This window comes from Polypterus senegalus, chromosome 14, assembly GCF_016835505.1.
Source record: "Polypterus senegalus isolate Bchr_013 chromosome 14, ASM1683550v1, whole genome shotgun sequence".
Taxonomy (NCBI): Eukaryota; Metazoa; Chordata; class Cladistia; order Polypteriformes; family Polypteridae; genus Polypterus; species Polypterus senegalus.
Window position 1 is genome coordinate 27581546 of NC_053167.1, and position 71264 is coordinate 27652809.

A 71264-nucleotide genomic window follows, 5' to 3' on the forward strand; every position below is an offset into this window, starting at 1 on the left:
TTTGTAGGATAGCTTGTCTTCTTTACTGCCTATTAGAGGTACTGTGAAAAACGTCAAGATACACAGATGAGATTCTGTCACTCATAGGACAACCTGCCATTTCCAGACAGGACAAAACCCAGATATGCATGGCTTACTTTTCCTGGTGATGACGATGTAAAATTGGCTCCCTTCTCTTTCCAGAAATGTGTGAAATATTCTGGAATGCCAACATTTATCTGTTATTCATTCTACATCGAGCAACAATTGGACCCAGCTTTTTTGGACGGGCCACAGGATATAACTCAGCATTTAAATGATTTCTTACAATGAAGCGCAGTATCTCATACTGCTAATCTTGGCTGATTTTTTTTACACTAGTGATCTCCATGTATAGTCCTATCGTGAATCAATAGACCATTCCTTTACCCTGATTTTGGCATCATTTGCTACTTACATATAACAGCTTTCATATCCTGCTGTTCACATAGATCAGACCATTACTTTGAGGAAAACTCTTCTTTAATTCTTACAGTTGGAGCACAGGCGGGCTAGGTGACTTGCAGAGGGCAAAGGAATATGTTGGTCAGCAGAAGAGACTAAACATGAATGCTTGTGCAAGGTGGCACATGAAAAAGCAACTCCATGCATGATAAGAAAGAAAAGCTTACAGGAGACCCTTTTGTGTTATTAGTTCTTTTACAGTATTTGTGTGCTTACTGGACAAAAGGCATGCTGTGTCGTTTGCAACAGCATATTTTGATTAAGGAGCTACACGCTTATACAGGCTCCTTTAGGTGGACATGTCAGGGGATTCCTAAAACAATATCTTATTACAAGTCATACTCTAACATGCACAAGAAGCTGTGTGTTCCACAGCGCAGATAGAATGAGAAAGGGGCCAGCACAATAAGCATGCATCAAAACCTAACTCAATTTGTTTCTGAGAATTCTATCCAGAGGTGGGTAGAGTAGCCAAGAATTGTACTCAAGTAAGAGTAGCTTTACTTCAAAATAATATTACTCAAGTAGAAGTAAAAAGTAGATCACCAAAAACTTACTCAAGTAAGAGTAAAAAAGTACTTGGTGAAAAGACTACTCAAATACTGAGTAACTGTTTGAACATAATAAATTAGAAATGTTGTAATAAGAGAGACAAAAATATAAAACAAGGTGCAAATTCTGCTATTTTCCAAATAATAAAATAAAAAAATGAGTAAAAATAAATCACATCTTTACAAAATAAAGATGCACAATTAACATAAAGTTCCAAATCTCAACAAAGCTTTTGAAGCCGACACCTACGGTAGGTAACATGTATGTTTGAAGAGTGCAAACTACTTACAGTGACGAGATATCCTGTACACTGACAGCATAATACTGCATAAGCACTTTGCAGTGTAAAAAAAAAAAAAATGCCAGTTTCAAATCCATAAAACCGTGTCACTCTCCGTGGGCGCGATTGCATGACCACGATGAGTTAATGAGGTAGTTGGAGCGAGTTGCACCTGCACGTACGGGTCCGATCGTTCTCAATTGTTTTACTGGCTTCCTGCGGCGTGTGATTAAGGCCCACGGAGTGTATATATACGGGGCAGCACAAAAAAGAAGGGGACTTCAAAGAAAAGGAGAAAAGCCATGAGGTTAAAAGACATGAAAGGCAGGCTTGGGAACGACGATCTGGTTCTTGCAGTGAAGCTGTGACCGTTTAGCAGTGAACAGGAGCCCCGCATGACTAAAAAGTCTCTCACAGGCTGCAAGACGCAGGAAGTTTGTGTGGGGTCATGTGCAAAATTATAGTTTAATGTATAAATGAAAAAAAGCAACGAGTCGAGTGTTGCCCAATGTAGCGGAGTAAGAGTAGTGTTTCTTCTTCACAAATGTACTCAAGTAAAAAGTATGGTGCAGTAAAACTACTGTTAGAAGTACAATTTTTTTAAAAAGTTACTCAAGTAAATGTAACGGAGTAAATGTAACTCATTACTACCCACCTCTGATTCTATCCAATCTTTCCCCAAATCACAAATGAAAACCATAAAACTTAATCGAAACACACAAACAAGTTGTCTTTAAATAGAAGAAGCAAGAAAAGCAAAGGTACACAAAAAATTCACCGTAGTCGTCCCAATGACCCAAATGTCCCAGAACATCCAGGGTTGCCTTTTATGCCGTCACAAAAGATTAAGTCACACAAAAAGACACAAATAATTTGAAGCTACTTGAAAATGACTGAAGATCAATCACCTCTCATTGAAAGGTACATGTATTAGTGCAACTACAAAAACCATAATTATGTCACTTTTACATGCAAAATTCATCCTACAAAATGAAAAAAAAAAATTAAAATGACGCCTGATCATAACAGTTTGGATTCTAATGCTGGTTCTGTGAGCAATACACCAAAAGAAAGAAACCCCTCCATCTGCACCTCAAAGGTTTGCCATGACATTGCACAGTATATGGAAAGAAGTCCTCCCATAGGTCGACAAAGCAGTGTCACAACAGATGGGCTGATGACTGTTTTCTTGAACATGTTGTGGCACACAAACATTTTCATTACTGCTGATGAATACCATTTTTAGCGCAGCCTTTAAAATGGTCAGTAACTTTGGTTTGTCTTTTATTGTTAATCAAACAGACACTACCACAGGGACACTTTTTTTTCATGTGCTGTAGCCTGCTATAAAATGACATCTCCTGTCTGCCAGTCTGACAGTCACAAAATTGAAGGTACAGCACAGCCAATGATCATGTTTAATAAAGAATAAATGAACAAACAAAAAAAAATTAATGAGCAACATAGTACACTACAAACCTGGCTTACTATTACAGTCATAAAAAAGAGGCCATCTAATCTAGTAAAGACAGACAACCATTCTACTAAGACGCCAACTGCTCCATTGAAGTTGGCTCCAATCGGTCCTCAAGTTGTTTACTTCCATCACAACCATGGACATCTCCTCTCCTTCTTTTGAATCATCTTCTAAGGGTTGTGTACTTTTCAAATTATCTGCACTTTCAGGTCCTGCAAGCTAACTTTACAGAAGATACATTGACCATCAGACCATGCACAATACAAATTAGCAACTAAGCCACCTGCAGAATGAATATGAATTAAAGGCCTAGTGGTGAATGAGCTCTTTAAAGCAGCATCCAAACAAAATCCTAAAGCATGCGTCACTGATTATCCCAGCCATGCCATGAATGAGTTCAATAACAGCTCCAGTGCTGAATTCCAACCTACGCATTGGCCAGCTTCTGTGTGAGTTCTGTTTCACAAGAAACTGTGTACGCCTCTGGCATGACGCCCATACATTCGGCCAGCTCTCTCCCGTCTGTCAGCATGAGCGACAGAGAGCCTGCCAGGAACAGAAGAGATGGAGCCCATAAGAAAGCAAAAGCGGAAAAGGGAAAGAGAAGGAGTCTGCAGGCCTAATCCCATCATGGGCCCTGAGTCACAGGGTCGCACCACTGAACCCCTGGGTCATTAATCTGTCTGGGAGCCCTTTGAAGTCTGGGCTTGAGCGCCGAGTGTTTTATCAGCTGCTAATATGATCTCAGGGGGGGAAAGGATTCAAGTGGCCGCAGGGAGAAGGCAGTCATTTGAGCAAAGGTGTGCTGGAGAGCTCTTTAAAACTAAATTAGGACAAAAAAAAGGTATTTCAAGGGACCAGTTACAGGATGAAGAAGAAAAAATCCTGGAAGAATTAACAATGTCTGGTGTGTATTTGGTTTATTTTATGGTAGTATTTTGATATTCATTAAAAGTTAGAATCAAAATGCATGGATGAGAGTGGAATATGGATGATTCCTTAAGCTGTAGAGGGATATATTGCTGAGCTTAGTGGCATAGTGTCACAGTGGGCCGCATTACTGCCTCATTGATTTGAATGCCATGCTTGATCATGTCCTGCATGGAGACTGCATGATCTCCCTGTGTCTGCCTAGGTTTTCCACCATGTGTTTCGGTTTTCTATCCCATATTCTCAAAAATATGCATTGTAGAGTAATCATGTCATGTGTGTGAGTGCGCATGAGTGGGCCCTGTGAAGGACTAGCGTCTTGTTCAGGGCTGTTTCTCTCGTTCTGCCCAGTGTTGCCAGCAGCCCTGGTAAGAGGTATCTGAAATACTAGGGGGTTTCATTGCGTGATTAAGTTCCCAAAACCCAACAAGTAACAACATATCCAACAATTGAGGGCTCGAGATATTGAAGGAAGAAGACTTAGCCCAGGTAAATGACCTCCTGACGTCAGGTTTGTTTGCCAAGGTAGGCTCTGCTGCCTAGGGTTTTGGACTGGACTATGCAGGTTAGAGAATGCTAAGTAAGTATTTGATTACTTTTAAAAACATGATTATAGGTAAGATAGCAGTGTAAAGGAGAACAACAAGCAAGATGAGCTGCTGGGGGATTTGAGCTAAAGAAGAATGGAGACAATGGACAAAAATGACAATGGCAGCATACTGGGGCTTGAAGATTTGCTCAGCAGTTTAGATTTTACCACCATTTTGTTTTGAGCATTCCGTCAACAACATCTATTTCCATCACTAGACCTTATCAGGTAAAGATGTGTTCATTGATATTTAATAAATATACTGGCTTTTAGAGTCCAATTAGACAAGCAAGCTCTTATTTCAAATTGAGAGTCCAAAGTTGGTCAAAGATGCCAAAAATGAGATTGATAATAGGAAGCAACCATAAATAATAATATTGCTGAGCTGCTATGAGTAAATGGATGCTATTGGCACAAATAATAATAATAATAATGATTCTTTGCATTTATGTAGCGCTTTTCTCACTACTCAAAGCGCTCAGCAATTGCAGGTTAAGGGCCTTGCTCAAGGGCCCAACAGAGCAGAGTCCCTATTGGCATTTACGGGATTCAAACCGGCAACCTTCCAATTGCTAGTGCAGATCCCTAGCCTCAGAGCCACCACTCCGCCTAACAAACACTTAACCGTAGCCGGCAGGATTTAATATGTTCATGTTGTTACACCTGCGTTGGGCTGGTGCCCTGCCTGGGGTTTGTTTCCTGCCTTGTGCCCTGTGTTGGCTGGGATTGGCTCCAGCAGACCCCTGTGACCTTGTAGTTAGGATATAGCAGGTTGGATAATGGATGGATGGATGGATGGATGTTGTTACACTGTGGACCCTGAGCTTCGTAATTTTGTCTATCTGTATACTTGTAAATGGTTGAGATGACAATAAAGTTCACTTTGACTTTGATTATGTACTTATTATAAATCTGTGTATAACTAAAAACCAAAAATCTGAACTAATATATTGTATGTTTTTTATAATAGACTGCAGCCATACATCTCAAAGAGGCAGATATAAACTAAATGACCCAAAACCATATCATCAGTCCCAAAGAAGTAGATATTTCACTATTGTTCAGTCCCAGTACAGTACATCACAAAAAGAAAATTCCCATAGAAGCCTGGCTGATGGGTTTCTGACACCGCAGGTCCTTCTTCTAGAAGGCTTCAGAGTGGATGCAGCTGTATGTAGTCACCATAAATACAATAGACAACTAATATTACAAAAAAGGCATTGTATATATTAATATGAAAAATCAGAACTCCTGAAGTAAACAATTGTTAATTACTAGCTATATTATCTATTGAAGACTGGTAATAGAATCAATTTTAAAATATTTGATATCTCTTGTTTTATATGTTCTCTGAGCATTCCTCCAATGCCTTTCTTCTCGGCGTCTTTGTGTGTCCCAGCCTCTCTTGCCAGGCACTTCCTCTCTTGATGTTGATCCCATAAAGTCTACTTCTCAGACTCTCTCAATTCAAAGCTTCTTGCTCACCCCCATGCCTGCTGTTTGACTACCAATAATGGTAGATGGGCCCACTGTGAAAACATCACGCATATTCTTTCAAATACTTCCCGTCTTTGAGGACTACACTCAGTGTTCCTCCAACAACTTTCCTAGAAATCCTCATGTGTTTCAGCTTTTCCTCTCTCCAACACATTTCAGAGTCAAACTGATGATCAGATTGCTCAGAGGGAATGGACAAACACAAACACACACACACACACATAGCAGTGTTTTATTATATGGCAGATAGAAGCAATTAGATTACTTAATGTAGACCTCAGCCAGAATAATGTACCTAAAAGATCAAAATATAGGACAAGAAGAATACTACTAACGAACTCATCTACACATACAGTATACAAGTTGACAAAGGAAGATAAAATAAAAGTTTATAGAAAACCAAGGACCATGCCCACTCCAATAATGAAAAGTCACAAGAGCTCAGTTTTGTAGTTATGTTCAAAGGTAACAACTCAGTTCAAAGAGTTTATTAAGCCCACCTGGTGTAACTGTTCCCAATTTATATATCCAGTACGCCTCTCTCCTTAATAGAAGGTTATAATCTCTGCCCCTGGGGTGTAATAATCGGTTCCTTTGATTCATTTAATTTATATCTACTGCTCTGAGATTGCATGCTTGCAGTTTATTGTAAGGAAATATATAATGTATTAGTCAGGGTTTAAAAATGAGAATGTCATAGGACCTGAGATGATGTTTTCACATTAAAACTCTGATAAACACAAGAGTGCAAAGCCCCTCCGAATGAAAAATGATGGGCATGCTTTGACAACACATTTATTGTGTGTGAACAATGGTGCCCACGGTATTCTAGTAAATCATCTCTCCAGTCATTTATTTTTTAAACTGTCTTTAATCAAATTACATATCACCCAAATAGGCTGACAGAATCAACATTGAACAAGGTATCTTTCGAACACAGGGCACAGTGATCCATATTAGGCCAACTTAGAGTCACCTTTTCACCTTTTGAGATCCTATACTCATTCTCACCCACTTAGATCTGCTGATGAATGGTGTGGCATCAACCATCAATCTAAACTCTTCATGTGTAGCTCCTAGCTGGTTAAACCTGCTACCTATCTCCATCTGAACTCTGAATCCCTCACTGTGTTTGCAGTTTTTCTTGCTCTGTGAATTTCTAATGGAACTGATAGGTTCTTGTAAGTAAGGCAGTGTAACTAACTTGCTTTTTTTATTTATCTCTTCACTTGTGATGATCAACACTATTACCTTGTCTTGTAACACTTGTTCTAAAACTCTACCCCAGATTTATTTTGACCTTTGGATAAAATCATCTGCTAAGTGAATAAATGTAAGTGTAAACTTAATATGCTGAGTTTTGGGATGTAAGAGGAAACCCAAAACATGAAGAAAAAAAACTAAACAGACACAAGGTGGCAAAGGTGATTTGCAAATTAAAAAAGACAGTGAGCTGGATATGAACTTTGTCTCCAAGAGGAAGCATGCAGCAGCACTAACCACCATGCCATCATGATGCCCTGTTGCAAATGAGTTTATTATTATTATAAATGGCATTTACTGAGCTAGGTTTATATAACAATATTTTCAGACATGGACAATTATCATATAATATGTAATAAATATACTGGAAGATATTATCAATGTAAACCATAGTGCTGTTTACTGTATTAAGATCAGCCACAACTTTACCACTCTCCCCGGTATAGCTAGTCAGTGCCATTTTTAGGAATGGCATGGGTACTAGGTAAAATTAGGCAAATTAATCTGACAATAAATGCATCAGGAATATATCATCTATAAGACCATTTGATCAGAAGTGCATTTACACACAGAAGAAAAAAATCACTGTGACTGTTATGGCAATTCAAAACTCAGTCTTATGACCTGAGTCCTAGGGAGACGCTCTAGCCCACACTGCCCACTGGCCACTACAAGTGACACGTTTAGGTTCAATGTGCCAAAGGACACCAAGAAACACATAATAGGTGGTGAGGATGGCCAAAGTTGAAAAGTAAGTGGCACCATTATAGGCTCATCTCTGTGCTGTGGTAGAAAAAAATCTGTGCTGATGTGCCAGAAAAATACCATTAAACTGTATAAACAAGTGCACAATACAAAATACTGCACTGATGAAAATTAGATAGCTCTTTTATGTACAAGACAAGTCCAACCTGACATTGATGGTGGCCCCAAATACTTTAGGAGTGCACCACTTCTACATCCACTCCCTGAATAGGGACTGGGCATAGGTTTTTTGGTGCAGTGAAAATCAATAAATATGTCAAATTAAATGCATGTCTATGCTTATTTGTTAATTTATATATGTTTTAGGTTGTATCCAAATTCTGTATGATTTCAATATAAACATATAAACAGCTTGGTGTTACATGCTGTAGTCATATTTCACGACAAAGTATATCAGAAACTGTCAAACACTGACACCTAGCGGTTATTGTGAGATTTTAAATTAAGAGTTACAACCATTGCATTTCATTCCAGATACTTATTCAACTAATTACGTACCTGTCAATGCTGCTAACGGACACATTTAGTATGCCTAAATTTTAATTGACCTTTTCTTTTTTATGATTCAGAACTCTTAATTGTTTCTTTTCCCCTTAACCAGCAGCCAAATGATGAGATGGGAAGTAAGTCAAAGGATTATAATTTTAATTTCATTATTGTTTGGCTGCTGAAATAATTAAAGGATCTGATTTTTTAAAGCATTCTGGAATTCTGTTCCATTAACTGCAGTATTTGATTAGTGATTAAGAAAGTTTGACTTGAACATTACTTATGAAGATCTTCTGGACCAGTTTGCCTTACAGGATCTTTTTTAATTTTGATTATATGTTTCATGACTGTAACTGATAAATAAAATAAGCATTATTTTACAACAATTCTTTGTATTTTAATATTTGTAAAAATGCAGATATTTTTGCCAATGCCTGCAGCCCGATTACTTTTTGACCACTGCCTTTTAGTTAGGTGGTGACTATTTTGAGTTTGTAGGCTTTGCCCGATTTCTCCCTGGTTTTCTGTGGATTTCTTGGTTTCTCTTTCCAAATATGCTTATGTTAGGTTGAACAGCACCTTCAAATTGACCCCATGTGAATTTGGTTGTGTCCAGGAGACACCATGAGATGGACTTGGGCCCATATCTTCATATTGATGCACATTTCACTAACTCAAATTCATCTCCTCATATCTTAAAATTGGATTCTTTTCCACCTGAGATATTGCAAAATGTGTTTCAAGATATATTATACTTGATTTTATAATATCTAAAATACATTTTCAGACATCTGCATGACACAAAAGAATTATATCAAAATATCTGAATGCTATTTTGACACAACTAAGAAATAAAGATACTCAAATGTATTTCCATACGCTCAATAATATTATCTTGTCCATTTGGGAACAACCAACAGACTCGAAAGATGGTAAATCCATGCCAGACCAGGGGGTGGCAGTGTGCACTAACCCTTTCTCTCTTTCTCCTGCAGAGCACCCAAGGGGATGCCCGCCTGGGCCTGTCAACATGACTTCCTGTTCACTTCCTGCCCAAGTGACACCCCCTCTACAAACCCATCTATTGTTGCCGTTAAGGCAGTTCTGTCTGGGACTTTTTTGACTGTTGCTTTTTGCATTTGTTCAAGTATATGGAGTGGCTACTCCAAACTTTCTTCTATCTCTTTGTTATCTTTTACAGAATTTACTGCCCTTTCATTATGACTTTTCTATGTATTTTCCCATGTGTTATTTCCACATACTTTACTACTTATCTAAAATAGCCCACATGGCACTGTCTCCTAGGGTTGTGCTATATTCTTAAGTGCTTTGTAAAGCATTCTGTGAGAAAATTATGTATATATTAAATTTTAATTGATTGAATTGATTGAGTTCATTGTTAAATACTTATTTTCATTAATAAAGTTTACACTTACTGTCAGTTATGTTAAAGAAGGAACTCTCAACATAGCTGGATTAATTCGTGTTCATACAGATTATTTTAAACTAGGGGGCTTTGCCCCCTGCTCGCTTCGCTGGCCAATCCCCCACCTGCGCTACACGCCTGCCACTTCACGTCTCTACTGCTCGCGTATGTGGATTCACTTTCACCAAACAACAAATCTTTTAATTCTCTCGGATACAGGAAGAAACACTGCTTTTCCCTGATTGCAAGACAAATTAGACTAACCTACAAGTCTCTGACTTAAAGTTTAAAGCCAAACAATATCTACATACTTCTGTCATACCACCTACTGTATGTCCATATATTCAACCTCTTTTCACTGTTCCATTATTTCACCGATTAATAATTTCCGTTTGTTAGCACTCATGCAATCTTTACTATCAGTTTTTTGAGACTTTTGAACTTTCATGCTTCCATTATCTCTAACTTGCTCTGCATGTGTATCACGCCGACGGTTTTGAATTCTTTACAACGTTCTATTTTGTCATCTACTCTTTGTCTTTTGTTTCCAGCCTCGGGTGTGGTTAAATCTCTTGGCATAAAGTCTTGTCTCACGGGACTTGAAAGTATCTCTCTGAAAAAGTCACGTCTCGTCCCAGGCTAAAAAGTCTTGTCCCGTCCCAGGATGTTTTTATTATAATAGAGAAATGTAGTTTTTAATTTTAAATATATGTGATTCATTAGAAGGAAGCACAGTGGTAGTAGCGCTGCTGCCTCGCAGTATGGAGACCGAGGTTCATGTCTTGGGTCCTCCCTGCTTTTAGTTTGCATGTTCTCCGTGTGTGTGTGTGGAATTCTTCTGGGTGCTCTCATTTCCTCCCCTAGTCCATAGACATGCAGGTTGGGTGGACTGGCCACACTACATCGGTGTGTGTTTGTGTGTGTTCACCCTGCAATGGACTGATGCCCAGCCCAGGGGTTTCTTCCTGCCTAGTCTCACTTGGCCAAACATTATTCTCACATGAGACTTCAAGTCAGGGGATAGCCCATAACAAATTTATAGTAAACAGCAGAGAAATCTGGCACAGCAAAGAATCCACCCACATGGCTTATTCAACACCAATAATTTCATCAGTCTGTACACTCTCTGGGTTCAGGGTGAGAGCAAAAGAAAGTATATAAAACATATGATGCTGAAAGAAAATAAAAAGGCAAAACTTCTGTTATCCATTCAGGAGCTCAGCAGCACAAGGTAACTGAAGCTTAGTGATTAATTTGTATGTTTCAATGACAGAAGAGACAAAGGAGGCAAACAGACGTATACACACACACTCACACACACACGTAGTAGACCACCACAGCTACATGCATTTGAGAAGTGCTTCTGTTTGCTATGGTTTACTGTCATTTTGATTATTGCATCACTATGTGACATAAAAACAGTAAACAGAGTTTAGATAAGCATTGTTGACTACAGATACACTACATGTTAAAATACTGTGCTATATTCTGGCATAGGGTGTTTGCTTTTGCAGTTAGACAGTAATGTTAACTTACTTTAGTTATTCGTTTTGATATGCAGTCAGAAGGTGGGTGCTGCCCAGCCTCATCCGTGCCTTTACTGGTGTTGTTAGGCAGATTTGCTGATTTGGGTGTTTGAGTATTGAAGAACACCCTGGAGAGGTGGAGATATGCTCTAGAGCGAAGAGGAATGAGGGTCAGTAGGAACATGACAGAATCCATGTGTGTAAATGAGAGGGAGGTCAGTGGAATGGTGAGGATGCAGGGAGTAGAATTGGCAAAGGTGGATAAGTATAATACTTGAGATCAACAAGTACAGAGTAATGGGGATTGTGGAAGAGAGGTGAAAAAGAGAGTGCACGCAGGGTGGACTGGGTGGAGAAGAGTGTCAGCAGTAATTTGTGACAGATGGGTATGAGCAAGAGTGAAAGGGAAGGTCTACAGGATGGTAGTGAGACCAGCTATGTTATAAGGGTTGGAGACGGTGGCACTGACCAGAAAGCAGGAGACAGAGCTGGAGGTAGCAGAGTTAAAGATGTTAAGATTTGCATTGGGTGTGATGAGGATGGACAGGATTAGAAATGAGGAGAAAGTTCAGGTTGGGCAGTTTGGAGACAAAGTCAGAGAGGCGAGATTATGTTGGTTTGGACATGTGGAGAGGAAAGATGCTGGATATATTAGGAAGAGGATGTTAAAGATAGAGCTGCCACGAAAGAGGAAAAGAGGAAGGTTTATGGATGAAGTGAGAGAGGACATGCAGGTGATGGGTGTGACAGAACAAGATGCAGAATACAGGAAGATATGGAAGAAGGTGATCCACTGTGCTGACCCCTAAGAGGAGTAGCTGAAAAAGAAGAAAAGGGGTACTGAAATCTGCATCCCCTGTGGCTCATCATCATCAGCTCTCTTAATGGCAGTTCTTTAGAAGGGCTGTAACACACCGCTCACTTTAAATGCATATTTTGTAATTCATATTTTCATGAATATAGTGTGGAACGAGCTTCGGACACAAACAGATGGACAACATTTGTTCACCCAACACACACATTTATTTTACTCTAATATTTACAACTTCATGTGCACAACCCAGTGCCTCCAGCACCAATCACCCCATAGTTCAGGCCTCTTTACTCAGTGCCTCTCTTCGCTGCCTCCACTCCTCTGCTCCAAGACTCTTGTCCACTTCCACCCGACTCCAGTCATCATGTGGAGGGAGGCGGCCTCTTTTATACATGGTCAGGTGGGCTCCAGGTGTTTCCCGACACTCTTCCGCCGACACTTCCCTGTGTGACGGAAGTGCCGGCTGCGCACCCTGAAGCACTCCGGATGTCTCCGGTCTTCTTTGTGGCGGAAGTGCTGAGGTCCAGGGCTCTTCAGGCACCGGGGCGCCCCCTGGTGGTGACCACGTGCCCCTACAGGGTTGAGCTTCCAAGCCCTGCACCCGTGGTCCCCAATGCAACCAAAGTGGTCGCCCCCTCGTGGTCTGGAGGCGGCGCAAGCCCTCCTCCGGTCGTCTTGGACGTCCCGGCTGGGTACCACCCCCAGCCCCATGCCACAGTACCCCATCACAAGCTGAGACCCTTAGGGGCCAGCGGCCCATCCCGCAAAGGCAGGTCTTCCTCGGCGGGAAGCCGACATGCTCCAGTCCAGGGCCCGGTCCTGTAAAACAGAAAACAGAACAAGAGGCAGAGAAGTTGCCCTGATGCTGCCACTTTGCATCTCTCTGCCTTAAATAGGGGCAACGCTCCCCCCTCTGACCAAGCACCCCTGTGCTTGCGACCTCTGCCCCCCTTTCGAGACCTCTGTGTCCCCCATGCTGGGACATTGGACAGGACCACACACGCCCCTGTCACCTCAGCCGGCTGTGGGGTTTCTCTCTGCCCCCACAGAGGGAGGCCCTTCTCTGGACGTGGGCGTCCTGCCTCATGTCTTCTCTTATCAGAGGAACTGGCATTCTTCCCTCAGTTCCTCCTTTTCCTCTGGGACGCCGTGACGGTCTGGGTCTGCCTATGGCAAAAGCACAGCCCTGATCCATCTGCGTCCCTGTAGAACAACGCGAGGCTGCGGCTGGCTCGGGACAGAGGGCGCTAGGACCTGGGGCACACATCAGCCCGCGTCCTGCCAGGCACCCGCTGCCGCGTCCAATCTTGGAGATCCCCCTACTTTGTTCCGTTCACGAGTTTCATGGGCCTTTTCAGTGGGACCTCCTGCATGCTTCATGGGGTAGGCTTTACTTACCATTTCCGCTGTACTGCTCCGGTCGAAGGATCGAGTGTCGCGCCGTTCGTCTGCGCATGCAGTGTCTGCCCTGACGCGACTGCCTTCCCCTCCGGCTTCTGCACTTCTGCATGGAGGTCATACAGCTCCTGTGGAAGCAACTCTACGGACAGCAGGCAAACCTCCAGCACCCACAGAGCCTCTGACAAGGACAGAAAGCCAGCTGACGGTGAGCTTACCTGTCCGTCAGCGTCACCCGCTGGCTGCTTCCTGTGGGCCTTTTCCTCTGGCCCAATCGGGTCTTTTTCCGGCACGTGACGGACATTCCTTGGTCCCGCCTCTGTACAGTCATTGGCAGGCACACAAGACACACCAACTAATCGTGTGCCTGTCACAGGGAGGGACTTCCGGTCCACGACCACTTTGGTCTTCCTCCTGGTGCTGCAACGAGCCTCCGGGCAGCTCTGCAGCTGCCGCGGCTTTCTGAGCATCAGCGACTCCTCTCCGGCAGCTCTCCCTGCTGCCGTCGAATCGAAGAAGAGCCAAGGTTCAACCTGCGCCTGCCACCGACACAGATCCAAGCAGCCCCTGCCTGCAACACAGAAAACACACACGGCCCCCCAGGGCTGGTTGCCGGCAACCAGGGAACTTACCTCCCAGGTCCCGTCTCTCCAAGGAGACGTCCTCGGCGTGGCCTCCCTAGGTGACAGGCCCTCCCTTGCTCCGCCCATTGTCTTCTCTCACCAGGGGGAAACAGCTCTGCTGCAGACCGGTGGCAGTCTGTGGGGAGAACTGGTCCCATGGGGTTGAGCATGCGCCGCTCCCGCGGCATGTGTGTGGGTTCTGCTGTTGTGCCAGGCCATCCACAGACTTATTTAACGATGCAGGTCTCTGCCTTGAGAGATATATTATCTAATATTTACAAGTTCAAGTGCACAACCCAGTGCCTCCAGCACCAATCACCCCAAAGTCCGGGCCTCTTTACTCAGTGCCTCTCTTCGCCGCCTCCACTCCTCTGCTCCAAGACTCTTGTCCACTTCCACCCAACTCCAATCATCATTTGGAGGGAGGTGGCCCCTTTTATACATGCCCGGAAGGGCTCCTGGTGATTCCCGACATTCCTCCGCTGACACTCCCCTGTGTGATGGAAGTGCCGGCTGCGCACTCTGAAGCACTCAGGTTGTCCCTGGTCTTCTTCCCCTCAGCTCTTCCAGGTGTGGTGGAAGTGCTGAGGTCCAGGGCTCTTCAGGCACTGGGGCACCCCCTGGTGGTGACCACAGACTCCTACAGGGTTGAGCTTCCAAACCTTGCACCCGTGGTCCCCAACGCAACCAGGGCGGTCACCCCCTCGTGGTCTGGAGGAGGCGCAAGCCCTCCTCCGGTCCTCTCAGGCGTCCTGGCTGGGTACCACCCCCAGCAGCATGCCACAATAGCTTACAATTCTTGCTAACTCACATCAACTCCTAAGCTATTGTCGTAACGGTGAACAACAGAGAGCACACACAGCACTTGTGACAACGTATAACTCTTCAAATGCCAATGCATAATCAGATGTTACAGAAAGGTTTTTCACTTGCAGGAGTTTATGTTTATTTTTAACATGTGTAATATGCTCTCTGCACACACAACACACATTTATATGTCTAAAAGAGTTTTTAGGAGGTTTTTCGACTGTTCCTCGTAATCAAAAGCTTGCTGTCTGTGTAATCAGGTTTGCAAGAGCACCTCTGCTCTTTGCAGTTTGAAATCACTGACTATACTTGGAACTCCACCTTCATGAGGCATTGGATTGGTTTAGAAATGTGACAGTCAGTGAGCTGTCTAATTGTTCCCACCCAATTTTAAGCAAATTTCACTCATGGTTGTCTCCAGGCGTACGTATTATCTGTTTGACATCAGCTTCATCCCTATGCTCTGCTGGGATAGGCTCCTGCTACCCTGATCAGGATTAAGCAAGTTTATAGTGTGTGATTTTATGTCATTTGCTATAAAGGAGTGAGATTAGAATCCATCCATTCATCTTCCTAACCCACTTATATCGAGCAGGATAGCTCAACCCTATCCAATAATGTTATTATTATGTTAAAATATATAGCTTTTGACAAATGTAAACTTTAACTTCTTGTAATTATGCTTTTTTATATTAGATTTCTGGAGAATAAAAAAATTAAACAATGTAAAATGCTTTGAATAATAGATTTTTAGATTGTATTGATAGCAGTCTATAGGGAAAGGGTTTATTTGTTTTTCATAAGGGGGTGTCTGTGTGTTATGAAACTGGAATGAATGAGGCCTCTTTCTTTTTTAAAAATAACACATGTCCCAAAGGCTACAAAAGCAACCTATATTGGGTGGTACTTACAAATTGGTGACATTTTTAATATCTGTAATCAGCAGCAATCTTCACAAAAGTTATTTAATAATGCATGTCTCCTATCACTCTTAACAATAATGGTTCCACAATGGCAGTAACAGAAGGGATTCTACTCTGTTGAGCCCTCGATCAAGGCCCTTAACCTGAGAATTGCTCCTATGGCTGCTGTGCAACGGCTGACCCGGTGCTCTGACATCCAAAGCATACGCGAAAAGACAATTTCCCCTTAGGAATTTATAAAGGATATCAAGATTGAAAAAAAAAATACTGAGCTCTGTGATTCCTTATATACCATTGATTGACGAAGAACCATTTAAATCTGGGAATGGTTCTCTGTATATGAAATTGGTTTTCAGGCTTTAAAAGGTTCCTTTTATGTATACAAAGCAGAAATCTGTAATGTAAAGTACACTACCCTATAGGAGGACACAATAGAGCAAGAGAACCTGAACTTGTGAGAGTCCATAGGTGTTCCATAATTCTGTTATCATTTATCCAGGTCATTAATGAAGTATGTTACAGATCTAAATAAATAAATATTCCTTCTGGAAATTCTATGTGGATTTTTCTTTTGGGAATCAACAATGGTTCCCCTATGGCATCACCCTGAAGAAACAGTCTGGTACTTTTATATTTAAGAGTATGCTGGCTTATTGCTGAGCGCACCAGAGAGGGATCACAGATATTGGAGATGGTTGCCAAAATAAAGACATTTACAAAACATTTCATTACTATAAAGGAGCATCATGTATTTTAAATCAGAATAACATCCATTATATATATATTTATTAATGGTTAAGGTATGTAATTGCATTTACCTGTGAATGTGTTACAGCACTCTCCACCTGAACTCAAGCGCCATACACAAATAAAGTTAAATTGAAACTGAATTGTCAAACCGGTTAAGCCCACTTCAGAGTCACAGGCAGAGTGTCTGTCCATTACTGGCCTAGATCAGTATGATCATAAAGTCAGGCTGGTTTGTTTCATTTGATAACTTCATTCAGGTCACAGCTGAACTGCACAATATGCTGCTCTGAATGGAAGATTTGAAATGTTAACCATTGATTCTGCTTTGATTTCAGGTCCTCACAGTGTCAATTCAATGTGCAGTGCCCTAGAGATGACATTCTCAAAGTATGTCCTGTAATCCGCCTGTGGTCCACAACAGTGTGTCCAGTGGTCTGAAAGGGAACAGTCGTCTTATGGATTCATTAGTCTGTTACGTACTTAAAGTAGGCATTACAAACCTAAGTATTTATTAATAAAAATCAGGCCTTTGTCCAACATGCACACTGCTAAAAAAACGTAGGTTCGTGAGCCATGGCTCTAAAACAACCACATCATGGACACGCCATTTGCGTTTCATGCAAATGGTAACAACGTTTTTTTTTCAATTCCATTCCCTCCTGCTATGCTACTGCGATCTCATCTTCAGTTTCTCTCTTGAAACTTCTTCAGGTCAGTCTCCACTGTGGCGGACTGCCTGCTGCTCAGCCTGGCCGGGATGCCCAAAGAAGAGAAGGATTGGGGAAGGCAGCTACTTAGGGGCACTGCCTCCCCCAAGACGCCAGATGATGAGTTCCCCGCAACATAGTGGTGCCCTGGATTCCCGCATGGCATCATGGAATTTGTAGTTCAGCATCACAGCCCTGCTGGATACCGTGGGTGCCTCCAAGAGACACTGCAGGAAGATCTAGGGATCTTTATTTTCCATATAGCCCGGAAGTACTCCAAAATCATGGGGTTGGAAGCCGCAAAGTACTTCAGGACTGAAGAAAACCTCAAGTTCTCCATCTGAAGTGCTGGCAAGTCACAGAGATGGAAAAAAGGAAGCACTTCTGGGTCAAGGACTATATAAAGGACTACTGAAGGTGGGAGGTGAGATTTGAGTATATAATTATTGATTTACTGGTTATTTAATCTGCGGTGGGTTGCGCCCAGCCCGGGATTGGTTCCTGCCTTGCGCCCTGTGTTGGCTGGGATTGGCTCCAGCAGACCCCATGACCCTGTGTTCGGATTCAAAGGGTTGGAAAATGGATGCATGGTTATTTAATTGCCTGTTTATTGTGGGTGGGGTGCTTGGAGGCACTGTTTAAAAGAAGAAAATAATTAAACAACTTCTTTGTGCTTTTAACTCGTGTTGACAGAGTCTGTGTGTTGGGTTAAGCGCTGGTATAGCCCCATCTAGAGTTACACCACATAGTCCTAATGATCTCTTTTATGGAGGACTGGCTGAAATCCAGACAGGATTAGGATTTTAGTATTTTTCACTTAAATAGCAATTAGTAAAATCAACCTCTCCATTCATTTTCTTATCGAGCTTATTCAGAGCAGGGTCGGAGGGAAACTAGAGTCTATCCCAGCATGTCAACATGACTGTTGGTCTTAGGTGATCTGACATGCAGCATCTATGACTTTGGCAAAGTGGCCCTGTCCTGGGTCCAAAATACTTTAAGTGCCACTGCCCAGTGGAATTAAAATGAAATGTACATCTGTGATATGCTAGTATTAATCTGTAAATTCTACATGGCTCTTCCTTCAAATGTGTATTTGTATGCTATTTTGAATATGAGGTGAGTTTTTTTGGCACAGAACTCTCCTTGTGAATTACCAGATTAGAACTAAAGGTTTTTTTCACAGCTGTAGGTTCAGAGCCCTATAATACTAAGTCACACTTTGGGGGTTGGTGTTTGAGGTCCCCTTCCCTAACCCAAATAGGGCGTGGCCTATTCAAGCCCATGGCTGTAATCAGGGGGGTTACTTCAATGTGTCAGGACTAAAAGGGGTGTGACTCCACCTTAATTGAGCTAATTGAACTTCAGTTCTGAAGCGCAGACCCATACGTGCTGTTCAGTTCATAGACACCATGTCACCTGTTTAAAAGTCTGTCTGTATATTGAGCATGTGCTGCAATGCTTTAATATGAAATGCCTCATCGCGTAAGCAACAACCCAGAAAGACACTTAAGGAAAGTCCACAGATATTTATTCAAGCCTTCATATTCACAAATGTATATACAGACCGAATTTCGATAGCTGTTGGTGTCAACTGCTGGCAAATTTCCATTTACGTGCATGGCTTTCCTGCAGGCTGCTCATAAGCTCTTGCTATGCTGGTTTACAAGGCGGTCCTTGTTCGACTTTATAAGCAGTTCTACTGTATCTTGATTATCCAAAAGGCTTGCTTTGCAGAGGATTACTTTGCAGGGTCGACTGAGGCTCGTTGAAGATTACAGACAGTTGCGGTAGTGATAGAGAGAAATGATAGAAGCGGAACGGGTTGCGGGTGACGGTGAAAATGCAAAGAGGAATGTCGGTCAGATATTTACTGCACACCTTCCATCATCTTGAGGAACTCTGCAAAAATAAAAATGAAACAGCGGATCATTCGTGCTCTTCGCCAAAGAGAGGTTGTTAGTAAAAAGAAAAAAATATCCAGACGATTTAACATAATGAGCTATGTGAAAGGCGCCATATAAAGTTTGACGGAAGTTCACGGGGTACTCCAGCCAGAACAACGCGCCACCTTTAATCCCAAGGTGCTTACTTATTTTGGGCACAGGACACCACTTCTTAAAATAATAAATCTGGTTCTGAAAACCCCGTAAAAAAGTAACCGCCTTGCTAGCCATACAGCGCCTGTGAGTATAAACTGAACATTCATTTATGTAGTGCAGCACACTAATCGCTCTCCTTTGGTAAAAGCGCAGGAGCGTCGGGATTTTTTAATCTTTAATTTTTTGGATTTCATTCACGATTCTATGACATCATCAGTGAAGTCGACACTCACCGTCAAAGTCCAATTTGCCATCCTGGTTTTTGTCACCATCAGTCATCAGCTCGTCAATCTCGGCGTCCGTCACCGCCTCGCCGCCGCTGCGGATGAGCTCGGCAAACTCTTCGCGGTCGATGTAGCCGTCCGCGTTCCTGAAAGAAAATGCATAGAAGATCGGTCGGGAAATGCAATGTCATTTCTAATATTATGTGATTAAGTCAGTCTGCAGAAATTAAGAAGAAATCAGATTTAGAGGAGGCAACTGCAACACAGAAAGACATGCCGCAAGTGGCATTTTGTACGTCGCCATGTGTTTGGTTTAATGACGGTGGGTGCCGTTAAGGACACTGTTTAAGGTATTGATTCTACTCGAACAGAGAATCACGTCAGTCGCCCGGCTTGGGTTTTCCTCTCCACTAAAACCACTAGATGGCGCAGTGCTGGAGCGCCCATTAGAAAACCATTCAACTGTTTAAGACCTTAGTGGTCATGAGGGTTGCTACCAGTTGCACAATCAATGAGTCATCTCTGCCTTTAAATGATGTAATTATTTATTAAGATAACATTTATTTTTTCTTAATTTACATTTAGAAAGTGTGACAATTATATTTATGTTTCTGTCATATCTTGAAATGCTTTATGTTTCATCATTTTGTGAAGTTTGCTTTATTAATTGTATCCAAACATTTAGAATTAAAAACCAAAGGAGCACACAAGCCTGCAAACAATACTGAATGCCAGGGGTCATCTGTTTCAATGTTATACACTCGTATGTATTAGAAAATAATGGTTTAATAAGCAGATTCTTATTTTTTAAGTTATAGAAGAAAATTCATAACCATCTAACATAACTCAATTCTTTTCTATATTCTGTAAAAGGTAGCATAACCAGTCTGTATTTTCAGGATAAATGCAAAACATAACTTATTCTGGCTTAATTAAAGAACAATAGGAATCCAAAAAGAAGACATTGGCTGGGACAAAAACCTGTAGCCATTGGGGAGGGGCTCAGAACTGATCTTGTAGAAGTGTGGATGACCCCAGAACTTGTTAATTTACCTTTAGTCTCCCCACTTCAAACTTTTCTTTAGGAAACACAACATGTTGGAACCAGAAGTTAGTGACTGCCAATCTAAGCAGCTCTTGGGGGGCATCTCTTCACTGTACCTGTCAGAAGTGGGTGTGATGTAAAGTGGGCAGAGACCTCATTGCTTACATTAGGAAGTGAGGTGCAAACTTAGAAGTCAAGTTTAGTGAATCGAAGGACTACACGTGTGTACGCTTCCCAGTGCCATGGCAGCAGAGTGCATTATTATTGCTTATTATTTAGCTGATGCTTTTATCAAAGATACGTTTAGTTACATTAGTTTTGTTTTTCCAGTTGGGGCACAGGCAGGTGAAGTGACTTGACAGTGTCAGTATCTTGATATGAGCCCACAGCCTCAGGGATTGACGCCCAAAGCTTTAACCACTACACCACAGTAGCCAGCAGCTACTGCTATACATACCAGGGGCAGTAAAGGCTCATTAGTAATATTACTAATACACTGTCATTTTCAGCTTGTGTCAAAGTAAGGCCATAGCCTCATGATAAGAGCAGTCAAAAGAATGATAAAAGTGAAAGACTGGCTAATATCCCAGAGTGCTCAGGATAACAGGATCTCTAACCCACTTAATCCAATTCATGGTCAGGTTAGCAGGGTCCACTCAAGTCGCACCCGAGCTCTCACTCCAAATAGGATTGATTTAGAGTTGCAAATTGGCTTAATCTGCATGTCTTTGGAGAAATGGAAGGAGAACCCGCAAAGACATGAGGTTGAACATACAAAGTCCACACCAGCAACAACTAGGCACACGATTTGAACCCAGGACAGTGTGAGGCAGCAGCACTATTAAGCATGCTTAGAAATAAATTATAGAAGAATAATAATGGCTTCATCCATTCAGTTCATGTTAGTACCTTTAGAAGCTGAGGCTCAACACCAAGAGGATGTCAGTCTATCCCACACGGATACCCTACTCCACACCCATCTAGAGCTGCCAGTCAGTCTACTAATCAGGTTTGGCTATTGTGGGAGAAAACCTACAGGCGCACTAGGAGAGCACGCAAACAGTGCCCAGAAAGTGCCACAGCATAATGAGACATAGCGCTGAACAGCTGCATGGTGGCACACGACCTTACCCATACAGGTGTACCATATGCATGTTGCAGGACCGTGAAAGAAATTTTAACAGCCAACCCTTGGGGTGTGGATGGGGGGAGGAAATGTAGATGTCAAAAAGAAAACACCTGGGACAAAATGGTACCACCGGTTAGAAACCCATTGATTTCAGCATTGTCATGGAATGCTAAAGGCCTTTCAGCCATACTGTGGATAAGGCAGAAACCAGCTGTGAGTGCTACTACTGTAACAATTATTATTATTATTCATTTTATTTTTATTATAATGTCAAATCAGGGTCACCTTAAAAGCATCATAGGTCCCCAGGCAAAGTATTGCGCTGGGGTCCCTGTTTTGATAGCAAGAGAGAAACATACGTAGACATCAGAAACATTGTGGGCCCCAATGTCCTGGGGTCCTCGGCCAGCACCTATTGTACCCATATGTTAAGATGGCTCTGATTGTCATCATCTTCTAACCTGCTTCATAAAGACTATTATTACAGGGGGTGCTGGTGCTTAACCCAGTCAGCACAGGACACAAGGCAGGAACAAACTCTGGATAGGGTGCCCGTCCATCGCAGGAATATTATTATTATTATTATTCAAAGTATTTTCTGGAATAGGCTCTTTGCTACTGCATATGCCAAGACACAGGGCAGTTTTATGTATTGTGTGTATGTGTACTGTATACTGTATATGTTAAGAGACTGAAACATTTTTAAAATGGTTCCTTTCTATAGTTTTGTTTAGGTGTATTGGTTTATATGTAATGTCTGTAGGCTTTTGTGTAGTGCATGAACACACACACACTTACCCAATATGCACTACGGCCAATTTAGCAACACCAATTCATCTGACTTGCATGTCTTCAGACTATTGGTGGAAACCCACACAGACATGAAGAGAACATGCAAACTCCATGCAGGGAGGGCCCGGGATGTGAACCCTGGTCTCCTTACCTCAAGGCTGCAGGGCTACCACTGCATCACACTGTTGCTCTTATTATATTATTAATAATAATAATAATCATTTAAATTGAATCAATTTTCTGAAGCTGTCAGTTCATTCCAGTTCTGGCTATAGGCTTCCAGAGTCTGTCCTTTCAGCACTGAGTTCAAGATAAGAACAAACCCCGGACACAATGCCAGCCTATATTAGGGAACACTTATGACACCCCTACACTCAATTTAGTGTTGCTATAAATATGTAAATTAAAAAAAAAAAGATAATTAAATCATTTCACATTTTGACGTGAAAAGGGTGGATGATTGTGGTCCTGTTGCATGCTGGGCCCATTCCACCCTCTCCCTTTGTTTTTTGTCATTATTCTTCTGCACTATGTATCACTGTGCATAAAGAAGCATGCCATGCATGGGCGCCACTCAATGGCTCAGAGTCAATCTCCAGCTCACTGTGGACACGTGTCTGCATTTAGACCTACAGCAGAACATACCTATCTAAGATTCTGAAGAATTCAGCCAACTCTTCCTCACTCTTTCCGGCCTGATCCTCTTTCATCTGGCGCACCATCATAACCAAGAACTCTTCAAAGTCGATGGTGCCGCTGCCTGGCAGGATAACATTTAGAAGATGTCACTCACAGTTTTGCAGCAGTGTGAAGAAAACACAATTGGACACAGGGAAGAGGTCTTACCATCCTCATCTACCTCCTCAATGATGGCATCCAACTCTTCTCTGGACGGGGTCTGGCCCAGCATCTTCATGACAGTGCCCAACTCCTTGGTGCTGATGTCACCACCACCATCAGAGTCAAACATGTCGAAGGCGGCCTTGAACTCTGCAGACAGTCACAGAAAAGTGTAGGAACACAGACAATCAGAGGCAAGCGACACAATGTCCAGCCAAGGAAGAGAGAAGTCCAATCTCAAAGCAGGCCGCTTTCAGGCTCTGCACGTCATACATAACAGAAAACTTTTGGTGTTTGTCTTTAATGTTTTTAGGCCTTTACATATTAAAAAAATGCAGCAAGCCCCAGAGGAGTAGAAACCACAGGCTCAGCCCTTATCAAGATGACACTCAGAGTGTCAGAATATGTGATTGCCAATCATAGACACATAAGCATAGCAGCACCCTCTCATTATAAACTACAGTTACATTAAATTATTAAATCAAATACCTAACAATAATTAAATTCAATTAATTCCTAGTGGAATTGCTCATCAAACATGGAAAGCAGAAACATCCCAACTGAAGCCCAGGTCTGTGTTTTAGCCCAGTACCTGTCTCCAACTGGAAGTCCAGCACACTTACCAGCGATCATCTCCTCGCTGAGGTAGGACCGCGCTTCTGACTGCGCGTCAGTCTGCAAAAGAGAAGCATCAGAGAGCATGTCAGGATCGAGTATCTCGACTGATGGCTTCTAAGCAGATTCTCTTTCTCTGCTGTCACTAGTGAACATACTGTATATCTTGTTCTGATTTGACTCCAAGTGTGCTCAGAGGTTTCATAATGCATTGTGATTTGTATTGCCTTTTGTTGGCTTTGCTATCTTGAGTGCATTTTACTATTAATCTTTATGCTTATCAACAGCTCTTAAATTTGTTTGTTTTAGGGGTCTTCTCCATGATTTATTTTTGAGTCTTCTTATCTGTACATTTTAAGAAAAAACCTGAACTATCTGACATGCGTGCCACTAAGTAGACCCACTAGCAGGACATTGGGACCATTCAGCCAAATATGTTGGCCTAAGTTTCTGCATCCCTCCTATGGTGTTCTCAACCTCTCCTCAGGGAAGTATTTTTCATACCTCCAGGCTCCATAGGATGCTTCCTGGTACCCAGTTACTATTACCTATTAGAATTTTTCTACTCCCTTGACCTGTTTTAGATATGGCCTCGTCCACAGCCAACAGCGGCAATTGAGGACACTTGTTACAGAAGTATACTGTGAGGTGAAACTGACAACAGCTGAGAACTGGACGCTTCTTGGGTGTGAAACCTCTCTTAAATTAGTATCCACGAATCTCACACTTACATGCATGCCTGTGCATGGACCATCCAGAAGAGGAAAGACAGTCAATGAGGAATGATTTGGACTTTGCAAGATGTGATTCCTCTGTCTTAAAGTGCCAACTGTTAATGATCAACCATTACAGTGACTTCCACGAAAACCATAAAAGATACCTGACTGTATACAGACTATCTATCTATCTATCTATCTATCTATCTATCTATCTATCTATCTATCTATCTATCTATCTATCTATCTATCATATAGTGTGCCCCATTGGCTTGTGCCTTGTGCCTTTATTCTCAGAACATGGATATATATATTTTTGCATGAAGAGTATTTCTGCTGATGTCTGTAAAATGGCAGACAGCTCCGTGGACCAGCTGTCTGGTCTTGTCTTGACATCCTGTGTGACACAGTGGATATGAAGAAACTGTCCGTTATTATGTATCTGTATTGCCTTATTTGCATTCCTTGGTTATTGCCTAGTGGCTTCTGAGCTGGGCAGTGGGGATCTCTCCTCATGGCCGTGTGTTGGTTCCTCCAGCTGCCCTTCACATACCCCATGTTTGCTCAGGTCATGTTAATTGATGACTAGAGACCTAGTTTGACTGAGTGTGCCCTACAATGGCCTGGCACCCCATTTAGTGTTGGTTCCTATCTTGTGCCCAAGGATTTACTGCAGCCCACTGTGAACTTGTAACGGTGAGTAGCAAGTTGACTGTAAGCTAGGCCTAAAGACATGATTCTGCCTGAGTCCTCAGAGTCAGCAGCTGAAGTACAACATAACCGTGAATGGACTGGAGATGCCACACTGGGACTGGCTTCTGTTAGTTTGCTCATTTTTGGTATGGTGCTGCTAAAGACCCTTACAGTTTCAGATACCTTTTTTCTACACCTTGTAGACCTAGCAGACTTACTCATTGCATTCATTGGTGTGAATTTTGCTCTTTCTCCTGTGTCCTTGTGAGTTCAGAGACATGCAATTTAGATCAACTGTGAATTCCAAATTGAACCTGTGTGTATAACTGACGCCATGTCTGCAGCTGTCTTGTGCTCCAAACTGCTGGGATCTCTGAGATTAAGCAGGGTTGAGGGTGTTATGTTATCGTTTATGGACTCGGTCCCTGCTAGAAAATGGCTCGACGTAAGAAGACAGCTGGTGTGGTGAGACAAGTCTGAAGGACAGCAGGAAGCCAAAAAGATGAGTGGGCTGAGAATTGTAGCTGTCGGTGAGCTGCTCCCAAGCCTGTTAGGATAGAGTTCAGCCTCAGGGAGCCCTAAATTGGATTGAGTAGTTAAGAGTATTACTTTAAATGTCTTGGCAGATTATGAAGATTATACTTAAAGCACGGAGGATTTTTAAATTCTGAGGACATTACTAAATTCAGACCTGATAGAAATTTAATTAACTTGTGTTAACTTTACATTATAAATCAGAAGTCATTTTTAATTCATTTACAATATTGTCGAGCTGCTTTTACAAAGGAATTTTTCATGGCACTCTGCTGTATTGCACTGCTGTGATCCTGCAACAATGAAACGTGAAAGTAATTAGACGTTGAAGGACTGGCTGGAATAAACTTTTTAAAATCTCAAGTTATACAAATCATTAAGTACAGTGTAACTGCTGCACGTCTGACCCCGACTGTCGTGTCATGTAACCCCAATTAAATTTAGCATCCCAGCCTAAGAACAACAAGGAGTCACTTAGTGTTTGGATGGAATGTGCTGTTTCAATGAAAAGTCCCTCTTGGTGGCATCTGAACTGCAAGGCCAACCTAGGATTGGGTTACCTCATTGGAATTAAGATCATTTTTCATCTGACAGTGTACTCACCTTTCTCTCACTAAATTTACAAAAAGAAAAAAGTGAGCCAAAAACAGAGCCATAAAACAGTGACTAAGCAGATCTCCAAGTGCAAGCGATATGGAGCTACATCTGGGATGTAAATGAGCCAGCCATGTAATAAAATAGCAGGAAAATACAAATTCTAGACATGTAATGTGTTTCTAGGTGCCCTGCAATGGACTGCCATCCCATCCTGCCTTACACCTAATGTTGTCAGGATAGACGTCTGTGTTCTGAAATTCAATATTGGACTAAATTGATTCAGAATGTGAGTAAAAACTTTAATTATTTATTATTCTCCAGTGAAAGCTTGAGATTACAATTAACTTGGAAAATTCCAATTGATTTCCCAAGAGGCTACATTTGTTCTATCCAAGTCCAGATGTTAAAAAACTCCAAAATAATAATAAAATTTGTTTTTGAAAACAATGTTGAATTTTTAAAAGAATCAGAAATTAAATTGTTAAAAAAATGCATTAAAAATAATATTCATTTGCACTCAGTAAGGCTAGTATTCCAAGTGAGTCTTCCATTAAGCTCCCTGTTGCCAAAAAGGACACACTTCCAAGCAGAGCGTTTCCCTTCTGGATGTGTCCTTTGCATTATGTGATTGCATATTTACTATGGCGAGATAACAGATAAAAAAATAAATGAAATGTTTAAATGTTTTTCAATCAACTGCTTACTAGACTGATCATCCTTAACTAAGAGACCAAAGGCAGACTTCCTTCCTTCCTCTGCTGATGATCCCACTATATCTGACTTAGCAGACAGCTCTGCTTGCTTCTCCCCCCTTCTCACTCAATAAAGAAAGCAGACAAATTCAGGGACATCCTTACCATGTTTGCAGATTATGGAGGAACACTTCCTCCCCACTTGAGTCCTCTGAAGAATGAACTGCTGCTGCTGTCCTGCACAGAAAGACTAGGCGCCCACTGGGATTGATCCGACTCTTTAAAGCAGCCCCCCTCCTGCCCCTTCCCACAGAACCCACCCCCCTCTCCCAGTATAGCATCTTAGACATTTTAGGGCAGAGGTCTGGACAGCCACCAATCACACCCTGGTGTCTCAGTTACAGATTCCTCCCTGCAGAGCTCCTCCTGGGTGAGATCAATTGAAGAAGAAGAAACTCCATTTTTACAAGTTCTGAAGAGAGTATGTCTGTCTGTGGTCTTCCAAAGCTGGGGACCTCGTCCCTGATGAGCCACTTGAAAGAAAGTGACAAGAAGATGAAGCTGTCCAAGGACTTGAAGGAGCTGCTCTGGCTGGCAGCAGTTTGTAAAGATGGGTGTCCAAGTAAATAGATGGCACTTGCTCAGCTAACAATACATTAGAAAGCATATCGCCTGGAACTCAATCCTTCTCTACCATTGCGTCTAAAAATAAAATTTTAAAATTGGTTGATTTCAAATGGGAATATTTACAAAGAAATAGCAAAAAACTATGAAAATCGGTTTTAATGTAAACTCAATTAATATTAATAATAATATCTCTTTCTCTTTGTGAATATAGCAACCTAGAGCACTACACTTGCAGACATTATATCTTCACTGTTTTTCTATATTTTAAAAAATCATGTAAAATCTAAAGCAGATTTCTTTGTTCCCACTGATACATACTCTGTGGAAACTACTTCAAGGGAATATAAAACTCAAGGGCCAACTTGCAAAAATGTGTTCATCCCTTCATTTACGCCACTTAGCCTACAGAATCATAGTGGTGCCATACTCAAAAGAGAACCAAACAGGACACCAGTGACACATACTGGGCAAATTAACTCTTTATCAGGTATATTTTGGGGATGTGAGAAGAAACTAAAGTACTGGGAGAAACCCCAAACCATCACAGGGAGAACATACAAAGTCTACACAGCCAGAATTTAAATAACTGGATCCTTTATTTTGAGGTGAGTGCTCTGCCATGGAAAAGAAACCTCATGCATCGTTATCAGAACAGGTAAGGTCCATTTTCGATGCTTGTGCTATTTAGGATGTACTGGCCTAGCTATCAAAGGCCTAATGTGAATGACAAATGTAAGCCACTGAAACTCCCACTGGTGAGTAGCACACCCAGACTATAGATATAACTGCAACAGATATAACCGTGAGTACAAATGCCTGAGACAAAATTTGAAAAAAACTTTATTTAACACAAGTTCTGTGCTTGAGATGTTACACCATTTCTGTCCTTTGGTTCACACAGTTCAGCTCCTCTGGTGAAACTGGAAACATGCAGAGGGCTTCCAGCGATGAGTAATGCAGATCTCATTTTGCTGTTCTTGTATGGCTTTCATGACTCCATTGAGGCTCGGCTGGCATGGCTTCTCTGTTGAAGGGTGAATATTCAGTTGTGTTGTACCACAAATTGTTACAAAAAAGGTTACGCTGATGTGTTGTAGAGGAATGTTGGCAAATTACTGTATGTTTTCCATCATCTTCAACCACTCTGAAAAAGACAAAGCAAATGACACATTAAAAATCTATGAAATGGGAGCCAGTAATTGAGCTGGTGGGCACAGATAAACTGTTGGTCCATAAAACAGTTAAGAACATACATGGCACTTGTATTGGCATGTGGCTCATTGTAATTATGGCATTGTTGGGTGTTGACTTTTGCCCTGGTCAGTGTTATGAGGTGATGTATTAGTGGCATATAAGGGACCAATATTAAACAGTGGAGCAACTGAACATTTAACATCTCTATAACAAGAAAAAGTATGATACTCTTCACACTAATGGACTCTTGGTTGACTGCACATTTATAGATGGTCGATCTTTTGCATAATCGTGGGCTGCCTAAACGTTAAAGTGAGATGGTTGCTGACACTTTCAACCTTTATGGATCATGCACAACTGAATAAAATGATGGAGATGAACAGCTGACAGGCTAACCATTCAGGTACAGATGACCAAACAAACACATTTGCTACATCTGAGACAAGCTAAGCTCATTGGTACACACGGCCAGTGAAGCATCTGCACATTGAACAGCTGATATTTTGAGTGCTTAAAAAAGATGACACCCTAAGTATGGCAGGACTCAAAATTTGGTAAAGAAATGTGTATTACATTCATTGGAATGTGAACAAATTAAAACCTCTTTGTTTTCATTGTCAAAACATAACAGAGTATTCTCAAACCTGCTTACTCTAATTCAAGGACATGGGTAGCCACAGCCTATCCTGGAAGCATCTGACACAAGGTAGGGTGCACCAGTCCATCCCAATCTTTGTTAAAATGTGCTCATTTTGGGCTGATGACATTCACTATTCTCAACATTGTGAACTGACTACGTAGTTCTGAGATCTTAAAGGATGGATGATCTGTCAATTTATTTAATTATCCGATTGCCAAAGGCTGTGTCTTGGTTTTATACATTTAAGGATGGGGCTTCCCTCCCCGACTCACCATCAAAATCGATCTTGCCGTCATTGTTTTTGTCTCCATCGGCCATCAAATCATCCAGTTCTTCATCTGTCACGTTCTCACCAGAGGAACGGATGATTTCACCGAGCTCTTCGCGGTCAATGTAGCCATCTCCATTCCTGGTTAGGTGCAAAATTACAGGTGTCAAAATGAAGTGCTACTTACATTATCATAAGACTAACATGGAAGAATGGGGAAGAACAAGCTAAACTCATTGTATACTGAAACAATCTTCAATCTGTCCTCCCAATCATCATTAAACCCAGTTTGGAATGGGCCTGTGTTGGCAGCATTAGGATCCTTACTAAGATTACCAATTGGAAGTACAAAAAGTTTAATTAAACAAACCACTGCTTCAGTTATATAGGTGGGGTCTTACTGAAGAGTTAGACATGTAGTGCAAAATGACCCTGATCAGTAAGCAGCGGTGTGCTCGGGGATCACATTTGGGAGAGAAGCCAAAGAGTGTGCGTGAGACTCTAAGCAGTCCTGCTTGAAGCCAGAGAAGGTGAAGATCTCAACCTATTATGGAGTATCCATAACAGAACTCCATAAGGTCTCTATACAAGATGGAGAGTGAGCTATAAATAACATAACACTCTTAAAACTACTTGACTGAATGTAGAGTCATAGGCAGAGTTATGTGCAAGGCGGTGACCAAACTAGAATAAGGAGCCAGTTTGTCTCAAGACCCACCCTTGCAGCACCGGGTCAATTTAGCATTGCCAATTACCCTAACGTGCAGACATGGTGAGACTGTGCACTCTCCACACAGACAGCAGACAGGAAATGAACCCAGAATGCTGAATCCGTGAGGCAGCAGCAGTCACCACCATGCCACCTAACTGCACTATCAAATGTATTGAAACTTTAAAGAGAAAGAACAAACCATGGTATGGAGTATTTCTGTTTAAAGTCTGCACATTGCTTTAAAAGGATTTCATTGAATTTAAAGACATGTTTTCAAAATTATTTTTAACAAAAGGTTCAGTACTTCAACAATTTTATCAGAATGTGAGTTCCCCACAATGCTTAGAGGCCTGTCTCAGCACACTGAATTTATTACATTTTTTCCGTTTAACCCATAGCTATATTTGATTAGCCTTCATTGCTATACTGACTTCCATTTGGCCAGCCTACTGGAGGTACTACCCAGCTAGAGCTGTTTGGGCATTGATACATACTTGTCAAAAACTCTAAAGAACTCTGACAACTCTTCCTCGCTCTTTCCGGCCTGATCCTCTTTCATCTGGCGCACCATCATAACCAAGAACTCTTCAAAGTCAATGGTGCCGCTGCCTGGAAGGACAAAATTTAGCTGAGGTCACCCACATGCTGTAGGAGTGCAATAGAGAAAAGTCCAAATTTCAGAGTTTATTCAACATGGAGAAAAAGTCTTACCATCCTCATCTACCTCCTCGATGATGGCATCCAGCTCCTCTCTGGATGGGTTCTGGCCCAGAATCTTCATGACAGTACCCAACTCTTTGGTGCTGATATCACCACCACCATCAGAGTCAAACATGTCAAAGGCGGCCTTGAACTCTAAAGGCAGTCACCCAAATGTAAAACACAGATAGTGAATCATAGTGAACAAAAAGGCAGACATTAATACACTAGAGATGTATGAAAGTTTCCATTTATTGTGTTACTTGATTAAGAAATTGTTTAAATTTGGTTTCAATGGTTACGTTTTTCCTCTAAATTAATAATATTTCTTTGTGTGATAAATCCTTTAATAAGGCTTTTGTGGAAATCAGGCATCACATTAGATCATTATTAGGATACACACTGTTATTTTCTCATAATGATATATTCACTCCCATCACCACCTCAGTTCTCAGGGTTTCCAACCTTTATTAAAAAGATAATTATTTTTGAATTGATAGGATGATGGATTGGTGTCTTGACAATGGTACACACCTACTGGTTGGAACTAGTTTTGGCTCAATAATGGTCCCCTTCAGGCAAAGACAGTTTTAGATAATGGGTTGGCATTATGCTAAATGTGACAATGCAAATTCTTAGTGTTGGTGAAAATAACCAATAGGTACTGAAAATCTGCATAAGTTATATCTATTTCTGCCTTTTAGACATGGCTCCAGCTGGGACATGTCTTTAATGTGGGTGGTACTTTACGTATTGTGGCAATGTTAATATTGCCTGCTCAGCTGATGGCATTTCTCTAAGCAATGGGAAAAAAATATGGTTCTTGCAACCAAGTAGCAAGTTAAGCAGTTGTAATTACATGGGTTATATGGAAATACCCATAAATATACATAATCCATCCATCCATGATCTAACCTGCTATATCCTAACTACAGGGTCACGGGGTCTGCTGGACCAAATATACATAATGCTCTTATCTAAATTTGTGAATTATTTAAATGCATTTATGTGCTGAAGTGCAAATTAATCATCATGCTAAGTGAGTAAGTAGGGGAAAAAGACACAATCACTTACCAGCAATCATCTCTTCACTGAGATAGGACCGCGCTTCTGACTGCGCGTCGGTCTGCAAAACAAGAAGTCAAATGTTAGTGCACATTGACCCAGGAGAAGAGTAAGAAAGGGTGTAGTCCTGCCACCTTTAAAGTTACTCTAATTAAATTGCCAACATACTGTGCAGACAGGGACAATAATGGGCAAATATAACTGGAAGAGAGCAAGCAAATATTTCAAGTTTAGTACATGCTAAACACACTATTATTAACATTAACAAAGTTTGAAAAGCAGTGTCATCTGTGCCCAGCTGGTATCCATATGAATTGCTGCAGTAGTGTACTATTAACTTAGAACTATTTTATATAAAATTATAAGACTCAGTGTTTTAGGAAGGGTTTGTAATCCACTGTGATGGGCTGACATCCTGCCCAGGGATTGTTCCTCTCTTGCGCCTGTTGTTTGCCGGGATAGGTGTTGGCTTCTTCATAATCCTGCTGCTGATAAGTAGGTGTTTAGAAAATTAAAAGATGGATGGATGGTTTGCAATGCACAATCGGATTTATTTGACCTTTTCAGAGTACAACACGTTGAAAAAAAAATAATCTACTTCTTTCATGGACCAGCATCCTTTCATTTCAGTCCTGCATCTGGTGCTACCATAATAAGCACTGACTGTCAATGGATGGATACTATGACTAAAAACTAAACCAAAATTGTGTAACAAAAAATAATTATATATATATATTTATTTATACATACTGTATATATATATATATATATATATATATATATATATACTACACTCAGAACTCACAAAAGAAGTGTACTCAAGATAATGTCAAATGTTTTTCTCAAAATTCTTCCTTTTTTCATTAGGATTTAATAAAAGAAAAATCTGGTATAGGAGTAAACAGGTTTGGCATTCTGATAAAGTGGGACTGCTAATGAATAAGAGATAGATCATTTTTGACTCTGCTTTTGCATTTAAATGTATTCTACTGAAAGAATGGTATATTATATGACTGCATAATATTTTTTAACAATTTATAGAAATTGATTTACTTAAAAAAATAAAAAGTAAATAAAAATTGAAAACAATGTGTGTGTCGTACAATCATTGGGTTTACTTATTTGTTCTGATAACCTGCCTCATTCAAAACACTGACAGGGTGAAAAGGTCAGTGCATTATAATAGCCAGTGACACAAAGCAGTGTGGCCTTGGTTTGCTTTTGTTTGGATGGCACTTTAGTTAATGCAGTTTGCACTTGAATAAATTCCCAATCTATGTTGATGTTTTACATTGATATAACAGTGAATTATCATAAAAACAAACACTTCATGCGATGAGTATGTAAAACTTCTCAAACTTTTTAAACCATTCACCTATTAGATTCCAGGATATTAATAAACCAGTGGCAGGCGCTTCCTAATTCCTAATACGGAGCAGCAAAAGGCCCGAGATCAGTCATTTTCCCAGCTCATTTTACAGAAGGGCCCAAAAGCCATCTTCAGAGGGCTTGTGATAGAGGTGTTGGGTTACATGGTAGTAAACAGGCCACCGTCCTCTGCTGGATAAAACCTTTACTGCAGTTGCTACGCAGTGTCAGGACCAGCTGGGCACATGTTCTTTGATACTGAAGTACAATCCTTAAGACAAAACTCTACCATGTACCATTTATAAGGTTCCTGTTAGTGATTAAATTAAGCAGGTAATTTTGGATCGTTTGAAAACTGTTTAAGTATAAAATGTTGACAAGAAATCAAGATGCTACATGTGTTTTTCAAACACATGCTCTGATTAGAAGGAAGTGCTAAACGCCCATTTAACAGTTGCAGCAAATCTAGCAGTAGATTTCCACTAACATATGTCAAAAAAGAGACTCTGAGTTATTTGACACACCTCTAAAGATTAAGATTGCAGGATGGTTTAATACTTGTAAATGTATATAACCTCTCAATCAATATCAGCTCCTGGCTATTACACTGTTTAGAACTGACAGAACATTGCAGCTCTAAAATCAGAAACAAAATCTGAAACCTCTATTAGACCAAATAGGGAGATGACATGAAAGCTCAAGCCTTCTGCAGTTGTTCAGCAAACAGTGGTGTTTCAGTCTGTTCTTACAAAGGCAGTCTACTCTTCCATTAATGAAACTTGACACTTGCCATGAGTGCCCCTAAGTGTGCTTCACTTTGTGCTGCATCTCAACTCTCACTATAATTCAAAGTGGATTCTGATCTCTGAAAACATGACATCCTTTAGTCAAAGCCAGTCCAGAATGGAGAGACACAGTCCACTCACAATGGGCTTTGCTCTCACTCATTAAACTGGTTGACTCCATGGCCACCTTAGTCCCCTCTCCCCCAGTACCCCATACCCACAATCAATCGATCTACCTCTCTCTATATACATTAATTCAAACTAATGAAAAGAAGAAAAAAATACCAAGACATTTTATAGTCACACTATAACCAGTGGACTTTCTGTCTATAATCAGGTCATTGGTTATTCCACCGACCTTTCAAATTTCATTGATAATTCATCCATTAAAGCCCTCACAATTCAACCAGAAAATATTAAAAACAAAATAAAATAATTTTTACTATAATTTGAAAAGTTAAATGACTAAAGAAAACCATGGAAAACATAATCAAATCAAAAACTTCAGTAACTGATGTTAGTGTTTATAAAATCAGGCAAACTGTTCATAAAATAAAGGTTTGAAGTAATGGAAGGCTCTGGAGACAACAATTGTTGCTAAATTCATCTATCCATTTTTTTTTCTTTTGTTCCTCAGTTGTTATGCCAACAGTCCAAAAGTTGTCCTTTTCTGCTGGTCCCATCTGAGGCTGTAATCCAAATACTGGTTCTCTTTCTTGATTCCTCAGCCCTTATAAAAACCATGTCACAATTAAAGATATTAAAGAAAAAGTCCTCTTACCATTTTGAATGAGTTTACTTAGTGACACACGGATGAAGAAAGCCAAGAGAGGGCACCCAGACGTCCTCCACAACACAACCCAGAAAGCCTGATTGTCTTAGTCAGCTCCTAGATTTTGTACCTTGACACATATGCTAAGATTCTTCCAAAATATTCAGGATTGGGTAAGAAGTCCAAGCCATGTCTGAGGCATCCAATCAGAAGCTCAAAGTTTTCTAGCTATGTGGTTACTTTGATTGACAGCACAGGCCATTTCCCCTTATTTAGATGAAGGACAGGCCTCTCTGCCTCAATGACATTTAAAGCAAAACCTTGAAGATGCTAGTAAGTTATTTTGGACACACATCAACCGAGGAGTTATAGCATATGGCTGTTCTACAGAGAGGGAGGGGAATCCAGCATCTTAGAGCAGAATAATAAAAGCTAATTGTGTTCTTGTTCAGCAGTGCCTTGCATATAATGGAGGCTGGTTAAGTTGTATATGCCTTGGTAGTCCTTGATCTGGCACATCATCTGTTAGTTAATGTCCCTTGTATAAAAGAGTGTTCATTCATTATTTTATATCACTAATTCAAAAAGAATGGCCTGCTGCAAATATGTCTATATATAGTCTTTAATTTTTTCTTCAATTAGACAGGTGACAAAAAAATAAAAACAAATTACAAGGACAAAACACAGACATACATAGGGATAACTATCTACAAATTTTCTAATCCAACGTAGACCCCAGGCACCTCAAACACAAAGCATGAGAAAGATACCTACTTGGGGAATTTAGCCTAACATGGTTGATGAAGTGATGCTTGAGGAAAACTGGAGTGCCTTGAAAACATTTACTTGAATTCAGTAAAATATAAAAACTTCACACAGATAGTTGTTAGGCCAGGTCTATGACGCTATGGTTTAACAGCACTAACACCTGGGTCAAAAAGGTGGCAGGTATTACAGTTTCCAAGGTGAAGACCCATGGGAGTGGAGTTTGGGTAGGCAATGGAGAAACACATTTGGATGGCCTCAAAAAAGTCTTGGTAAACCACTTGATGACTTACAAAGGACACACAATATATCACCAAGAGTGTTCTCACCAACTGGGGATATTGACCAGAGACCGAAGAGCCACTTTAATGAACTCCTAAACACAATGAATGTGCCCTCCTCAGAGGTTTTGGTTGGGCATGGGCCTCTGTGGCATAGGTTGCTGCATTGATTAAAACACAAGGCCACAGTGATTCATGAGAACCAGCTGAGAAAGCACTGGATATTGCAGGGGTGTTTTTCAGCTAACATGGAGGGAGGGAAGAGTGCCTAAGGGCTGGATGACTAGGGTGGTTCTAACCCTTTTTAAAAAAGTAGAACAAGAATGCATGTTCTAATTTCTATGGGATCACACTCCTCAAACCCCTGTAAAAGTCTATGCAGAAGCTCTGGAACAGAGAATTTGTCCAGGGCTGGAACTTGAAATCCAAGAGAAATGCAGATGCCTTGCTGGCCATTAATCACTGGATCAATGCTTTGTCTTTGTGCAGGTATATAGAAGTTTGCCAATCTAGTCTACATGTGCATTGTGGGAAAAACCTTTGACCCAGTACACTGTAATCTCTTGTAGAAAGTGCTGAAAAAGTATCCATGGCATCTATTGTCTGAATTTACTCAGTGAGAGCTACATTTAAATAGTCTGCGTCAAGTTTAGTGGACTCCTGAAAGGGTTCATCTTGTCTTTTCTTCTGTTTATGATTTTCATGGATGGGACATAAAGCTTCATCTGAGGTTTGAAGGGTATCCATCCAGTTTGGGAACTTGAGGGCTGCCTCCCTGCTGTTTCCAGATAATAATTTTACCATGGCCTCATTACACCATAATCTCTGGTGCACACTGGAACAGTTTTCTGTTGAGTGCGATGCAGTTGTGAGAAATTATCTGAGGCCATTGTGCTGTCACAAGAAACAGAGTCTTTTACCCTGGTATAAGCAGCTGCCTCAAGATGAGTGGTCCTTCCACTTTGGAGTCTGTGGTGGGTGGCCGGAATCCTTAGCTGGCCAGGACACCCAGAGTGTGGAAGGACCGGGAGAGAGAGTATTTGTGGGACAGTTTCTCCCTCCGGCCGATAGAGGGCAGCCCCCTTGGTTTCCAGTGTTGACCATGGGTTATGAGCATGGGAACTCAACCCTGTTGGAACCCGTGGCCTTATTTAGTCACGCTTTCACCACACCCGGAAGTGTGGCCGGAAGAAGTTTGTTAGGCACCTGGAAAGGTCCATGCAACCCTTGGCGGTCCATGCACCCACACACATACTAGGGACAATTTAGAATCGCCAATGCACCCAACCTGCATGTCTTTGGACTGTGGGAAGAAAACCAAAGCACCCGGAGGAAACCCATGCAGACACGGGGAGAACATACAAACTCCATGCAGGGAGGACCTGGGAAGCGAACCCGGGTCTCTAGGAGAACACCCAGACAAATACCTATAACATGCTTTAGGAAATATATCTCTCTACTTGTATGGGAGCATCTGGGAGGAGCTAGATACATTGGCCTGGACTGTCCAACATCTTGCACATCTGTTCAAACCTGCAGGTGTCTGCCTCCTGATTCTCTGATTTTCCTCAGTCATTCTAAAGGTATGTGTGGTAGGATATTTGAAGACTCTAAACTAGCCAGGCATGAGTGAGTGTGGATATTCATGTGAGCATACCCTCTAACAGCCGCTACTCCACGGCTCTGGAAGTCCCTAACAGAGAGCATAAGAACACAGCAGGCTGTGGGCTGTTTTAAAGAACAGCTAAAGACTTTTCTATTTAGGAAAGCTTATTATCAAGAATGCAATAATTATTGTTGTTTTACCTCTGTTTTTATCTTGCTTTGCTTTTGTTTTAACTTTTTATGTAGCACTTTGAGATTTACTGCTAATATAAAGTGCCCTATAAACAAAATTCATTATTATCATTATTATTATCATTACAGAGTGGTGTAACATTCTGGACGGCCTCCTCCCTTGTGACTAGGATCAAATAAGGCTTATTTACATGTAAGTTTAAACCATTAAGTATTAGTGATAAGGGGTAATCGTCACTCAGAGGTTGGAAGGTATTTCTCACACAATGTGCTGCGAATGCGAATGACATGATATATTGTAGCACCGTTCAGATTTTTAGGTCTTTGGATTTTGGAAAAGTGAAGTAAAAATGAACTGATGGATTCTGTGGGACTGAAAGGACCATTCTTAAATTCTTAAGAAGATGATGTTTTTTTCAGAATTATTACACTTATCTAGGACTCATACAGATAATATTGTAATTTATCCATCTTTCCATCCATTCATTTTCTTTAATTATAAATATAATTTTTAAACATCATTAAATCATTAGAGTAAATCAGTACTGTAAATTTGGGGCGAAGTGGTGGCTCTGAGGCTAAGGATCTGCGATGGTTTCCCGAAGGTTACTGGTTCAAATCCCCGTCACTGCCAAAAGAGATCCTACTCTGCTGGGCCCTTGAGCAAGGCCATTACCCTTCAATTGCTCCAGGGGCGCTGTACAATGGCTCACCCTGCACTCTGACCCCAAGGGGTATGCGAAAACTAACAAATTCCTAATATGAGAAATTGTATAAGATGAAATAAAGAACAAAAAAAAAAAATGTAATATTTCACTTTGGCATATTCTCATTACTATGTGTCTATCTGTATGGGTTATAATGCAAACAGCAGGTTTCTTTGTGAACACTTAGTAGGACCTGTGCTGGACGGCTGGGGCCCCTGCCCAGCCGGGATGCCCCTTCAGCATATGTTCAATACCTCCCCCAGGACTGGTTGCAGCAGTGCCTGGGACTCCCTCAGGGCTTCATGGGAGTTGGAGTTTGGTGCAGCCCTGTTGGGTTCCGCAGGTGCCGCCAGGGGCTGCTGCAGCTGGAACCGCTGGGCCCTTGTGGGCATTATTTTCGCCACACCCAGAAGTGCAGCCAGGACTCAGCTATCAAGCACCTGGAGCTCTTCCGGGGGCCTAATAAAAGGAGCCAACGGCCACCACTCGGGAGCCTTAGTCAGGAGGAAGAGGACAAGGTTACCAGGGAGGAGTGGTGGAGTGCTTTATTTTGGTGTGCTTGGGACTGTGTTAGGGCTGAGGGACACATGGAAGATGTGGACCTCAGCTGAAGAAAAAATAAAACCGTTTGTTGATTTTAACATGCCTCCATGTCAGTCTGTGTTGGGTCGATCGCATAAGTAACGCCTTTTTACGCCTTTATGTGTACACTTAAATGTTTATCAGTTCATCCATTATCAAATCTGCTTAATTCAATTTAAGGTTTTGGAGGTTTAGAAACCATCCTTCCAGGAATCAGTTCTGATCAAGTTCATGAGTAAATTGTAGAATGCACTCGTGCACACACCACTCTTTACCTATACTTGGGCCAATAGGGACAGCAGAACACATTTCATAATGTCTAAAGGCAGAGTGTTATCTATATCCAGATGGTCCTTAATGTTTGAAGCCAGTTCACTCTTTGAAGTCATCTACTCCAATATGAGACTTTGGAGATACTGCATATTATGGTGCATTTTCCAATTTTGGGGCAGATATTGAATGAGGTATGCCACTGATGTTTTTCACCCATCCATCCATCCATCCATCCTCTTCCACTTATCCGAGATCGGGTGGCGGGGGCAGCAGCTTGAGCAGAGATGCCCAGATTTCCCTCTCCCCAGCCACTTCTTCTAGCTCTTCCCGAGAATCCCAAGGCATTCCCAGGCCAGACGGAGGACATAGTCCCTCCAGCGTGTCCAGGGTCTTTCCCGGGGCCTCCTCCCGGTTGGACGTGCCCGGAACACCTCACCAGGGAGGCGTCCAGGAGGCATCCTGATCAGATGCCCGAGCCAACTCGTCTGACTCCTCTTGATGCGGAGGAGTTGCGACTCTACTCTGAGCCCCTCCCGGATGACTGAGCTTCTCACCCTATCTTTAAGGGAAAGCCCAGACACCCTGCAGAGGAAACTCATTTCAGCCGCTTGTATTTGCGATCTCGCTCTTTTGGTCACTACCCATAGCTCATGACCATAGGTGAGGGTAGTAACATAGATAAGACTTGTAAACTGAGAGCTTTGCCTTACGGCTCAGCTCCTTTTTCAAAACGACAGACCGATGCAGAGCCCGCATCACTGCGGACGCCGCATCGATCCGCCTGTCGATCTCGCTCTCCATTCTTCCCTCACTCGTGAACAAGACCCCGAGATACTTGAACTCCTCCACTTGGGGCAGGATCTCTCTCCCAACCCTGAGAGGGCACTCCACTCTTTTCTGGCTGAGGACCATAGTCTCGGATTTGGAGGTGTTGATTCCCATCCCAGTCGCTTCACACTCAGCTGCGAACCGATTCAGAGAGAGCTGAAGATCATGGCCTGATGAAGCAAACAGGACAACATCATCTGCAAAAAGCAGTGACCCAATCCTGAGTCCACCAAACCGGACCCCCTCAACACCCTGGCTGCACCTAGAAATTCTGTCCATAAAAGTTATGAACAGAATCAGTGACAAAGGGCAGCCCTGGCAGAGTTCAACTCTCACTGGAAACGGGTTTGACTTACTGCCAGCAATGCGGACCAAGCTCTGACACTAATTGTACAGGGACCGGACAGCCCTTATCAGGGGTCCGGTACCCAATGCTCCCAGAGCACCCCTCACAGGATTCCCCAAAGGACACGGTCAAATGCCTTTTCCAAGTCCACAAAACACATAAAGACTGATTGGGCAAACTCCCATGCACCCTCCAGGACCCTGCTAAGGGTGTAGAGCTGGTCCACTGATCTGCAACCAGGACGAAAACCACACTGTTCCTCCTGAATTCGAGGTTCGACTATCTGATGGACCCTCCTCTCCAGGACCCCCAAATAGACTTTTCCAGGGAGGCTGAGGAGTGTGATCCTTCTATAGTTGGAACACACCCTCCGGCCCCCCTTCTTAAAGAGGGGGACCACCATCCAGGTCTGCCAATCTAGAGGCACTGTCCCCGATGTCCATGCAATGTTGCAGAGGCGTGTCAACCAAGACAGTCCTACAACATCCAGAGCCTTGAGAAACTCCGGGCGTATCTCATCCACCCCCGGGGCCCTGCCACCAAGGAGTTTTATGACTACCTCGGTGACCTCAGTCGCAGAGATGGGGGAGCCCACTTCCGAGTCCCCAGGCTCTGCTTCTTCACAGGAAGGCATGTTACTGGGATTGAGGAGGTCTTCAAAGTACTCCCCCCACTGACCCACAACATCCCGAGTCGAGGTCAACAGTGCACCATCCCCACCATATACAGTGTTGACACTGCACTGCTTCCCACTCCTGAGACGCCGGATGGTGGACCAGAATCTCCTCAAAGCCATACAAAAGTCGTTCTCCATGGCCTCCCTAAACTCCTCCCACACTCGAGTTTTTGCCTCAGCAAACACCGAAGCTGCATTCCGCTTGGCCTGCTGGTACCTATTAGGTGCCTCCAGAATCCCACAAGACAAAAGGGTCCTGTATGACTCCTTCTTCAGCTTGACAGCATCCCTCACCGGTGGTGTCCACCAACAAGTCTGGGTCACCAACAGTCACCGACCACCTTACGGCCACAGGTCCAGTCAGCTGCCTCAACAATAGTGGCACGAAACATGTATTTCATTGGAGTGATAAATCCCAGGCGTTGCCACTATGCTGGATATAGATGAACGTGCACAATGTTTTAGCATGCCATGATTGTAAAAAAAAGTAACTTTAGCTTAAGGTTTTGAGCCAGATAACAAGCTTATATTGTATTATTAACTGTTAACTGTAGTAGGTGTTTAACACCATTTCACTTTAAATGGTGTTTTTATATTTTATGAAAGAGTGTGCCCTGTGATGTGGTGGCATTCCGCTCAATAGTACAACCAATTTTGGACCCAGAGCTACTGAAATGTGCTGTCTGAAACTGTATAATGGAAAAGGTAGGCTTAAAAAATTAAGTAAGTAAGATGGATATTCTTTTAATATAAAAATGTTCTGTTTCTATTCACTGCGAGGTTAATAATAATAATAATAATAATAATAATAAAAATTATAATTTATAGTTCGCCTTTTCCATGCTCAAAATAAGTTATACTCAACCTTTCATGTTTTGCATTTTAAAGCCTGTTTTCCTAGTCATTTAGGTCATAGGATTCCTCATTTTTACCATTTTTGCTTCTTTAGGGAATTACAAATACAATTTCACTTTTATATTTTACTTTATTTATACTCTGAAGATTTTGTATTTAGACTTTTCAGGGACTTGACAATTCCTCTCCCTTGAAAGACATTTTGTTATATCTTGGGACATTTAAAGTATGAACTTTAAAAGCCAGAACCCCATTTTAGGCCTGTACAGGGGTGCTTAGGGGCTGGTTGATTGGGATGAGGTTTTATCTAGATTGGTTAGTAGATGTCCTGGACTTCTTTATGAGATTTTTTGCAAGCTGCACACCCCTTTTGCCATGTTTGTGACTCATATTCACAACACTTTGCATTTGTTTGTAAAGTATTGTTTTTGTTGAGCTTGATTATACTTAAAACTAGAATTACCAAAGCCTATGAAAAAACTCGTAAATCTGGTCCATCTTATATCCTTTCACACCTCTCCGTCAGGGTCTTTTGTCTTGTAAATGTGCCGATCAAGACAAGCGGTAAGCAGCCTACTATTCCATCCCCCTAGTGCCGCCGAACGTACACAAAGTTCTCCCAGCTTATGCCTTGATTATCCGGGAATGAAGTGCTGAAGTTTTGGAGTGGAAATAATAGATATTTTTATATATAATATAGTTATAATAATAGATATTTTATTTGGAACACATGAATTTCATGTGTGTTCCGGTTCTGCAATAATCTGTGTAAACACATTGTTAAAACAGAAAAGTTTTTCATATTTTAGTAATAAATGACAAAATGTAGGCATAAACTATATAATGTGTGAAGCCTGACCTCCAAAGATCAAATAAACACTTTCACAAAAGGTTCAAGGGTGATACAGCAGTTTCTGTGGTGCAGCGGTAAGAATTGCTGATTTGTAATCAAGAGTCCCTTGGTTCGATCCTGACTCCTCATATATTTACTGTTTTGAGTAGTGAGCTGCTCTTATTGTTAATATTATACAATAAACACATACATTTGGTTTGCATCTGTAACAGCCGGTGTACATTTATAGTACTTGTAAAAGAATTTTTTTTCACTTTTATTCTCTCAGTCATGATCACAATACATACTACCAGTGGGCCGGATTTACGAATTTTTTGGTAGGCTTTGGTAATTCTAGTATTAATGTATTTTTCCTACTGTTACTATCTTTTTATCATTTCATTTGCTATTTCTAATCCATTTTGAGATCTGTTTCATAGGCACAAATATGGTGTTTGTGACAACAGATTTTTTTGCTGGTGACGTGTTTTGACAGTGCCATTGCATGTGATGTCATCACATGAGCATTACTTAAGGCAGGACAGTAAGATTAACATCTAAGTTTTAGATAAAAGCTCTTAAAAAATAAAATTAATTCTCAAAGTTAAAAAGTAAAAGAATATTAGGTAGCCAGGAACTTTGCTTCTCTTTTTTGTCTACAAATTATTGCTTTAACTCTTGAACCTTATCAATCAACTTTCTGAACTTATATTCTGGTTCTTACCCATGTCTAATGTCTAAATGTCTAAAAACATTTTTTGTCAAGTCCTTTGATTTTGATCATCAGTTCCCAGTTCTTGTGCTAAAATACTTCTAATGTTCAACCACTGAGAAGGTTTTAGATATTCTTCCTATGTATTTACAGTTATGTTTTTTTTCTGGGGACTTCAGTTCCCTGTCACAGCACAAAGAGATCAGGTGTCAAATTGATGACAATAAATTGTCATGTGCAGTGCCACCATCACGTTTTTGACCTTGTGATTAAAAATGAATGAATGGAGCTTGGGAAAGTGAGCATAAGTAAGCAAACAAAAATATGGTTCAAAATGTGACAGAAATAAACTGGAAAAAAAAATTCCTTTGGGATGACTCTGCCACATTAAAATGTAATATGCCCCAAATAGTAAAACTGTATTAATATAATCTGGAAATTATTTTTTGAAGCAGGTAGTTTAAGAATTTGGATGTGTGGAGTCCAAGACTGACCCAACCCTTAAAATGCCATTATGTAGGCGGTAAGTATCGTTTGTTTTAACACCACAGAATAAGAGAGTTAAGAAAAGAGCAGACTGCTCTGCCTAGTTCTGGCTTAAAAACTAGCAGACTGTGGCTTCTTCTCTTTTCTTATTGACCTTTCTAGTGTATACAGTGTTACCAATTTCACTTTCGTAGGAGTTGCTACATTTACTCATTCTTTTAGATATTTATTTCAGCCTTTCAGATGGGAAATGAAAACAGTTTTTCACATGCTAAATGGATATGAATCCTGTAAAACCAAAGTTGATTCTACTCCCAGGCACTGCTTTGTTGGACAGTTAACAGATGATGAGGTTTACAGAGAAGATATTCTAAATAAAAGATAATAACTGCATCATAATAAACAACAAGCAAATTAGTTTTCTCCCAATTTTACTCCTTCTGTTATTGTAGCTGCTACCAATAATCATTTACATTCACCCCTAAAAATACAAAATGCAGCAACTAGTGGGGTGATGCTATGGCACAATGGGTAGTGTCACCTTTTTACATTATTTTTGACCTCATTGCTAGCTGGAATGGCATTTAGGAATTTTTCCCAGTCACTTGACTTTTTCAAAGTTTTCACACTTGAACCAGACTGTTCACTTAATTATTTTTCACTGAAGCAATCTTCTTTAGCAAAGATACTAGTGTAAGAACTGAGAGGCCTTGTACTGAATTAAAACTCTAAAGAGAATGGTAAAGGGAATTTGTTCAACATATGTTTTTTGAGGCTTTTAAATAATAGAAGTATTAATATTCATAGATATTTGGCTATGTAAAGGATTTTTTCTACACATTTCCAATTCTGAACTGTGTAAAACAGAAATATTTCCATATGTATACTATAAAGCAAGCTGCATTATCATTATAATATAGAGTTGTCTGATCTGAAGTGCGCCCCAGTTGAGGAAACCTGATTCCAGTGCTAAAAGCCAAGATCCCTAGAGTATAAAATCACAGAACATTTCCCTCAAAACCAAATATCCTCTTACTATATGTAGAATACAATTATTTAGCTATACCTTCCTGAGGGTCACATGTAAGTTAATCCGAAGGAATACATCAACATGAACAAGTGCTATAAGAAACAAAAAAAGAAGTGGTACTAATGTCAAGAAGCTTTGTTTTACTGTACCTGTTGCTATAATGACTCCTTCATTTATTATGTTCTCCCAGAATGATGCACATAACATTTTCTTGAGGTCATCATGTAATTGCCTGTGGAGGAAGGAAAAACAAAAGTGAGGGCTCAGATTTCAAAAAAGCATTGCCTCATTATCTGATCTGAAGAATTTAGCATTATACTGTATATCTCCAAGCTTGTGCATTACCTTGAAGTCATGCTATAGTTCATGGGTCTGCTGTGACATTTATATACGCAAGACAGAACCAAGATGGAGAAGAGATGCATTCTAGATCAGGGAACACTCACATACATAAACAGTAGGGTAGGTAAAGTTAGACTTTTGTCCAATAGTGCACTATTGCTCTTTTCATAAACTACTGCTGTTTATTTGTCCATAATAATATTAGCAAGGATGGCTTTGAATAATATATTAATTAACTCTGAAATGTAATGTGAATTTGACAACTATAACAATAATTTTGACATTTTTTACTTACATATGGGTAAAATTAGTTTTCATCTGTTTCACATCTGTTTAGACCTCTTACAAGCTATAAAACCGATTTAGGCTACCTCTTTTTCTGTACAAGTAAATCCATCTGCTTCTCATTTCAGTTAAGACTGTACCTGTGTTATCAGTTTAGACTTCATTATTTTACAGCAATAAATGTTAACATGTTTAACTTCAGTGAAGGGTTAATGCTGCAGTCTTTACGATCAAGTACTGCAGAAATTAGCTTCAGGTGATCTACAGCCAATCTTAATTAAGAACTGGGGGACATTACAAAGCAAACAGTTCATGCAGACATCTTCTGAAAGACAAACTTGCACATATACATACGCTTTTGTGTCTAGCCAATTGAGAGTCACCAGTCAACTAAACCTGAACATCTTCAATATGAATATTAGGAAAGAAACTCACTCAGACAAAGGATAATGTGCACACTCCATGAGTGACTTGGCCAGGAAAGTAACCAAGTACCCAAAGGCTGTGAGATGGCAATGTTAATCAACACGCTCTCATTTTACCCTAAGAATTTTAGTCTAAAATGCCAAACTTCTGAAATTCAAAGACATATCAAATACCATAAGGTATCATCTATTTCAGGAAATACCGGTAACCTTGTTTGTAACTGTTCTGAATGGACCTCTGCTGTTTTTATTACACTTAGGTTAGGAGGCCATGCATAGTTTCTCTTTCTTTAACTGCTCATCTCTGAACCTTTTCTACTATCTAAAGTTTTTGCTAGTCATAGGCTATTAGACTTGTAAAAAGTATGTTGAGTAGTGGAATAACACATTCTGCGTGGTTATCAGTTTTTGCCAATTCAGTCTATCTTCATCTGCCTTCTTGGTGCATAGGTCAGATAGCTAGTCATATTTTCTTAAAAAAAGGGAAAAAAAATCAGTTACACCAGTAAACATTTTGTCATTGTGTATTCCTACCAGTAAGTGAGTTTACAGCACTACAAAAGCTTGATGCTGGTAACCTATTCAATGTCCAGGTGTCACTGAGTTTGGTAGTGGATGGCATTTCAATTAACAGGATCTGGTCATATGATAAGCTGTTGAAACCTGTGCAGCTATGAGAAGAAAGGCACATTGTTGCTTACATCTCTGTACAAGTGAATTGACTTTAAGTATCATTGTAGCTTGGACTTCTGGTTGTGCTTTATTGTAATGGTCATCTCTTTTCTTCATGATGTTGTTTTTTTATATTGCACACAGATGCAAAACCACTTCTACGAGTGCTTAATTTCAAGATACATAGGGTTGGTTAGGGTGAAAGAAGCTCATGTGTGCTTCTCTATAGGCTCTGGAGTTGTTTTTTTTTTTTGCATTATGTGATTGCAATTATTAAAAAAAAAAAAAACTTTCAGAGATATCACACTGTCACTTCAAAACAATCCTGCTACCCCTTGTGCGGTGCGGTTTTTGCTAAGGTGTCAAGGCATGGCACATGCTAACTTGCCCCAGGAACCCACTGTGTCTCTAAGTATAGAAATGTTTTTGTTTTTTTTTTCTTTTTCTTTATTATAGCACATATATTCCCAAATTAAGGCATTTATGGTTATGTAATTTTGTGGTTTGCCTTGTGTGTCCAATAGATTTGGTTTGAATACAGTCTATTTATGTGGAGTTTGCAGGGTCTCCCCATGTGGCTTTTTCTCCAGGAGGTTTTTTTCTCACAGTTTCCAAAAACATGCAGTTTAGGTTACCTGGTGACTTTTAACTGGTCCTGTGAGTGTGAGTGTATGAGTGAATAAACCCTGCAATGGACTGGCACCCCTTTTGGAGTTGGCTACAGCAAACCCAAATTGAACTGTGCAGTTTTGAAGATATGCATTTTGCATATGCATACACATATGCATTTTAATTATAATTATTGTGCTACAAGAGATCTTGTTCACCTGACATTCCAAAATAAAAGAAGTACATGAGCCATTAACCATTAAAACTGCGACAATGCCACAAAATGTTAAGAAACCATCAACTTTCAGATCTGTACCACAAAACTAGCCCATCTGAAAATATGAACTACACTGCCAAAAAAAGTCTTGAGCTTTTCCTCTAAAAAATCATCTTTATCTTTCCATCACCAATAAAGCAAATTAACATTTAAGTGCAATAAAATGTTAACAAAACATAATGTGTTCCCCTGCAGCCCATGCTTTGAAATTTTAAAAAGACCTTAAAATGTGATCAGATTTACACAAATACACAAATTTTGTAAATATTATCAATCCATATAATGTACTATATAATAAAATGCTGAGGTCTGTGTGTGTGTGTATCAGGATCCTAAAAAAAAATTTGATTGGTCAATTTGGCTATGGTGACTCTGTCCAAAGAGGAAGTGTGAAACAATGACATAGTCTGATAAGCTGGCTTTATGGAAACACGCTTGAGAAGGGGACTGCCAGTCAAGAGAGGTTCAGACAAACGATACTGAGGAAAAGTGCTGAATGAACATGTACTGTAGGGCAAAAGATAAAAATCATTCTAAAATATATTCTATTGCCTGTCTTTGACAGGTAATGTGACTAGTAATTATACAATTATACAAAAGTGTAATGGTTTATATTTTTATAAATATTAGATTTTAATGTTATTATAAAAACAATATTTAATATATAAGGTATACCATGGAATTAATGAGAATATACTAAATATATATTTATAAATTATTGTAAAAATTATATTATTACTTGCTTATGCCTCCATCCCTGGAAGCTTTCTTAGAAATTGCTTATTTTAAGGTCCATTAGTATATTACTGGATCTGGTGGTGCTTTACATGGACCAGTTTGAGAATACATAGGATGAAGACTTCATCTGACACGCTCCCTCTGAGAATGAACAATATCCTGTCTAAGCGTTAGTTACACCACTTCTGATGCAACCTAGACTCCTCTCTTTCTGGTCACCATATCTAGGAGACAACTCAGAAAGTACTTGTCATTTGTGACATCAGCAAGCCCTTGACTACATTGTCTGGAGGGTATGCTATACTTCCAGCAGAAGACGATTGCATCGTCTCTGCAACCTCTTGATTTTCATTTCTTCCCTTTTATCTCTAAAGCACGGGTCCTCAATCACAGTCCTGGAGGGCTGCAGTGGCTGCAGGTTTTCATTCTAACCCGAGAGCAATTTTTGTCAGTAATTTAATTTCATGGCTTGTTAGAGTTTTAGCTCTGCTATGTCAGGTCATTCTCATATCCTCGATTTTCTTCCTCATTCTAAGGATATCATCCAAATGATTTGAAGGCTAAAATGGAGGAGTAATTCTCAATGCTTCACTTTTTTCTCTTCACTTTTCTTCCAAGTATTTAATTAAACCCAATAGTGCATGATAAATACACACGGGTATCAATGGTAACAAGCTAAATGGAGAAATGCTGGTCTCTTTTGCTGTTTGCATGTTGATGCTAATTAGGAGCAATTAAAAACCAAGAATACAGCGGATTAAGACTAAAATAAGCAATAAGGGTTCAAAATCTTAACGAGCAAGACAACTAAAGTAAAGCAGAAGTGTTACTTGAGCAATAAGGGCCTCTTATTAAGACGTTGGGTTGGAGCAAAAACCTGCAGCCACTGCGTCCCTCCAGGACCGTGATTGAGGACCCCTGCTCTAAAGCAATAAAACAGGATTTCCTGTCTCAGACCCTAGCACATTTGGAGTGTTGCCTGTCCCTCCATTTTTTGAGATATAAATATTTACTAGCTGTGTAACCCGGCTTTATCCAGGAAATTTCGTAAGACAATGGACCTCAGTTACAGTGTTGTCAGTTAAATGGGTGTACCAGAAGTATTGTGTAACTAGTTAAGTACTTTTAAATAATAATAATAGTATTAGGTCACTGGAGCTGCTTAATCTTGAACATGCTACTGTATAGGCAATTATCCATGAATAAAGCCTTCCTTCATTAGATCAATTCCTGCTTTACCTAGTGACTTGACTTTAGTTAATTTGCACAGTGAAACACAATTTTAGAGGAAAGTGTATTATTTTAATTGAAGGAGGTAATCAGTAGGAATAATGTGAAATTTGAGCATTTACTATTATCATTATTAGATGTTTAAGATTTTAATTTGTTTACACCATTCACTCAAAAACAATGTTTCTTTTCTTGTTTTCATGGTCTTGTCATCCCCATTTAAAGTCTGTAAATGCCAAAGTATATGTAAAGAATTTTGGAGAGTTGGGTGGGGGGGTACTATGTTCTCTCTAAGCTGCTTTTTTCTGGGTGCCACACAGCTGTAATTGTGCTGCTCACTCCAAGTCCCAGCATTTTGGAAGTTCCTGCGGGTAGCTGTGACTCCTGAAATTCCACGGGGTTCCCACTCCAGCACTCGTCATTCATGTAGGGTCTGCTTTGCACCACTAAACAGAAAATACCAGCTCATATGTTATTCATATCCACTCACAGTTACAAAAATTAGAAGGAGCATTAGTGGGGTGTGGAATCTGAGCTACAAAATAAGCAGGAGTGCGTGTAAATTTAAATGATTTCAAAGATCAGGAGTGAAGGTCCCCTTTCAAACTTTGTAGATGGGAATGAATATTACAATGGTGTAGCTTGTATGGAACCCATTAGGTTTAAACTAACACTTTTCCTCCTTGCTTGTCTTGGAATCGAAGACACCACTTTAGATTCTACTTCTCTCTCCCTTTTTCTTCTAACAAAGCAACACCTATGCTCAAAACCACAGCACCTGGTGACAGAACTCGAGGTCTATAGTACGCTTGCTAACCACTGAGCTTTACATTTTCCTTGAGCTTTGCTAAACTATGCACTTCCACTTCACACTTGACTGTATAAGTGGCATGCCAAAAGTGATCATGGGATTTTCTTGTCCAAAACACCTCCCCTTTCTTCAGTCATCCATCCACCCTATTGGTTAGCGGTGCTGTTTGCATGCCCGGTCAATCACTTCTGTTCCATCCTCAATTTGCATAAAGTCTATTCTCAGTGCAGCACTAAGCATGTCTGTTAGCATAATATTAATAAACATTCACAAAAAAATTCTAGCCAAATAAAAAACAAGGATCTGCTTCTTCTTGTTCTTTCGGCTGCTCTCATTAGGGGTTGCCATCATCTTTACCCATATCTTCCTGTCCTCTGCATCTTGGATCTGCTAATTTTCTTTTTTCTATAACATCTTCAAATTCCAATCAAATCAATCAAAGCATTTTTGAGATTTTGGGGTAGTGTTTTTTTATTTGGGGCTAGGGGTTATCCCTAAATACTGATATACTGAAATGTTTTTTCTTAACTGATATCTGCTGACCTAGTTATACCATCCTGCCAAATGTCATCTATTTAACTAAACTGGAAAGAGTGATTCAGTCAGCCAACTTTACATTATATGTACTGTAAATTGATATACAGTGTCTGAATTTGACATACTTAAGTGCCAGTATTCTGTGGTTGAGACTTATTGATCTATTCAAAGATTGGTAGGGGTGTTCCCAGCCAGCTCCAAGCACTGTATATATATTAATATACATATATAGTGTGCCTATATACGCTATATATTCGCTTCGGTCCTCCCTGCGTGGAGTTTGCATGTTCTCCCCCCAGTGTCTGTGTGGGTTTCCTCCGGGTGCTTCAGTTTCTTTCCACTGTCCAAACACATGTAGGTTAGCTGCATTGGCGATCCTAAATTGTCCCTAGTGTGTGCTTGGTGTGTGGGTGCCCTGCAGTGGGCTGTCTCCCGACCCAGGGATTTGTTCCTGCCTTGTGCCCTGTGTTGGCTGGGACTGGCTCCAGCAGATCCCTGTGACCCTGTGTTAGGATATAGCGGGTTGGATAATGACTTACTGACTGACTAACTACATATATATACCTATATCTATATATAAAATCCATCTGTCTGTATGTATGTCTCTCTGCTTTTCATAAGAGAACTACTTAATGGATTTAGATCAGGTTTTTTCCTATAATTTGCTTGAACATTCTGGCTGATTTTGAAACTTCTCTCATTGTGCTAAGGATCATAGTTTGCTTGCAGGAGCGATTTATTCATGCTAATCTGAGACAGAGGCTGTGGGCCGAGGGGAAGGGGAAGTGTGACGTCAGGAGTGGGGAGCCAGTTGGGGCCCTCCTCACTTACGTGCTGCCAGCCTCCGTTCAGATCGCTCTACTTCTGGCTACATTTTGGAGCGGACCTTGCCTCTGCTTAGCTAGCAATACCTGTTTGTTTATTAATTTTGTTTAAGTTTGTCCAGTTTAAAAATCAATTAAAAAATTTTTAAAAATGTAATAATTTGTATTGAGAAGAATTTATATTGGTGGCTTTATTATCCAAAGGCCTCCTGATATACAATCTTTTTGGTTCTGCTATCAGGGCGAGAATGTAGCTATGATCTCTTTGCCAAAAAGGTAAAATGTTGGTAAGGTACCTCTGGCCAAGTGGAAGATAGGTACGCTCCCACGTCAAAAGTTACCACTGTATCTGATCGTGTTCAGCTCTGATGGGAGAGCTTCCCCCGCATGGGGAGAAGAGCACATGGCCTTGATATCTCTGCCAATGAGCAGGTACCCTCTAAAACATGTAGCTGTGATCTCTCTCAAAAATGTTAAAAATTACTCTTTAACAATCTCTAGATGATCATTTCTGCTGAACAAACAGGTATCACTAGCTAAGCGAAAAGTATGCTCCAACATGTGGCAAGAATATTAATACTTAGCGCAATGAGAGAAGTTGCAAAATCAATCGGAACATTCAAGCAAATTATAGAAAAAAGCCCAATCTAAATTTGTTAAGCAGTTCTGTCGTGAGCAGACATGACATACAGACAGACAAAACAGACGTTGGGTTTGTATATATATATTTTTCACTCTATATCATGTAATTGCTGTATGGTAATGATTAACTTTATATTATATTTATATTTATTTATATTTATTCATGCTGATTGGCCTGTGCTCCAAGCTGTTTTCTGCATTGTAGTATATTCTGAAAGCGTTCTAAATCATGCAAATCTTCCAAAACATACTGGCATTGCAAATTAATGGATGAACATAATTCTTCTATTTAATCTAAATCAGACTCATTTTGGTCACAGTCTCTCCCAGCGACAATAAAAATGAACCACCATTGGGCAGAGTGTCTGTCAGGTTTCATTCACATACTTTTACAGAGAACCAAGATATTATAACATAGCGTTACCAAACCTGCTTAGTCCAGTTCAGGATTGCATGGGGCAAAAATACTTCACAGCTTCATCATGCATAAGGAAGGAGCCAGCCCTTGACCAGACTCAATCATACACACACCTGCCCTCAGAGGTTTCTAATTTACACTTACCAGTTATCCTAACATGGACAACTTTACCAAATATTCATGTCTATGGGCTGTGGTTAGAAAAAGTGGAGTACCATGAGATATAAAACACAAACACAATGAGAGAGCAGACAAGCCCAACAAAGTTAGGGACAAGGCAGGGGTTGTAAACCCAACATAATGAGTATGTATGGCAGCAGTACTAGACAAGTAACATTCAACCAAAAGCCACTGCAATGTGTGCTGTATTTTCATTTGATAACTTATTGCAAGATGTGTATTCCTCACTGACAAACGAGCCTAAAACTTTTCAGCAGATAAAGAACATTGCATGCTCAGACATTGCTTTTATCAAAAAAGCCTAAATACAACAATGTGACACCATTAGAGTTATTTTTTGCAATGTTTCTGATACACTAGGGGTGTTCATGTCTGACAGATCTCTTGGTGGACATTCTAGATGGCTTTGTGCTGTGTGAGGCCGTGGGGTCTGCCATATGGGTGGCAGCTGAGCGAGCTCCTTCTTGCTTAGCTGACTGACAGACAGCTCCAGGTGCACCCCCCTCTTGTTCCTTCTGCCAGCCCTTCAATTTATTCTTAGACATTCCCAAGAAAAGCAGCTGAACCTAGGGAGGCTGTCCTTCAAGATGTTTCCACCTAAATAAGGCAAAAGCCACTTGACAGAGAGCTGGCCTTCTCTTTCAAACAGCTGCAGCTGGGTCCAGGAGTATTTATAAATACTTTCTGCAAAGGAAAGTGATGTGGATCTTTTAATGTGCATTCTTACACCAGCATTACATTGTAGTGAGATCGTCATAATTCTAAATTGATTACCATTTTACTGAATATTGCTCACAGTAAGTATTATGGCTGGAAATGGGCAATAAGTATAATAGTAAGAGAAACAGAAGGCAGCATGAGACTAAAAACACTATCTTCTCTGTGTTTCAAGTGGTAATTCATAAGGGATAAGCATAGTTTAGGGTTTAGTGAAGCTGGAAACATAACATATCTAAAACCTTAGGACAACCTTCCTGCTACACTGCTTCCCAATCAGGGCTCCTTTCTGAGCAATCTGATAATAAGAACTGAACATTTCTCTCAGCTCATCTAGAACAGTCAGTTGGGCATTTTGCTAACTCTGCAGCATGTGATGTGGGCTCAGTATTCATAACAAATACATTTACTTGGCCGTGCCTCATTTATTTAGTTGCATTTTACCCACAAACGGATCACAAATGAAGTGAATAAAATATAGCGCAGAGTGCCAACTTACTGAATGAATATGCCAGGGCACCTCACTATGGAGGCAATGGTCATGTCTTTTCCTATTCTTTTCCAGGATCTCTTTCACAGTCACATTTCCTTCTTTTTTCCTGCTGCTAATCTGACCATTCCTCTTCTCATCCAGTGACATCCTGTCTGCTGCTCAACAAAGCACAAAATCACAGACTCATAGCAGATGCCATACCTTTTGTATCTCATATTGAAGCCATTTCTGTTAAAAAGAGTCAATGAAATCTACCCTTTATTTCCAGAAACTACAATATCTCACTTCCTGTGCCATTAGACTTCTCTTTCTTTATGTTAAGAGATTAGTTTTATTTTATAAAATATGGCATGCAGCATCAATGCAGTAACCTGTCATCCAGGCTGTGCTAAAGGAAAAAATAATTCAATATAGACAAAAAGGAGGACCTGACTGCATAACACATGAGTTAATGTTTATAAATATAGGCAATAACTGGAAAAGAAGGAAACAACCATAATTTACCAATGGGTTATTAAATACTATATGCTGAGTGTCAGGCTAACAAGCAGCTCCTGACACTAGGACAATTTTCTAAGGAAATATGTATCTTCTAAGTACAACTAGAATGATCCTTGCTCCACTCTTTTAGAACAAAGAATGCAGACCTAAGTGAAGACAGGACTGCTGAATGCCTGTCACTGCATATGGGACTTGCTGTGGTCACCAGTGATAATTGGGATTAGGAGAAAACTGTTTTATATGGCAGTCTCAGTATTGTCGTGTTGTGCCCTGGTTTGAGCTAAATACTTACCATGGTACTGGGCAAAGAAGCCACAAGTGATCAAAAAAAGGAGTTTGGTAAGGGTGGTGAGTATCAAATCTCAAATATCAGTTTCACTTCAGTGATGTGCCACCTTGTAACAACAGCCCAAGAGGCCAGTTTCTAAAGTCATCAGTTACCATGAGGATTAGCAGAAGTAGGATGACTGGTGTTGCATTTCAACTGCTTTAACAAAACACTAACCTGCTAGGATTTTCTATCTTGTCTAAAATGCAAGATTAAGTGACTAGTCCATCCATGTCCAAGAGGGAGTGGATAAATAAATAAATAAATACAATCTAGTTCAACAAGGGGTCTGACTTTACTTTATATTGTGCCAATTCTATGGATAATATCCATATAGCCATTCATTATCAATAATGTCTTAATCCAGTTCAGGGTCACTAGGATCACACTATATCTTGGCAGCAAAAGGCTCAATGCAGGAACCAGAACTGAATTAATGTGGTGCAACTCCATCACAGTGCACTACACACACATACACACACACACACCCACATGCACCCACCTTCATTCATACAGGGTCAATTTTAGAGTCACCAGTTAAACTAACACATGCTTCTTAGAAATGTGGGAAGAAGACCAGAGTACCTGGAGAACACCCACAGGAAGAACTTGCTAACATTATGCAGGCAGTAGTTAGCTGAAAAAAGCCCTATGTGTGGCCTGCCTGATGGAGTGCATTTTATTGTACATCCATGTCATTGTGAAAGAAGATGTAAATCAGCTGTTGAAATTTTTAGCTTGCCAAACAACGTCTTATTTAAAACTGACCACAGTTGTTATTTTAGGCAGAGTATGTGATGTTACAGTAGTTGATCTGAAAGAGCAAGATGGGTGTATTCAAAATGCAATGGAAGACAAAGAGTAACAAAGGCAGTGTGTGTCTACATTCATTATGTTTTACTGAATTCATTTTATAAAACCTACAAGCCTTAAACCGTGACATTAGATAATAAATGGATAGATGGATTTTAAGTATCTATTTTTTAGGGTAACCTGTCAGCACATTGGCTAGCACTACTGCCTTACAGTTCCAGGGGAAATTCTTTTCATGGTCACTGTTTGTATGGATTTTGCATAGTCTTCCTGTGTCAATGTTTTTTCCCCCTCCAGGTGCTTCAGTTTTCTCTCATATACTAAAGACATGCTTTATAAATTAGTACTACTAAAGTGGTCTGGAATGAGAGCATATAGGTCCAATCCTGGATTAATTCCTGCAACCTGCTCCTCCCTTAACCTTTTATGAATCTGCACTGGAAAAAGTAAGTATGTAAAATGGACAGATCTATCTAAAAGGGAAGTTTGGTGACATGGTGGCAATTAGTGTGGAACCTGAGTTAGATGACTAACTCTGCTTGTCTTTGTGATGTTTGCATATCCTCCTCAAACCGTTTATGAGGTTTTTCCTGATAAGTCAGTTTCTTCCCATTAAAAGATGTATGACTTATAATTATGGGTAAATCCCAGTACCAAGAGCAAAGAAAGAATCAGCTCTAGATAAGGTGTCAAACCATCACACGGAAAGCTCACATATTTGGGGCCAATTTAGAATCTCAAATACATTGGATGTCTACAGTATGGGGTGAAAAAGTCACACAGACACAGAGAGAAACTGCAAATGCCAAATATACAGTTAAAGGGCCAGTTATCTGTAGCAGTGAAATGGCAGTGCTTTCCTCAACAGGTACAGTTGCTAGACCTCTCTCTCTATATATACAGTATATATATACTGTAGGTGGTTACATTGAACCTGAAGATTCCTATAGCATTCAGTGTAAATTTGAGATAGAAAAAAAAAAAAAACAACTAAGGAAGGTGGTTTAGCCACTATCAAATAAAATTCAAAAAGTGCACACTGCTATCATGACTCTTTAACTGCGATCCTTGACTGAGTGTGGGTGTGTTCATCGGCGAACTAGCATCCAATTGAGGTCTGTTGCCACATTGTGTCTGATGCAGCTGAGATAGATTCCAGTTCCACTCACCCCAGAATGAAGTGACTGTTTAAAAAATGGATGGATAGCTGAATGAAAGAGATAAAGACTCTCCTAAAGTAAAGAGCAGTAGTTATTCATTTTGGTCTGTTGTCCTGGACAATCTGAGTCAGCACTAATCAAATATCACCAAATTAATGCTGTGAGCATATTATATTAACACACAATATGCGGAGAGCTGCATTAGTAGGCCAGGCCAGTAATCTAATATGTTGCACAGCACTGACGGAGAGGGAGGGACACTTGTAAGTGGAGCTGGTGAAGAAACAATTTAGTGACAAAACTGAAACCAAATTTAGTGAAGAACCCAGTAAGAACACCAGGGGGCAGCCAATTTCCCTAACATCACTGATCTTGCAATTTTGCTTCACATTTTTTTATTATTATTATTATGCTTCAAATCTTTCATCATGCTTTGTCTAAACTCACTCAGTCTGATTACAGAGTAGCAGAGGCCAAAGCCTGTTTTAGCAGCAGTAGGTGCAAGCCAGGATCACATCATTAAAATGTTTTTATATGTAGGCATCACTGATCAGTTATGATTGCTATTAATCTGCTAATTTGTCTCTAGTACTTTAAAGAATGCACACTCAACCAAAATGTTTCTCCTTTGTATAAGCAGGTCGTAAGGATACTCAACAACCACTCTTTTATAAACTGTACTTTCAACGCACAATGTTATATTCATTGTGTTTCTTGTTAGTTGGTATTATACTGCTGTCACTGACCTGCGGCATTATATCCATCCATTTTCCAACTCGTTGAATCTGAACACAGGGTCACGGGGGTCTGCTGGAGCCAATCCCAGCCAACACAGGGCACAAGGCAGGAACCAATCCTGGGCAGTGTGCCAACCCACCGCAGGACACACACAAACACACCAAGCACACACTAGGGCCAATTTAGAATCACCAATCCACCTAAGCTGCATGTTTTTGGACTGTGGGAGGAAACCGGAGCGCCAGAGCCACGCAGACACGGGGAGAACATGCAAACTCCACACAGGGAGGACGCGGGAAGTGAACCCAGGTCTCCTAACTGCGAGGCAGCAGCGCTACCATTGCGCCACTGTGCCGCCGCAGCATTATATGCCAGTATGAATTTCATTGTCATGTGTATACATGACAATAAAATTGAGCTTGAACTTCAACAGTTTGTCTGTTTAAAAGTGAAACTTGCACCCTGCCAAAGTATCTCAGTTTTTCCTGTCTCCAAACATGGAATCTTGTGATAATTCACTTAATCTTGACTACAGATTCTTGGCGAGAGATAAAATATCACTATCTCACTTTCAAAACAATTCAGTACTCCCTGCCTACCCTGGTGCAGAAATAAATGTATCACTTTTTTATTTTTTTTTGGCAGAATGCTTTTTAAAAAACATCTTGTCTTGCTACCTTTGTCCTAAATAAAAACAGAAAATACAGGAGAGACTGACATTTTCTTATTTTTATTAACACATTATGCCACATTAAGAAATTACAGTATAAGTCATCAATATGATCAATAACAAAACACTTTGGAGAATAACTGAATGAGTTGTATGAAAACAAGAGTAAGGAAAACATCAGGTAAGCTTATTTGTGCTTGTGGGGTTATACTGTACACTTACATGCATTCTTGTTTTTATTGTGCCAGAGAGTGGAGATAATGTAAGTAAGAATTTCACATAACATTACTACTATGTGATAATACTATTACAACTCCTGCAACAATACTTTGCAAAGGGATTCCTTTGCAGAGGATTAGTAGTTTGCAATGGATCTACTGCCATATTCAATGACCACATCATCCTAAACTCTTCTCTAAGGGCACTGTGTCATAAAACCAAAATAGAGCAAAGATGAAGGTTTGCAATGTTGCCTGTTGCATAGTAAAGGCTGCAAAAAGCCCTGCTTCCATCCAGAGTCCCTAGACTATGTCCTGATGGCAAAAAGGAACCTTTTATATGTTGGTTCAGGTGAGATTGACAGAATGTAGAGAAGTGAGCAGAATCAAGTCAGAGTCCATGTTCTCCACTGGGGTCAACATTTTGCCCGGTTGTGGAAAAAACTGACAAACTTACAACTTGTCTGTTCTCACCTATAAGCCCTTTCTGTGCTTTATTCACATTTGCTTCTACCTACAATTCCTATTCTTAAACATATATGCTATCAAATCACTTTCAAAATTATGCTAACTTAAAAAGCTGTACATTTATACCGTGACAGAATACATTTCGTAACCAGTTTCCTTGTACAACATGAGATCTAATTGATTCATTCTCCTTACTACTCCAAAGCCTCAACATAAAAGTTGCTTTGTTATATTATGATTACAAATATGCGTAAGAACTTTTAGTCTGTACACTGTTGAGCTATACAAAAAGGACTGAAATGATTTGAACACTCATTCACATTTGTGGCTTTGATGTTTTCTTGGAAGAAATAAGTGGATAGGACTGGCGAGCTTTGTTGGGCTGAATGGCCTGTTCTCGTCTGGAGTGTTCTAATGTTCTCTGTTTTTGTGGACCTCCATTAAATGCAGCTTTCAAATGTATTTATTTCTCTCCCTTGCATTGTAGATCTGCTTTTGTTGCTAAATATTTTTAAAAGAATACTCCACCCAAAAATGATACTTTTTTAAATGTTACTTAACCCATGTAGTTTGTAGTGGTAACCGAGAAAGAGTTACTTCCTGAAAACTCCACATTGATTGTAAACAGGAAAAATGAAATTCTCACAATGCTGTGCATTCAATTCAAATGCACAGCACTGTGAGAATGACAATGTTGCTTTGTTGGTGTTTACAGAAAGTAACTGTTAATAATAGTTTAGCAAAAAATACACACATTTTGCATACTTTGACCATATGAATTGCCAAATGGACATGTGGATTATGCAGCATTAGTTCTGTAAGATGTATTTTTTTCACAGACATTTTTCACAAGGATTGCCACTCCCTACCATTGGTCAGCTATCAATCCCATTTATGAGAATCTCTCTTATGTACTTTCTCCACAAACATATAAATTTTTTCTCAGCCACCACTACAAACTATATCAGGTAATTAACATTTTAAAAATATATGATTTTGGGAGTAGAGCATTCCTTTATGTATCGACTCTATCGCTTAGTCTATCAATTTTGAAGTACTGACTCAAAGCTGTATGCAAACATTTGGGTGCTCCTTGTCAAACTGAGAAGCATCGAACTGCAGAGTCTATCTGCATCAACAGTTCTACACCAGAGGTTTCATGGCAGAAGGGATGTCACTGTATGTTTCTACTACATGTTAATAACACCAACCCCTAACCTTAACTTTTGCTGTGAAACTGCTGGTGTAGACCTGCAGTTATGTATGGTGCTAGAGGTATGCAGTTGGATATTACTGGTCAAATTGCATGTTTCATCAAAAAGAGGTGAAAAAATGTATAAAAGCAACAGCATGAAGACTCTTGGAAGGTTACAAGAAACACTGTCATTTTGATCAAAGGAGGTTTTATTAAACATTGCCTAAACTTTTGAACATCACACATTTACTATTTTTCTTCCAAACTATTAAACTATATGAAGTACAATTCATATAACATAACATTATAAACTCACTTTTTGCAATTCATGGTCACAAGCTAGAGCCCACACTGGCAGCACTGAGCACAAGGCAGAAAATAGTCCTAGACAGGACAGTAGTCCACCACAGAACCCATTTACAAGGAGTAATTTGGCTTTACAGAATAACGCAATCTGCATGTCTTTGGTGTTATCACCGGAAAATCCACACAAACACACAGGGAGAATGAGAAAGTGAAAACTCCACATTGACCACATACAGGTGCAAGATTTGATCCCAAGATGCTGTATCAATAAAGTAGCAGCACTAAGCTCAGCACTACCACTCATGCATAAAAACTGAAAATGAAAATGTACAGAAACACGTCATATTTAAGTTTACTTAATATAACATGCAGTTTGATCAAGAGTTTCCAGACCTCCGTGCAAGATACAACTATACTGTCAGTTAACAGGTTTGTGCATTCAGTTAAGTATTTCAAAGTCTGATTAATGCCATGAAACTTGCAGTCTCTTTCAGCTGTCTCAAGATATACTTAAATGTGTACATTTTTATTCTATTACTGTGCATAAAGTAAAGTATATTCCACTTTTTAAAATAAACATCAACTGACTGGTTTATAAGTGTTTAATAAACTGTTGAGGGATATTACTATATCTATGAAGCCAGAATTCAAATAGAATAAAAAGAAAGAGTCATGTCTTGTGGGAAGTATTCTTGTTTTTACACATCAGGATAGCTAGGAAGTAACTTTTTTTATTTAAACACCATTTAGATTTATTAACCTGTCCATAAGTAAAAAGAAAGGCTTTCTAACTGTTATATTCATCCCATTGGATCATTTCTAAGCTAGTGGATAACTAGGTCAACTTTACTCAAAAAGCTTTTGTTTGCCATGTTAAGTAATGGGCTCATATTAAATGGGCGCAGTTTCAACAATGTGTGGCAATTGTGGCTTGAGAAAAAAATAAGATAATCTGTAAATGATAACGTGGGAATCCCAGAATGGACTGCTGCTTTTCTTACTGTACATTGAATTTTCACTTAGTGTAATGATTTTAGTTACCACAGGCAATATACTTTAAAAAGGTTTTAGACTTTTGATTTGTATTTTGCATGGACCCTACCATTTCTGAAATTTATAATCCTATGTAGCTGTGTAAGGAATGAAGGTTGGGAGCATGTGCTGATAGCACATTGCCACAAAGGACTGAAGGGAGAAAAACAAATGCTGTAAATGATACAAAGAACTTTTACTCCTGCATGAGTCAACCAGTAATCACGAAAAACCAAGTGTGGCAGCTTCCTTGCAAAATCCCCCTACCCCCATTTTCAGTTCTTATTTCTCTGGCTGCTGCTTCTCTTCTCAATTAAGCTTCTATCTGCAGTCTTAAAAATATTTGTTCACTGGACCATCACATTGAAATGTCCCTCCTGAACAGCATATAATGGGAATGAGTTCAGGAGTCAATCCTAAAGTAATGAGGTGATTACAAGCTGCTCCCTCCTGAGGCCAATACTATGCTCGTAATTGTCAGTCATAATTAAAAGTGGCACAGCAGGCTTTGCCCTGTAGTACTAAAACTCTTATGACAATTATATATCACTAAAATCTTCTGCTACATTCTTGTGCTATCAGGATGAGAGAAATATAAGTCTCCCAGTGGAAAAATCTACATTAATGTCCTTTGAAGTGAGTGCTTCCATTCAAACAATTTAGCAAAATCAAGGCTACTTGAATACTTGAATATTTGTGACATATTACTGACATATCACCATCATATCAAAAATATGACATAAAATAAAAGTAAAAAAAAATTGGCCAGCCAGATCAGAATTGTATTTGGAGTGATGCAGTACACTTTTAATGCATTTAGTTTGCATTTTACTTTCATTAAAAATGGATTAAAATTATTCAGTTGCGTGGACCAAGAAGCAAATCAACAGCTACTTCAAAGTACTCCCAAAATTCTTACTGAAAATGTATGTCAACACAATGAAGTGGAAAGTTGAAACATCACGAGTGCGAACTCCAAAAAACTCCCAAAGCATGTGAACACAGCATATCACCTGGACAGGCAACCAACTTTTCTCTTTTAGGCAGGGATATATGCATTGACATGTATTATCTAGCAGCACAGTTAAAAAGCTTGCTTTTTTGATAACCCAGCCTTTAATAGTCATTTGGTACTAATAGGAAGACCACTGCTATAACTATTCAGATTCTTTTGTTTAATTCTTAGGATTCAATCCGCCTTCCTGGATTTGTTACCTTTAAATCTTACTTAAAGGTAGGCATTTCAATTGAAGTATAATTACTAATTTTTTGAGGAGTATATTCTAATGCAACTTAAAACAGTTATGTGTTTGTTAGTTATGCAATTGAATGTATATGAAAGTATTATTTATATATTATATCCACAAAATATAATTTCCCACCTTTCCTGATACAATATTTCCAGTTCCTCCTGGGAATTCCCCAGGTGCTCTCTGGTAAATGTAATTCCTCTGGTTTTCCCTGTAGTATCCTCTCACATTAGCTGTATCATTTTCTCCTCCTGCGGAGAAGCCCAAACAACCTGAACTTGAACCTCAAGAAATAGAGAAGAAGCAATCTTTAAAAATGGTTCCTCTCAAGATCATCAAGCTAGTCAGAGTAACCTCATTTGTAGCGCTTGTACCTGTAATATCATCAAGCATGTGATCACTACACTACAAATGCTTGTGATCATAGGGGACATACAGGTGTATAGAAAGGTACATCAAGAACTTTATCCAAAGACTTTGCTTCTGCTTCATCATAAAACCATCAGTGAGGTGCATACTGCACACATCTGTCCTCCCTTCCTTGTGAACAATTCACCAAAGTATTCATATTCTATGTGGTGAGGTCACCTGACTAGCCTTGTGGGTCCAGACATGATTCTCAAATAAAGAACAACTTGCTAAAAAGTGAATAGTGGTAAAATCCTGCACTCCAAATGCTATACCCACGGGGCTTCTTCCTAAATTACCTGCCCCAAGTTTCACTAGTCTGTGTGTGTTTTAAACTGCTGCTGGGGTTTCAGGGAGAGACAAAAGATACTGAACTAAACACTTTATGCCAATAATAGAAAGGTAAAATTCTTGTTATCAATTCAGAAGCTCGGTAGCACAAGGGAACTGAAGGTTAACTATTAATTCACAAGTTCGAACGAGCACTGCAACGGGTGGACAGACAGACACATACATGTAGACCACAGCACCTACTGGGCTCCACACATGTAAAAAGTGCCTCTGTATGCTATAATATCTTTCTGGCATTTTAACTATTACATATATCATTATATGACATAAGAACGGCAAACAGAGTTTAGACAAGCATTATAATCTACAGTATGGATATACAATGTGTTAAAACCTTGCGGATATTTTGTCATTCCATGACAGCAATGTTAAATTTTTTTAGTTGTCCGATTGGATCTGCAGCCAGAAAGTGGATGTTGTTCAGCCTTATCTGTGCATCTGCTAAGGCAGATTTGTTGATTCGGGTGTTTTGAATACTCTTCATTATCAGGTCTCTTAATGGCAATCCTTTTGATGGAATGTTATACGCAGTTTACTTTAATTGCATACTTTGCAGTTCAAAGTTTAATGAAATATAGATACCATTTCTTTCAAGATTACATCAGCTCCTACACCATCATCATAATGCTGAACAACAGGGAGCATACATAGTACCTGTGATGGCATGTCGTTCACATTCACCATTCATTCGTTGATGCCGTTGAATGCCAATGTATATTCTGATGCTACAGAAAGATTTTTTTCCTCGCAACCGGTTATGTTTATTTTTAAAATGTGCTATCTGCACACACAACGCACATTTATATATATGACAGGGTTTTTGTAGGAGACTTTATGACTGTAGATGTTTCATCATATATACTGTAGAAGTTTGCCGTCTGTCGGACCAGGTTTACGAGAGCACGCCTGCTCTTTGCAGTTAAAAATCACCTCCCCTACTTTGAGTGCCGCCTTCATTAGGCATTGAATTGGTTTAAAAATGTGACACTTGGTGCACCCACCTGGATTTAAGCAAAATTCACTCATAGTTGTCTTTAGGCATACAGTGCCCTCCATAATGTTTGGGAAGAAGACACATTGTTCCTTAATTTACCCCTCTATTCCACAGTTTAAATTATAAATCAAACAATTCAGATGTGACTAAAGTGCAGACTTTCATTTAACAGTATTTGCATACACATCAGTCACACCATGTAGAAATGACAATATATTTTATGCACTGACCCCCCATTTCAGGGCACCATAATGTTTGGGACATAGCAATGGTAGGTACATTAAAGCAGCCATATTTAGTACTTTGTTCCCAATGTAGCCAACTATAACTCCTACTTGTTTCTGGGGCTTGTCTCCTAAAGTTTTCTCTTAAGCATGTCCTTAGCATTCCATACTAAACGCTAGCAAACAAGAACTGTTGTCAACTGTATCATTTTAAAAAGATCTGGAAGGCATGATGAACAGGATTTAAATCGGGTGATTGGCTTGGCTATTCATGAATGTTCCATTATTAGCTTTGAAAAACTCCTGTTTTGCCTTATCAGTATGTTTGGGATCATTATCTTGTTGTAGGATGAAGTGCTGTCCAATGTGCTTAGAAGCATGTATAGGAACTTGAGTAGATAAAATGTTTCTATATAACTTGGAATTCATTGTGCAACTGCCATCAGCAGTTTAAGTATTAATGATGCTAAGTGTTCCAGTGCATGCCTATGGCAGCCATACATGACCGAAGTCATAACACTACCACTGCCATGTTTAACAGAAGAGGTGGTATGCTTTGGATCTTGGGTAGTTCCTTCTTGTCTCCACACTTTACTCTTGCCATCATGTTGATACAGATTCGTCTTTGTTTTTGTTATGTTAGGGATTTTTCTTATACCGCAACACCAGTTTAAATTGCCTAAAAGATATTTGGAAATGGCACAGCAGGAAACTGTTCATGAGGGGACCTTTTTCACTGCTACACTGCTAATCACAGAGGTGTTGCACGGGGGCTCTTTTTCACTGCTACACCACTAAAATAGGTATGAAATGGAGTACTGTACATTCGGTAGTGTAGGTATTGCACAGTGAAAATGGACAGAGAACATTCCGAAACTGAAGCTGTAGCTGACATGATGACACAGAAGAACTTTTGCCTAAAAAAAGGAGTCACGTCTGTTGCCTGGAGATGCTTTGGTTTTAAAAGGTCGGATGTGGACCATTATGTTCAAATGTGTAAATACTGTTTCTATACTACTGGATAATACTGCAAGCCAAGTTGTACTTGTTTTATTTTTTTTCAATACAGTGTAATGTACCTGGGTACTGTGTAATAGTTTGACGACATGTTGACTTTATTCTCGACATTTCCACTTTAATCTCGACACTTATGACGGGAATAAAGTCGACATGTTGACTTTATTCTCGACATTTCGACTTTATTCTTGCCGTTTATGTCAAGATTAAAGTCGACATGTTGACTTTATTCTCGTAATTTGTCATTAAAGTAAAACATTAACAATATTTAATTTAAACCTGTGCAATACCCATTCATACATCCATTTTCTGGAGCCTCGTCACACCTACCATAAAGTTCCCTACATTGAACATACACCTGGGGACCCCTTACTGCGAGGGAGCAGCACTACCACCTCACCACCGTGCATATTTAATACCTGCTTTAATGCATTTCGTCCTGAAAATGATATCAAGTATATATCTTAGCATGCTAAATATTCAGAGAGCAGGAATATCATGAAGTGAATGGATTCTGTGCGGTGATCGCTGCCTGCGCCTCCTATTAGTGTGGAGGAAGTCAGTTTAAGAAGCATAGTGATTAACAACTGAGTCGGGGAACACTTAACACAAAGCATTTAATGTGCTGCATTAACTTAAGACGGGGTTTGAGAAAATCTAGTAAATTAAACATTGATTTTAGGATGAAGTTTAGTTTACAACATTCTACTTTAATTATAAAATAAACTATTAAAATAAAGTGGAAATGTTGACTTTAATCTCGACATAAACGGCGAGAATAAAGTGGAAAAGTTGACTTTAATCTCAACATAAGCGTCAAAATTTAAGTGGAAATGTCGAGAATAAAGTCAACATGTTGTCTTTATTCTCAACATATAGTTTTTTTCTTCCCTTTGTCCGTGTGGTTTTTTTTTTCACCGTGGCCCTAATACGCTTCCGTAGGGCTATACCACAAATAACATTATAAATGCAAGTTGCAGTTGTATTATTTATGTACTGTATACTGTATAGCTTAGCTTGAAGCAAGGTCCATATTAATGCAGTTTGCCTAAATGATGGTTCAGTTGGTAAAGATGTCATCACCAAGTTGCACTTGTTTTATTTTTATTTTGTGAATATTGTGTAATGCACCTGTACTTGAAGTCTTGAAGTAATAGTGCAACTATCAGTAATAATACTATTATTTATTTTATTGTTATTATTCATTAGTTTAAATATTATGCAGTTTAATCATGGTAAAATTGTTTAAAAAGTCACTTTAATGTGTCACTGGACAGAGATTGTTAACATTAACAGAAAGTGTAGTTGGTTTACAAAAAATATTTACTATTTATTCCTTTTCTAAGACATGTTCAGTATAATATAACTTTTGACAAGCACCTCTGGATACTTTACTAAGTCTAAATGCCTCTTTAAATGGTTGAAAATATGTTGTCAAAATTATAGTTTAAGCTGTTTGCAAATTTGTTCAATAAAAAGGTTCTATATTTTGACTGCATCTGTCATGCAATGTGATTCCTTCTCTTAATTAGTGCCATCCCCTTGAAAACTATCACTTTATGGGGCCATGCAAACTTGTATTAATACTTGTGTGCACATTAAAATGTTTTTTTGTACAACGTACAATCCTCATGACAGTGGAATAGGTTATTCGTAGCCAGTCTACTGCAGTAATTGCAGTGGAAAAGGTGGTTAGGATCCAGTCATGCATGGGAAAAAAATACCGTTGAATACCGTGAAACCGGTATAATTTTGAAAAATACCGTGATATAGAATTTTGGTCATACCGCCCAGCACTACTGTCCACAAGACCATTTTTCAATATTCAAGAATTCTACAGGCTGTAAGAAGTACTTTTTTTGCAAACTGTAATCTGGCCATCCTATTTTTGTGGATTACTAGTGGTTTACATCTTGCAGTGTGGCCTCTGTATTTCTGTTCATGAAGTCTTATGTGCATAGTAGTCTCTGCCACATACAAATCTGCCTCCTGAAGACTCTTTCACATCTGTCAGGCAGGTGTTTGGAGCTTTTTCTCCACCATTGTGAGTATTCTTCTGTCATCAGCAGTGGAGGTCTTCCTTGGCCTACCAGTCATTTTGTGATTACTGAGATCACCAGTGCGTTCTTTCATCTTAATAATATTCCAGACAGTTATTTAGGTAATCCTAAGGTTTTACCTGTGTTTCAAGTGGTTTTACTCCTGTTTTTCAGCCTCATAATGACCTCTTTGACTTTCATTGGCACAGCACTTGTCATCATGTTGAACAATGGCAAATACATTGGTATCATACATCTGCACTAATGAAGCAATGAAACACACCTGAGAAATCACAAACCTGAGACACCAATTGTCCTAAACAATAACTATGTACAAAATGTGTTGTCATGTCCACATGGTGTGACCAAAATGTATGAAATATCCTTAAATGAAAAGTCTGCAGCAAAGTGCACTCTAATCATCTCTAAAATTGTTTGATGTGTAACTTTAAACTATGGAGCAGAGGGGTATAGGAAAAATGTGCTTTTGTCCCAAACATTATGGAAGGCACTGTATATATTATACTGCTGTTTTCAGCAAGACTATATCTTGCATCTGATTGTGCTGATTCTCACCCCAAAATCAAGAAATTATTAGAGTGCAGTACAGTGCCAAGGGAATAAAACCTTCTGCAAACAGCAAAGATGTAAACCCCAGACCAGAAACACTATAAATCTATGTTTTGCCAGAATGTGATTTCCATAAAAATCAGAGGTTCTGAAAAAGATTTATTTAAAAAATAGAATTTTCAACAATCAATATAGCATCATTTTATGTACAGTATTTAATGATCTAAAAATTGTACACTTAAAGTCTAACAATACATATATTCTCTCTTTTAGTCACTCATTCTCCAACCCGCTATATCCTAACACAGGGTCAGTAGGGGTCTGCTGTAGCCAATCCCAGCCAGCACAGGGCGCAAGGCAGGGACAAATCCTGGGCAAGGCGCCACTGTAGGACACACACCCACACACCAAGCACACACTAGGGACAATTTAGGATCGCCAATGCACCTAACCTGCATGTCTTTGGACTGTGGGAGGAAACCGGAGCACCCGGAGGAATCCCACACAGACATGGGGAGAACATATTCTCTCTTTTAGCACATACATAAACAGACAAATAATAAGTTCCAACGATATACAATCAGGGATCAACCAACAGCAAATTATTCACAATATTCACACATTTGGATCTGACTTAAAACACTGAAACAGTAAACAATAGGACATTAGCCCAGTTGGATATCTGCTTTAAAAAAGGACACTGATGACTGTGAGTAAACAAGGACTGCCAGGGTGTAGTGCACAGTTAAGTGGTATACTGGTACTGGAAAAGTACTGAAAACCCCAAATATTTAACAGGGTACAGTACAGTACAAGCCTTTTGGGATTTTCAGTACTGCAACTAAACATCATCTTTCTATTCAAACCCAATCCCCTCATGACAGTCAATGGAACAGATAAGGAAAAACGTCCTTAAGCGTGCTTTAGACTTCACAAAATCACATGATTTGACACAATTGAGAGATCACGGGGATTGCTCCCATGCCCCTTATTGACCCTTTGTCAAACATTTTTTTCTTTTTTTTGTTATTATTAACATTTTATTGAATTTATTAAAAGAAAGTAACATTCCATACAAGCTAGTCAAACTTGACAAAACTAAATTTAAATCAACTCAAACACTTTATGTGGTGTACCAGCAAGGTTAGAGTAAGACAGAAGGGTCTTGGCTATATGCATATGAATATTTGATGCCATGAATGCCATCGATACACATGAGTGTGGCAGTCTTTGCATTCCTTGCTATATATTTGAATTAAGAAACAGCAGCAGAAGATGTTGATCCTTTGAACATAATTCTTGAAAAAAGATTTTAAGTTTGTGTTTCTGAGTTTGTCTTTCCTGCATGTTCTGACCCTTTTTTTCCAGAACATTCTCCCTGGAGATGATGAGATCATATGACATTTAAACTTTTAACTGTAGTATTAGATACAGTGGTGTGAAAAACTATTTGCCCCCTTCCTGATTTCTTATTCTTTTGCATGTTTGTCACACAAAATGTTTCTGATCATCAAACACATTTAGCCATTAGTCAAATGTAACACAAGTAAACACAAAATGCAGTTTTTAAATGATGGTTTTTATTATTTAGGGAGAAAAAAAATCCAAACCTACATGGCCCTGTGTGAAAAAGTAATTGCCCCCTTGTTAAAAAATAACCTAACTGTGGTGTATCACACCTGAGTTCAATTTCCGTAGCCACTCCCAGGCCTGATTACTGCCACACCTGTTTCAATCAAGAAATCACTTAAATAAGAGCTGCCTGACACAGAGAAGTAGACCAAAAGCACCTCAAAAGCTAGACATCATGCCAAGATCCAAAGAAATTCAGGAACAAATGAGAACAGAAGTAATTGAGATCTATCAGTCTGGTAAAGGTTATAAAGCCATTTCTAAAGCTTTGGGATTCCAGCGAACCACAGTGAGAGCCATTATCCACAAATGGCAAAAACATGGAACAGTGGTGAACCTTCCCAGGAGTGGCCGGCCGACCAAAATTACCCCAAGAGCGCAGAGACGACTCATCCGAGAGGTCACAAAGACCCCAGGACAACGTCTAAAGAACTGCAGGCCTCACTTGCCTCAATTAAGGTCAGTGTTCACGACTCCACCATAAGAAAGAGACTGGGCAAAAACGGCCTGCATGGCAGATTTCCAAGATGCAAACCACTGTTAAGCAAAAGAACATTAGGGCTCGTCTCAAT

At 40.0% G+C, this 71264-nt stretch overlaps 2 protein-coding genes across 2 annotated transcripts; both read right to left on the reverse strand.

Annotated features, from left to right (window-relative positions):
- Window positions 1–18813: 18813 nt before the first annotated feature.
- LOC120514784 (troponin C, skeletal muscle-like) lies at window positions 18814–27547 on the reverse strand. Its single transcript, XM_039735340.1, has 6 exons — window positions 27444–27547; window positions 24055–24106; window positions 23438–23581; window positions 23237–23351; window positions 19635–19771; window positions 18814–19201 (listed from the first exon to the last, which is right to left on the reverse strand). Exons 1-6 carry the CDS (start codon window positions 27444–27446, stop codon window positions 19170–19172), a joined length of 483 nt encoding a protein of 160 aa, XP_039591274.1. The 5' UTR covers window positions 27447–27547; the 3' UTR covers window positions 18814–19169.
- A 1171-nt stretch (window positions 27548–28718) lies between these two features.
- LOC120514846 (troponin C, skeletal muscle) lies at window positions 28719–35528 on the reverse strand. The gene is made up of 6 exons (XM_039735451.1): window positions 35418–35528; window positions 32493–32544; window positions 31431–31574; window positions 31214–31328; window positions 30012–30148; window positions 28719–29049 (listed from the first exon to the last, which is right to left on the reverse strand). Exons 1-6 carry the CDS (start codon window positions 35418–35420, stop codon window positions 29018–29020), a joined length of 483 nt encoding a protein of 160 aa, XP_039591385.1. The 5' UTR covers window positions 35421–35528; the 3' UTR covers window positions 28719–29017.
- Window positions 35529–71264: the final 35736 nt, after the last annotated feature.

Excerpts from the sequence above, each read along its gene's own strand:
- LOC120514846 (XM_039735451.1), bottom strand. Across the intron at positions 31,575-32,492 it reads CAGTGAAGAGATGATTGCTG|AGTTCAAGGCCGCCTTTGAC; the intron begins GTAAGTGATTGT and ends GACTGCCTTTAG. Across the intron at positions 30,149-31,213 it reads TTCTTTAGAGTTTTTGACAA|GAATGGAGATGGCTACATTG; the intron begins GTATGTATCAAT and ends GCACCTAACCAG.
- LOC120514784 (XM_039735340.1), bottom strand. Across the intron at positions 23,582-24,054 it reads CAGCGAGGAGATGATCGCTG|AGTTCAAGGCCGCCTTCGAC; the intron begins GTAAGTGTGCTG and ends GACTGTCTGCAG. Across the intron at positions 19,202-19,634 it reads TGGCAAATTGGACTTTGACG|AGTTCCTCAAGATGATGGAA; the intron begins GTGAGTGTCGAC and ends TTATTTTTGCAG.